This window comes from Pinus tabuliformis, chromosome Q (genome assembly GCF_031772625.1).
Source record: "Pinus tabuliformis cultivar Carrire ecotype Pingquan chromosome Q, CPIR1, whole genome shotgun sequence".
Lineage (NCBI taxonomy): Eukaryota > Viridiplantae > Streptophyta > Pinopsida > Pinales > Pinaceae > Pinus > Pinus tabuliformis.
In genome coordinates, this window is record NC_142296.1 from 663,616,287 (window position 1) to 663,688,375 (window position 72,089).

Below are 72,089 nucleotides of genomic sequence, written 5' to 3' on the forward strand. Positions count from 1 at the left end.
GATTCCATTCATTCGAATACTACGAGGCTTCATTGAAATGGGTTGTAATTGTGATTCTTTTCGGATTGTATCAGCTCAAGTTTGGGAAATTGATAAAAATGGGAAAAAGCATATGTTTGTCAGGGTTATTCACTTAATAAAACCTTCAGTTCTATTAAAAATTTGAAAGTTAGACATTGTAGCAAAATAAATGCAAGCCTTATTACCAACTCAGTTTTATGGAGTTTTGGTGTTTGGAATCGATTTGCAGTAGTCTCACAGGTAGAATAGTCTCAGATGCCATTGCCATTTGAATACATATTGACATTTCATTGTGGCATATCTATGGAGCCTTCATTCATTTTCAAAGCCAAAACAAGTGATGTGGGGTGTGTTGCGAGGTTGGAGCTTTGAATTTCTGTCAAGTAGCACTGTTAGTCAATGTTGTGGAAGAATTTATGTTTGCGTGTCTCGGTTTTTTATTTTAAAGGAGGATTGTAGATCATATTGGGGCTTATTTCTTAATTGGATGATGCTTATTGTTTGGAACAACACTTCATTTCACAGGCGCTAAGGCAGAGCGAGTGCTGATGGAAAATAAGGCAGATTTTAAACAGGATTTTGGGTTGAATGGTTCTGCTTCTACAAATTCAGGTTATTTTATTTGTTTGGTTATTTAAAATTTTCCTTTAAATTTGTTGCGAGATCCTATACGATAGAGTTTTTTTTTCTTTATCATTGATGAAAGACTTTGTTTTGAATTTGCTGGAGTGATCCAGTGCCAAAATCTTTGTAATTTTAAATAATTGTGAAATTTTATATCTATTGCGACCAATTAAAGTTTTTATAATTTCTAGTCAAATTAATTTTATGGTTAATGAAGTACTATGGGTGGTCTTTTAAGGTTTGTTGATTGTAAAATTCCATGTCTAATACGTTCATTTTTAACATTTTTCTATCTTTGCTTACCCTCTATAACTTTATAGCCTGCATTGGATAAAGAAATGGACATAAAAGTACTTTTTCCAAAGAAAAGAAGCTGTAAATGGTAGGAAATCAATTGATAGAAACAAGAGTGGTTGGGCCAACTGTGGGCAAAAAAATGGGGTACACATGCATAGGAAATAGCAAGGAATTGAAGAAATGTTAGGAAATAAGAAAGAAAATCACATGAAATGTTATAAAGAAGATTTTGTTTTACATATTTTTCATTTATACAAGGAAATATACAAGTTGATGATAGATCATTCATGGCCAAACTTCACATCAAATATAGAATATTAATTAAATAATAAAGTTGGAAACTATGTCAAGGTGCTATCTTATAAGGATAAAAAAATTCTTAATTTGATGATGATGTTAAGAAGTAACTAGCAAGTAACACCTAGTTTATTTTTACTAGGCAGTCTAAATCATGAGTGGATGGAAAAAACTCCTCCCAATCAAATTTAAATGCCAAGAATGAAAAAAGGTCCCCCAAGTTTTAATCAAGATTTTGTCAACACTCTGACTTCATTGAGTAGTTTGTTGAGTTGAACTTTCTAACATTGGTACTATTTAATAAAAAGAGATAGAGATAGTTATATTAATGAAACATTATAAATTATAAAATGGGAGAGTCTAATCAATCCCTTGTTGCTAATACAAACATCATGTGTGGCCTTGACATGATTGAAATAATTATTATAAAGAAGATTTTTTTTCATATATTCATTCTTCAATCGTAAAAAGAAATATAAAAGTTGGATATAAAAGTTTTTTATCTATAGTTTTTGGCATGCTAAGTGGATTGAGGGTATTAGACACCTCAATTATCCTATCTAGAAGCCTAGTTTGTATTTGTAATATGATACAATGTTTTTTCATTGTTTCATGTTTTATCTTCATCTCAGGTAATGGAGGTATTATTTTATTATGCTTGAATATGGTAATGTCCTCCCTATTTCCTGATCCACAAAAATGTGCAAAATGTTCAGCACATGATTCTAAATTTTGAGGGATCCATAGCCCTTATGGTGCTAATGTATAGATATGTTGTTGCAGGTTCACTGTTGGTCAAGAGACTACAGTTGTTCTTGCTTCATGTGATATACTATTCAAGGCTTGGGAAGAGTAAGTTCATGAAAGAAATTCAATGAGTTTTAATTTGAAGGAGCATGGAGGCGTTGCTTATGTTTTCTACCCTTCGTTTCATAAGGCTCAACACATTGCCATCACATGTCAGTCCCAAAAAAGGAAGCATGGCTTGCCTTCTCTTGTTAGGATCAGTGGCTTCCCTGGCATGAAAACCACTCTTTATGCCTGCACATGCTTATAAGCACCTCATGGATATGAAGTTTCATCGATGGAGAGAGAAATAGAGAAAGAAAACAACCAGGTATTCTTGGATTGCCTCAAGGGTTACGATGATAAACTAGCCCTCGTCCATCAAGGAGATATTAAGTCTTTCCTGGATATTACGGAGAAAACAAATTTCCAAGAAAAGGTAACTTGATTTATCTAAATATAATTGTCAAAAGTGGCCTCAGTTTCACAACAAAAGGGTTTACTTTTATAGTTCACAAAAAAAGGGTTTAATTTGTTTATGAGATGTAATTTTTTAATTTAGTTAAATTAGTATAATGGTTGCAATCTATTTTTAGGGCTCGGAGAATCTTTGGGGATTGAAACTTTTTCCCTCTATGTAAAACATAATCTGAATGTTTAATAAATATGTTTCCCAATGTTTGATAAATGTGTTTAACACAGATTATTTAGAGAAAATAAATTTTGTCCATTGGATGTGCTTATACAGCTACAATACAAGATTCATATGCTTATAGATTTATAGGGTGTATTTTGCACCTTGAGAGGTCAAATATTTGGGAATCGAGAAACATGAAATATCTATTAGTTATATATATATAAATGACAAGAGCAGACATTCTAATTTCACATGAAAAATTTGAATAGTTATTTTTTAAATTTTTAAATAATTGTATTAAGAGCTTTCATAACCAACCGTTTTCTCTAAGACAATGATTAAGACCTTCCAGGATGAAACCTTTCCTTTAAGACCATGAATTATACCATTCAGGATGACCCTTTCCCTCTAAGATAAATAATATGACCTTTGTCAACCATATCCACATTTTATAGGCCAAAATCTAAAGCGAGGACAAAAATCTCATCAGTGGAAAATAACTCCTAGAACGCCAACAACTATGCCCACAACTGCAAGTGCTCTACCTCAAACTGCTCTTGCTACAATATTTTTTTTTTCCAGCAAGGAGGAAATCAAAAGGAAAACCCTAGTATAGGGGCAAGTCTAGTTGCCCCATCTCAAGCTTCATTTGTTTCAAAGAGTTCTAGACAACCACTAGTTAATCAACAGATTAATTGTTGCTCTATCATGGCTCCAAAGTTGCCTCCAACAAATTCTGTGCCCACTTTAATAGTTGGTCACCTCCAGTTTCGAAGTCTGTGAGCACACTAACATTAAGGATTGCAACTGGGAGCAAAGGACCCATCTCACAACAGAAATCTATAGCTCCTATCTCCAACAAAAAGTCATCTCGAGTGGGCAGTAGGAGCACACCATCTGTTTTGGGGCCTTTGCATGTATCTCAAAGCTCACCAAGAAAATCTACATTTCAAAAATACCAGAAACAAGCACAATAGTCAGTCTCCTTAACGGTATCTGGATAGCTAGTTGGATTAAAGAGCCAACCATATCATAACCAAGCTCATTTCAATCCACAACAATTCCTTTTTACCCATAGTACATATCTCCAGTAGCAAGCAATACAAAAATCCAAGTTTTTACCTCAATCTAATCATCAAGTAGCGGGACTCCATCAAAAACAACAAATGCAAGGGCTAAATTCCCAAGAAACATATTTTAGTAATCCTCATTTGTGTTAGCAGCAGTACAAATAGCAACAAATACAACCAGGTTCATCAACATCATCCAATTCTAGGACATTGTCAGTTGCCTCTCCAACATTAACGTTGGGTGGTGGCCCCCCAAATATTAATCTTGGTATATCTCTTGGAGTCAATTTACATGCATGGTATAGTGGCCAACATCAGTCAGGTAGCCCACATGCAGTTCTACCTTCTCAATATAAGTAAACATTTACAAATGTATCTAAAAATCCCATAGAGAAAAAACAATTGTTGGAGGTTAAACTCCTATTTAGTGATTTAGAAAACTATTGACACAGAAATTTCCAAGCGTGTGTCATATATATGTCTTTTTTAGATCAGCTACTTATTGTTTGGCCACTTTTGAGCAGATGTCTTGAATCAAGATCATATAAATGGAGTTTAAATGTTACAAAATCCTGCTAATTTATGTACATCCTTTGTTTAGAACATAATCCTTTTGAACTTTTAATGCTTCTCCTCAAGCATCTTCTATACGTTTAGCTTCAGGAAGCCTGAAAAAGTTAGTAGGAAATATGGCAAAAGGGATGAGTAGTCCAAGTAGACTAAGCCTGTCCATGGCACTATCTTTTGGTGTAGAGCTCACAACACTGGATTGGAATCCAATGGAAATGCAATGCAACATGCAAAAGCAACTTCTGTGAATTCAATTGTTATGCATTTTGTTCAAATGTGCCTAATTTCTATCCACTATCCTTAAATCGCATTAGCCGTGGACCTATTAGCCCTACAACTAGCACTCCACCTAGATTGCATGGGAAAGCTGCAACAAGTGTGGTGCAAACTTAATCCAACTTCAATCTCAGTTTTGAATCCTTGAGAACATTTTCCATCCAGCTATCTCATTGCTAGAAGTGTACAAAGTTGTGGTGCAAGGACATGCATTTATTAAAAGGATGAACACCATCATATCTGAGTTCATCTAGACCAGTCAGCAGTAAATTGCATTGCACAAGAGAGTTGACTTATTTTCATGTTTCCTTGTGATCTTAAAGGGTGCTCCATTAGATATTTGAATCCTAATTTGCAATATGTCGAGAACCTTTTCTTTTGTTATTTTGTATTATAGTCCCCTGTTTAACATGTATTGAGATAGGTTTGTTCATGAAATGTAGATTAAAGTCCACGAATATATTTTTACCATTTCTGATGTATGAATGCTTTCCACTTCTTACCACAGGGATATATGTTGGGTAGTTAACAATTGGCTATTGGGTTATTCTGGCCATTGATTTCAAAGGAGGCTAGGGTTTACCTTCAAAACCTAGAGTTCCATGAGTTTGGTCCAGCTTTTGTATATTACATTGACATGGAATCTCTCAAGCTGTCTGAAAGAATTCAAATCTTTAATATTGGAATTTTATTTCATGGAGTGTAGTTATATGATCAACCAATTTTGTGTTGTTTCATATGGTTGGATGTTCCTAGTGAAGTTAAAATTGCAGTTGCATTAATAGATTTTAAACGCTTGCATTGATTCTAGTAATTTTGGGACTAATTTAAAGAGATTTTAGTTTCATGTTTATCCTTGGGTCCGTGCTTGACTTGTGAATTGTGCAGTTATCCTTGGGTCCGTGCTTGACTTGTGAATTGTGTAGTTATCCTTGGGTCCATGCTTGACTTGTGAATTGTGCAGTTTGCACATTGTTTTTAACGTCCTACCAAGTTATTATACTCTTTCCTTGGTATGGAGTCAAGACTATTACATGGTTTCATCTACACATTTTACTAGTCCTATTCTCACTGGCAATTGCCACTTTCCACTATAACAATTCCTAGGTCTTTGGATCAATTTCAAGAGCCCCAATATGATTTGATATCACTAGTCCCCATGATACCAGGACATATCTCGTTTTCTTACCATAGGTCTTTTCCCTCGAGGGATGGACAAATCACATAGGTGATCGTTGAAGCTTAAGGTTGTTGGGTATTGTGCATTGGGTGCTAATTGCATTGGAGGAATCCTTTTGGGATCCTACTTAAGTGTATGATGGGAGAAGAGGATAGATTTTCAGCAAAAGATGCACATCAAACAATTTCAATTCTGATAATTCCAAACATAGATAAATTCAGTGACTCCATGATGAACTAATGAGCTCCATCTGAGAGAAATACTGTGGATAGAGTGAGACCTATAATGATGAGAAAAACAGTCAAATATTTCTTTTGACCTGCAAGTTCCAGATATTTTATTGTGTCCCAGCACATGCCAATTCTATGTAGGATGAGCCCTAGCTAGAGTCATTGGTTCCGAAGAAATAAAATGAATTTATTTTAATTAATTGAAAAATGTAACTCACCAACTCAAGTGAGCACTCAATATTGACCTCTCATTTGAAAGGGAATTTTATTTTCACGTATATAAGAGACTCGGTCGCTCCACTCTATTTTAAACAAGGGGCGAATCGAAAAAATTGAAAATATCTAGATATATATAGGATTGATTTTAGCCCCGAACTACGATTCATATTGTATAGAAGACTAAGTGGAGATTGAAAAAGTGAATGACTTGAAGTTTCATAATGGTGTTTTTTGCATGTATCAAAATAAACCAAAATGATGTGATGAATGAGGAGAAATCCAAAGAGCAACTCACTCTTGTCTATGTTCAGTTGGCTTGACCAAGAACCAATAAAAAGGACCAAAAACCATTTATAGTTTAGTTATGTCGTAAGGCATTCCCCTCTGAAATCTACTCCCTCTCATTGTACGTGTCAAACTATGATGCGTTTGATTTGATGTTAGACGATTAAAATGTTTGCTACCGTTAATAAAAAATTTAGTTATAACTGAAAAAATAACAGTCTAAACTTCATCTTTTTCAAGAACGAGCGAACCCTGAAGGTAGACGACCATGGCTTGCGTTGCAGAGTGAAGGTAGACGGCCATGGCTTGCGTATCTTTTTCAAGAACCAGCGAACCCTGAAGGTAGACTGCCATGGCTTGCATTGCAGAGTGAAGGTAGACGACCATGGAGTGGAGTGAAGGTTGTTGGGCTTTGGTTTAACATTACGCGTTGGGACAACTATTCTCAATGTGCTCCCATCTGAATTTGGCTCACTACTGCCAACATATAAAGGTCACTCAGTTGGAGAATTGTTGACGACCATTTCTCCAACAATGATGCCTCGTGATCTTTCCCCTGTCTTCAATATTTTTCTAAGACAATGGAACTCCTGATTTATATCTTGATCAACCGTCTTTGTCTTTTGCCAATTTCTTTTGATCCCCTCCATTGTTCCCCTTTCTGGCCATCGCTGCTCATAGCTCGGGTAGTGCTCGGAAATCACATCGCAATTCTCATTCATTACCATGTTTTCAGTAGGGAATCTTTGACCTGCAACAAGCTTAAGCAAGCTAGTACTATTTGATGTACTCATAGGAAGACTTTCTGATCTAAGATTTCTGCTCAAAGGCAATGGCATTAAACTGCTTGTAGAATGACATTCTTTGATGAATGAATGTGCAACAAATATTTGTAAATCATCGTCAGATGAGCAGGATTCCGAGGAATAGTTAATGTGATTGCTAAAGGGGCCGAAAATGACAATGTTAGGGGCTCCAATACAGTACTCAGAGTAAGTGGCATCTTGTGAGTTCGAATTAGGAAAATCTGCAACCAGCCAGCCATTGCATTCATCTCCTCCAAATTCAACTGAATTTCTTAATTCCGTCTCATTTTCTTCCTGCAATCCTTCGTGAAAGCTTCCTATTTCCACCACAATCTTAGTGAAGATGGAATGGTAGCACTAAGAATTTTTGAAGTGAGTTTTCCCTTATTTTCTTATCGCTTTGGGAAGTAAATTGGGTTTTATTAACATATTCCTAATTATTAACTACATATCTCTGTACACAATGCAGGTTCATTTGGAAGGGCATCAGTCTGAATACAAAGAGTAGTTTGCCCTTATTTATTAACCATTCAGTTAGGTTGTGCCAAGCTCTTGAATTTAATATGGGTTCGTTTCCAGTTGAAGAGCTCTTGGATTATCCAGAAGTGAGGAGAGATGAGTCTATAGTAGACAAGTATCACGGGGTGGTTGTACATGATCCTTATAGACAGTAAGCTTCATTTGAGTTTAATTTTAGAAAATTCTTATCTGTTTACTATTTGACAGAAACCATCCTCATCACTCAAACTCATGCCAATCTAAAGTGGTGAGAATGGTGAGAATGGGAAAGGCTTATCACTTCATTTTAGATATTGTGACTTCTTATTTTAACAGTGGCCCATGAATCTATGTTTTTTTTTGCTTTATGGAATCTTCTGGGTAGTTTGTTGGGTGGTAAACTCCATTGTTGGGAGAGGGAACAGAGCTAGCTCTCCTTTCAATGAGAGTTTGACCTGACTCATCATCATGATAAGTGCCTCAACAGTTTGACTCATCAATAGAACACAACCTAACAGACTGTAAAAAAATTCCCTGTTGGTAAACCACTGCAGCTTATCCATATGGAATATTAGAAATTTCCATGAATTCATGTTTCCCATTTGAAGAAAGCAATATAATTCGAAATCGTGTTGTTTTATTTTAGGTTTTAATACATGTCCATTTTTCTTCTGGAGGCTAGAAGACCCTGATACAAAGGAGGTCAAGGATTTTGTTGAGAAACAAGTTTCGTTAACTGAATCCCTACTACATAGTACGCACTTGTGAGATAAGAGGGAAACTGAGAGAGTGCATCACAACTCTTTTTGACCATCCTAGATATGATCGTCCATTCAAATGCAGTGATAAGTACTTCTATTTCTCCAACATTCGGCTCCAAGGTCAAAGTGTCTTGTATGTCCAGGTATACTATTAAGAGAAAAGATTTATAGGGATATTTTGTAAAGCTATAGTTTGAGTGAACATAGTCAACTTCTTTCTGAATATAAAAAAATCTTTTGTGAAAATTTGATTTGTAACCTGAGCATATTTCTATTTGTTTGTTAATACTTTATAGGAAATTTTCCTTTGGTTCTTTCTTCTTGCACTTTCTTTTCATGTTGGGAGGAGATTACATCTCATTTGCTTTCTGTTTTCTTAAATTATTATATTCAGGAAAACCTGGAAGCAGAAATTTAGGTCTTGCTAGAAGCCAACAATCTGAGTGAAGATGGAACAATAGCATTAAGAATTTCTAAATCAGATTCCTCCTAGAAGTCTCTGCTCCCCTTCTCTTTACTCTCGCCTTTCTCTCAACAAATCCAATCTTGAAACTGAACAGATCGCACCTTAAGAAACCCCGAATACTTAAGGAGGAAAATGTCTCTGTTTTTCTGTTGCAGAACTTCAGAAGAAATCTCTGTTTTTTAAAGAGTCTAAACCTTCCAAATCGCACTTGAAGAAATCTCTATTTTAGAAAAGGGGAAAAGTCTTTGTTTTGCTATTATAGCCCTTCAGAAGCTTAGTAGTCTCAAAGTTGCAGCAAACATCCATACATGAGAAGCTCATTTTGACTTTAAATCTGAAAATGTATCTTATTTTATTCCAATGAAAGAAATTTATTTTCTTCTCCCTGAAAAAAAAGAAATTTAATTTGATCTTGGAATTTGATAAACTATTAAATCAAAATAGATTCCAAAATATTTCCAGAATTACGATCCAAAGAATTACCCATGCATAGAAGCTTTGAGGATTAGTTGTCGAACCCCTTCGAGCACTGGGCTTTGGTTTAACATTACGCGCTGGGCCAACTGTTCTCAACGCGCTCCCATTTGAATTTGGCTCACTGCTGCCAACATATAAAGGTTGCTCAGTTGGAGAATTGTTGACGGCCATTTCTCCAGCAATGATGCCTCCTAATCTTTCCCCTGTGGACAATATTTTTCTAAGACAATGGAACTCCCGATTTATATCTTGATCAACCATCTTTCTCTTCTGCCAATTTCTTTCGATCCCCTCCATTGTTCCCCTTTCTGGCCATCGCTGCTCATAGCTCGGGTAGTGCTCAGAAATCACATCACAATTCTCATTCATTACCATGTTTTCAGTAGGGAAGCTTTGACCTGCAACAAGCTTAAGCAAGCCAATACTATTTGATGTACTCATAGGAAGAATTTTCGATCTAAGATTTCTGCTCAAAGGCAATGGCATTAAACTGCTTGTAGAATGACACTCTTTGATGAATGAATGTGTAACAAATATTTGTAAATCATCGTCAGATGAGCAGGATTCCGAGGAATAGTTAATGTGATTGCTAAAGGGGCCAAAAATGCCAATGTCAGGGGCTCCGGTACACTAGTCAGAGTAAGTGTCATCTTGTGAGTTTGAATTACGGAAATATGCAACGAGCCAGCCATCACATTCATCTCCTCCAAATTCAACTGAATTTCTTAATGCCGTCCCATTTTCTTCCTGCAATCCTTCGTGAAAGCTTCCTATTTCCACCACAATCTGAGTGAAGATGGAACGATAGCATTAAGAATTTCTGAAGTGAGTGAAAGTGCAGAATTCTTGGCTGTGGCCTTAACTACCAGTGGCAGTGATTGGGCGAACATCAAGGTTATCAGGGTTGCAGATAAAAGTACAGAACCTGATTCTCTTTCACGGGTAAGATTTGACCTCTTATTAAACATCATCTCATTCATTCCACGAGTAGGCATGGGTAAAGACTCAACCAGCAAAGTATTTTTTGAATAAGACATCCAAGGTGATACCGATGAAAGTTCTAGTAGACAGATAACATCTAATAAGTTACAATACGAGTCTCAGATAATGTTAGGCGACTAGCCACAAAATTTATTTTTTAAAACCAAGTTTTAATTATTGGTGGAAAAAATTTCTCAACATCAATATCGTAATTAACAACCGATAGAAAATGATTTGGCATTTATCTTCTAGTAGAGAGAAATGGGATATAAGGACTATTTTTTGATTATATGTTTCTCTAATCCAGTTTCTGTATATCATGTGGTTATAAGTCTTTTGAACCATTAATTATTAATTATATAGAATTCTTTTCAAATTTGGTTATAAGTTCTTTGAACCATTAATTATTGATTATATAGAACCGTTTTCAAATTTTGCAATTGGCAAACAGGTCAAATTTTCAGCCATCACTTGGACTCATAACAACAAAGGTTTCTTTTACAATCGTTATTCAGTGCCCAAATCTATACTATTATTCAGAATATAGTATTAGTTATGTAATTTATAGCAGTTTCCTATTTAATTTCTTCAATTGAATTATTTATTTTATCACAACTGCTGGTTATAAGTTTTTTGAACCATTAATTATTGATTATATAGAATTGTTTTCAAATTTGGTTATAACTTTTTTGAACCTTAATTATTGATTATATAGCATTGTTTCCAAATTTGGTTATAATTTTTTTTGAACCATTAGTTATTGATTAGATATAACTGTTTTCAAATTTTTCAATTGGCAAACAGGCGAAATTTTCAGCCATCACTTGGACTCATGACAACAAAGGTTTCTTTTACAGTTGTTATTCAACATGCAAGTCTGTACTATTCTTCAGAATATAGTGTTGGTTATGTACTTTATAGTAGTTTCTTATTTACTTTCTTCGATTGACTTAATTACTTTATCACAAGTGCTTAGTTACTTATGGTTTTCCCTGATAGAGAAGGAAAAAGGCTAGATGTAGGGACATAAGCAAATATCAATATTGATCATCAAGGGTTTTATCATTTCTTGGGCACTAATCAATCTGAAGATATTCTCTACTGGAAGATTCAGAACATCCCAGGTGGCTATTTCTCTCTCAAATAACTGAAGATGGAAAGGTTGGTATAATATCTTGTGTTGTGTTTCAGATAAAATATGGCATCTTAGGTACTCATTTAGATGGCTATTTCAATTTTCAGAACATCCCAAGTGGTTATTTCTCTCTCAAATACTTGAAGATGGAAAGGTTGGTAGAATATATTATGTTTTGTTTCAGATGAAATATGGCATCTTAGGTACTCTTTTAGATGGTTATTTCAATTTTATGGTTTTACAATATCGTGTCTGTTTTTGCTTACGTTCGTGCATTCTTGTGCATATTTTTTATAATTTGTATTCTTGCATGCTTTTGTATTTTTTGGTTGTTGCCTTAAGTACCAGTCGTAGTGATTGGGTGAACATCAAGGTTATCAGGGTGGCATATAAAAGTACAGAAGCCATTCTCTTTCATGGGTAAGTTTTTTGACCTCTTGTCGGAATATAGTGTTGCTTATGTACTTTACAACAATTCCTTATTTACTTTCTTCGATTGACTTAATTACTTTATCATAGTTGCTTAGTTACATATGCTTTTCCTTGACAGTGAAGGATAAAGGCTAGATTCAGGGACATAAACAAATATCATTATTGATCATCAAGTGTTTTACCATTTCTTGGGCACTAGTCAATCTGAAGATATTCTCTACTGGAACAATTCAGAACATCCCAAGTGGCTATTTCTCTTGTCCCTCTCAAATAACTGAAGATGGAAAGGTTGGTAGAATATCTTGTGTTGTGTTTCAAATAAAATATGGCATCTTAGGTACTCTTTTAGATGGCTATTTCAATTTTATGGTTGTACAATATCGTGTCTTTTTTTCTTGCACTCATGCATTCTTGTGCATATCTTTTATAATTTGTATTCTTGCATGATTTTGTCTTTTTTGGCTATTGCCTTAAGTACCAGTGGGAGTGACTGGGTGAACATCAAGGTTATCATGGTGGAAGAAAAAAGTACAGAACCTGATTCTCTTTCATGCGTAAGCTTTTTGACCTCTTGTTAAACATCATGTCATTCACTCCATGAGTAGGCATTGGTAAAGCCTCAACCATCAAAGTATCTTTTGAATAAGACATCCAAAGGTGGTACCGATGAAAGTTATAGTAGACAGATAACATCTAATAAGTTACAATACGAGTCTCATATAATGTTAGGCTGCAAACCACAAAATTTATTTTTTAAAACCAAGTTTTTATTATTGGTGGCAAAAATTTCTCAACTTCAATATGTAATTAACAATCAACACAGAAAATGATTTATCATTTATCTTCTAGTAGAGAGAAATGGTATATAAGGACTATTTTTGATTATATTTTTCTTTAACCCAGCTTATGTATATCATGTGGTTATAAGTTTTTTGAACCATTAATTATTGATTATATAGAATTATTTTCAAATTTTGCAATTGGAAAATAGGTGAAATTTCCAGCCATTACTTGGAAGCATGACAACAAAGGTTTCTTTTACAGTCATTATTTAGCACCCAAGTCTGTACTATTCTTCGGAATATAGTGTTGGTTATGTACTTTATAACAATTTCTTATTTACTTTCTTTGATTGACTTATTTACTTTATCACAGCTACTTAGTTACTTATGTTATTCCCTGACAAAGAAGGAGAAAGTCTAGACATTGGGACAGAAACAAATATCAATATTGATCATGAAGTGTTTTACCATTTCTTCGGCACTAATCAATTTGAAGATATTCTCTTCTAGAAAGATTCAGAACATCCCAAATGGCTATTTCTCTCTCAAATAACTGAAGATGGAAAGGTGGGTAGAATATCGTGTTGTGTTTCAGATAAAATATGGAACCTTAGGTACTCTTTTAGATGGCTCTTTTATATGCCTATTTCAGTTTGATGGTTGTAAAATATCGTGTCTTTTTTGCTTGGACTCGTGCCTTTTTGTGCATATTTTTATAATTTGTATTCTTGCATGCTTTTGTCTTTCTTTTTTTGCACGCATTCTTGTGCATATTTTTTATAATTTGTATTCTTGCATGCTTTCGTGGGCCTGTTAGAACATATAATACTATTTCCCTCAAATCCAACTAGTTACCAAAAACCCTTGTTCATATATAAGATATGGGTCATGTTTCTTGGTAAGATTTTATTTGGCTTTGATGTTTTTCAAATATTAAAAAAAAAGTGTAGCCTGTCAAAAGAAAATTAATCTCCAAAATGATCTTATTCTTCTACCGTCAATGATCATATGTTTCTGAAATTTCACCTAATGCAAATTTCTTACAATCCCTCAATCTAAGATGTCTTTTTGTTTTTGTGTGTCCATCCACATTTTCTCCCTTTTGTATTTGATATCTTTCCTTAAGATTGGAAACTTTTAGCATTCTATTTGCTTGAATTTTTTGCACAATCTCTTTATTTTTCTTTTGTTCTCCAACACCCATATATTCTTTTTTTTTTTCCATGTAATTTGTTGTTGTTGGTCCATCCACATTTTCACCCTTCTGTATTTGATATCTTTCCTTAGGATTGCAAATTTTTAGCATTCTATTTGCTTGAACTTTTTGCACAATCTCTTTATTTTTCTTTTGTTCTCCAACACCCATATATTATTTTTTCTTTTTTCCATGTAAAAAAAATTCATTTTTATTGTTGATCTCGAAACAAAAATGCATTCTTCATATGCAACAACACTAGAGCAAAAATATTTTTCCTTTTTTCAGCCTTATGTACCTGAATCCTCATGCTAATTGTCAACTTATCATACTTGCAAAAATATTGTGGCTATTCCAACCCATATCAGGAAAATTGACTCAAATAACAGAAAATTTTGATTGATCATATCGATACATCTGCTCTACAAACTAAGTGACGTATACATAGGAGAAGATACTAACAAAGAAATCATATGGATAACCAAGTTTCAGTTGAAGTGTCCTCATCTGTCTCCAAGGAATGCAGCTTGCCAGACACTAAGAGGAGACCCTCCTTATAGAGTTTGTTGCCTAATGCGGGACTTTTATTAAAACCATGTTACAAGAAGAAGTTCAAATTTAATTTAGTTGTATCAAGTTCAATTTATTTGCCTCTAACACCAATATGATGCATGTTAACTCACGAGGATACTGAAGGACTTTGAACAAATTAGTCCCCATGAAAATGATAGGGGAGAAACTCTATGTCACTGAACTTTTCCAATAGAGTTTGAGGATTAGAGCTTGGTCCTACTCGGAGGCAGCAAACTGTAAAATTTCATTGTAGCATGGTCCTTGCATTTTCTTGATATTTTTCTGTCTTTCAAAAATTGTCAAAGAAGCATTAATTAATGTTATATGCTATTTCCTTACGGAATTTCCATTGCAACATTTGGTGCAATTGCTAGTTAAGCACCAATTAGGATGGCTTAGGAAATATAGTAAAGCAAGGAGGAGGAAACCACACTTACATTTTTTTCTCTTTGGCTCTAAGAACAAGACACTAAGTACATTGATTGGACCATCATACCTCCTAAGATACATGTTTCAATTTCCAAGCTAATAGCAATAGTTAGCAACTATATGTTTAACCATTTGTTTGTGAAATATTATATATAGCTTAATTTTTTCCATGACCTTCACGATTTATATATTATACTCTATAACCACTTTATAAGAACTTTGAAGTTGTTTCACATAATTCTTGTTAGATTGAGTGCCTTATGTTCAAAAAACATGAAAATAACATATCACTTAGCATGTTTCTAGCTTGCTACAACAACATAATGTCCTTTTCAAAGTTGTCACAAGTCGGTACTTGGGTTAGTTATATGAAGCATTTTTTAATGTTTTTTAATTTGGATTTTAGTGGTTGTAACATTTTACTTTGTTATAGTAAAATATATTTCATGTTTTTATTTGTCTATGTTATTTATTTATTCTTAATTTTTAAATTGTTTTTAAGGAGATGATTAAGATCCTCTTTCACACAACCATATATTATAATCAACCACCTATTATTGATAGTCTATTACAAACAATCACCTATTATTAGTCTAGATTTGTTGATAGTCTATTACTAGCAACCACTTGTTATTAGGACATAATAGGCCACAAATCACTATTAAAAAAGCAATCTACTTTCGTTATACAACATATACACCTTGTATTATTTTTGGTGTTTCTTTCCTCCACTTCAGGTTTTCAAAATTGGAATAGGGGTCTCTCAAACCATTGATGATTTTATTATTGGGCCCACCTGTCCTTTAGCACCATTTTCATTTCTAAGACTGCATATACATTCGAAGGGTCAAAAAACCCTGAAACACTATCAACGTGGCTTTGCACCTTTTGGTGAAAATGCTAGTAACTTAATATTTGTTGAATGTTCTTTTTTTATCCTGATTCTAAAGATCCACTTACACACTTACACAACTACTATAAATTTAGTTTTCAGGATTGCTATAACTCTTCATGTAATTCTTTAAATTGTGCTAGCTCAATGGAAGAGGATTGCATTACAAGTAGGAGTTTGGTGGTTCGATTCCACTGTGTGTTAACGTGAATTAATCAATGATTTTGTAGTTTATTTTTAATTAAATGTTTTTTATGTCGATTTATTTCAATGGTGAGATATTTCTGGATTCATTGTTTTATATTGTCTCTAGAGAGACAAAAGTGATCTTTAAATAAAATATTTATTGTCTCCAAAGAGACAATAGCTAGTATTAAAGACATATTGTATCTAATCCGAGTGTTGTCTCTAGAGAGACAAAAATGAAATTGTCTCCTAAGAGACAATAATTCTTGTGTTATATATTGTCTTTATAGAGACAATTTCTTGAGATAATAATCTTTAAGACAATAATTTTTGAGACACCTGCTTAAAGACAATATTTAAGACAATACACAAGTGTTTTTTTGTCTCAAGTTAAGACAATTTACCCTAAAATTGTCTCAAATATTGTCTTAAAACCCCCCTTATGTAGTAGTGCTACTTGTTAAACTTCTAATTATTCTTTCGTGGTCTCACTTTAATTGTTTGTTGGCATCTTTTAATTTAGCCATCTATGTTATTAATTGTTATAATGTTCCCATCAGCATTGTATTCGTGGTCTGAGATTCATCTCCTAATTGGACCCACATCTCTGGTTTGGGTCCCAGAAAGGGTATTGAATTGGGCCTTGTAGGTGGTCTAGTAGGTGATGTATTCATCCTGCCACTACCTCTTCTCATTTTTGTTGAACAAAAATCACAGTTTTGTCACTATCTTGGTTACCTTGTTTAGGGCATAGTGTAGTTATTGTGGCTCTCATACCTCTTGTAACATATATCAGCATCAACAACATGTTTTTCTTGTTTTATATAGTTACTTTTTACTGGCTGTAAATTAATATGCAATAGATCATTTCATTTATAACTTTTCTTCGTATTAACTTTGGTTTGGTTAGAAGTTGAATTCAAATAAAGGTTATGTGAACCTTAGTTCTAATTATCGCATTCATAAAATCCTTATCAAACTATAATTATAATGTGCAATGGCAATGAAAAGAATATGTTTCATTCGTTATATTTAATCCTTCAACTTTATTATGCAAATGCACATAGTTTGGGTTACATTATTACTATGTCGTTGTTTTTTGTAAACTCGAATTTTGAACTCTTGTGAAGCTCTATTAGTTTTATCTCACTTTTGAATTAGAGACCTTGAGATGAGGGGAAAGGTTGATCGATGATAAACACTCGTTATTGTTTGCATCAATGATGTGTCGAGGGGGGAATGGTTAGGGAGTAACCACCTTCGTGCCTCAGCGTCGTGTGCATCTCATTTGTACTCCTTGTGCTAATAATAGTTTTGCATCACCTTCTGTGAACCTATGCCAATGCAAATGCTTGAAATAGCTCTAGCTATCACTGAGAAACACATTTACTTAAGTAAAAGCATTACTTATTTCTTGCATGGTTTTTTTTATGTGCAAGGGTTTTGTCTATCAATTTGTCTATTATTGTTTACTTTCACTACTATTCCTGGGTTTGGCTGTAGTGTATATTTGAAATCACTGTCAAGGTTGCGCACAAATATTTTTCCTAGAGGATTGTGTGGCTCAAATTACTTTTGATTGAAATTTACTAGTGGCTAAGTCTTACAACAGGTAAGAGTTGTATTCCCTGTTCATTTTGATTTCACTCAGTTCTATATCATGTTCTCTGTGGAAAATTCTAATTATTATGTTATAGGGCCATAATGGAATTAGCCAAGGGAGAAGAACACTACTTTAGGTAAACCCTTCACCTGTAGATACATGCACTTGTTATTTATTTTAAGTAGGAGTTTAAAAGAGTTTTCTCTAAAAGCTTCTCATTCTTGTTCTCTTACAAGTGAAAACTCTTGGTTGTGGCCTTCTGTAGCTAGTTTATGGATTCAGTGTCATTTCCTAGGTTTTTAACAACTTTTCTCTCTCGTTCTCTCTAGGTGTTGTTAGCTTGTCGAGCTTAGGTAGTATTATATGGTTGCATAATTAAACTCTTTTGAATTTATGTTTATAGGGGTTTCACCCCCTTTCATTTTCAATTGTCACCAAGTGGGGGTTCTATAATGTCTATCTCTCTTATTATTAATCAATGCCATACTACTAGGTTTTTAAACTAAAATGTTAGGTATTAGTTTGTAATTAAGTCATCTTTCTACCGCTCTTCACATTTTGGTTTGGGTTACAATAATATACTATTATGTTTCTATTTTCATTTTTTGCAACAATTAGATTTTGCTATTTATCGGTTGTTTTAGATTCATAGAGGACCAATAATTTTTATATCTTTAGCTCACACCTTTCTGATGAGATTTTTGGTGTTCATGGGAATTTTATTTAGTTATATTAAAGGATTTTTCCCCTACAATAAGGTTTCACATTCCATATTCATTCTTTAAAAGAATTTCTCTTGAATTATACCTCTCTATGCTCTCCATTGTGCACATGATAGCTAATATTGTTAGTTCTTATATATAGTGGTCATTATTCTTTTGAGGTTTCTTATTTGTTGTATATTATGTGCAGAATTATAATGTGGCTATGTTCACTACCTAATGTGTGTTCGAACTCAGTTTTGAAGAACTTCATTATCTTTCTAAATATAGTAGTGTTATTTACTTTCGGTGTTATGGGAATTCCATGGAATAACCTATCGTTAAATAGTTCATAGTCATTTCTAAGAATATCTATTTATACGAAAATTTTTGTTATAACTTTTGTTATATATGTATATGGATTTATTTTCCTACCCTCAGGGATATAGTTTAAAATATTTTTATTTGTTAAAACATACACAATTAACAATACTTCTACTTGGTCTATAATTTTTCTGTATGTGTGTTACCTCATAACTTGTTTATTTGAAATGTATTCTTGCAAGTTAGATATTCATCCTAGGTTGTTGACAGTCTCAGCTTGGCTGAGGAACTAACTGGAAATTCACAATAAAATGACACACTGGCCTTTCTATTGTTAAACCTTCTTTCTCTTTTCTTTCTTTATAATTAGAAAAAGCTACATAGTATAAATAAGAGTTCTAGTTTGAAAGAAAACATTGACCAAAAGAATAACAAGTTTCTTAGTACTTATATGTTCCCTTTCTCTGCTTTTTTGAGCTAGCCATAAAATCATAGGGGAAAGGATGCTCCACCCAACCTATGAGAACCAGTAATACCACTGGATCTCTAACCGAGCTAGCTTCACATGCAGAATAGTTTCAAAATGGTGGTCTACATAGGTCCAACCCAAAAACCTTTTGATGCCAACCAAATTTAGTCTATGGTATTTAAAACTGAGCAAACACACTTGAGTTCTAATTCCGCTAGCCAACTAGCTCAAGAATGCATTATGTTGGCAACGTACTGCATTCCTCCACAACATCCTATTAGAGGTTTAACTTTGTAGTTTGTCTCTCCTTCAACGTTTCCTCAGGTTCCTCTCTTACCCTCTTGGTGCCCTCTTCCAATTGAGAGTGTTTATTTTTGAAGGAAGGTGTTTGGGTAGCCAACAACCTTCCCTGTAACTATTTTCAACTATTTAGAATGTGAAACTTTTCTTAGCATTACTTCCAATGTGATTTTTATGGCTAACTATATGAAGTATTTATGTATCAATAAAATAAAATTAAACAAAACATGGTTCTTCCACTAACTATTCAACCTCCACATGGCACATAGCACCAAATGGTTTTTAACTACAATAATTAAATAATTACAAGTTTACTAGGGTCAAAATATTTGGTGTCAATTTTTTTTTTAATTCCGCCACTAGTCTAGCCTCCCATATTGGAGACAATGGTAGAAACTGATGATGTAATTTTCCATCCAGTTAATACAAGATCTAGGTAGCTTAAAAAATATATATCTGACAATATAATTTTCTGTAACATGCATAGACACAGACTAAAAAATAATCATTTTAATGCTAATCACCATCCAACTAAATTACTATAATGACTTATCATATTATTTGGAATTTCATGTGATGTATGATCTAGCAACAAGGGCTATAGTTTAATAAGACCATGTTTTATTTTTCATAAAGCATATGTTTTTATTAACTATCAGTATATTTAACATTATTTGTCATCACAATAATATTTAGGGATTATGTCTTGCCTGACCCTTGCTTTATGTATATATATATATATATATATATATATATATATATATATATATATATATATATATATATATATATATATATATATATATATATCTCCTTTTATAAAAGCTTTGTCACATTTTGATGCTTCACGAGCCCTACTAAGACATCACTTATGGATCTTGATCCTTGTGACATTTGGACCCGTCTGTCGTCGTTGCTTTTTGACTGCTTGATACGACAATGTAGATTAGGTGAGGGTAGTCAGTGTAACTACTCCTACCTCAGTCTATAGGTTTTTTTGCACATTTTGTTGCTTATCCATTGAAACACCATCTACAACTTATTCCAGTGACACTAGTGTTTTGTTACTATATGAGACAGGTATCCATTTTTGTTACATTATTGTTCGGTTCAAGCTTATTTGTTGGAGTAATTTTTTCTTAATGTAGTGTCTCTATGTTTGGTAGGTTATTGTTTGTATGGGTCAATTACGGTGAAGATAGCCCTATCAACCTCTACCTCCATGTCTGGAAATGACTTTATTATTGTCTTAAATTGTTATTGCATTTTTTTTTACTATTCTTTGGTGATAATGATAAGGGTTTATGTTCCACTTGCAGGATGGTTCTGCTTGGCACTAGAATTCGACCACCCCTTTTAGGTGAGAAAACCCACCATGCCATAATAGTTAACTACCGACTTTCTTTGTGGTTAATTGAACACTATTAATTAGTTCCCTCTTTGTTTTTTAGGTAGAGTTTGTAATTATCCTTTATGTCATAATTCAGTTTATGGAACCCTTACATGGCCCCAAAACTACGCTCTTTCTTTTGCTCTGCTTTCCAGGTTCTTCTAAATTTACTTAATGATTATACAAGGGTTTCAATCAACTTATTTATTGCAGAGTACAATGTATGGTTCAGCTCCTACGATGTTTGATGAGGGTTTTACTCTATCGCCATGCAGAGCCCTAAGAATTATATTTTGCAGTCACGTTATTAGGGTTGGAGAAGTTATTAATATACTAACTTCTCCTTTGTTGATTTATGGGAGAATGTTGAAATTTACGAGTGCACTGTAGGCACAAAGAAGTTTTCTTTACATTAGTTTTTTGTGTGGTTGGAGGATTACATAATTATTCTGTCTCAGGTGGTCTTTCCACAACCAAATGGTTTATATATAATTTTTATGAACAGTGGTGTTATATGGAACTTATTCATTTTAGTTTGCAGCATAGAAGAAACTCTCTCTCTCTCTCTCTCTCTCTCTCTCTCTCTCTCTCTATATATATATATATATATATATATATACCAAGGAAAAATAATAATTTTATTAATGAAAACAAAATTACATGTTGCAGATGCTTAAGAGAATTGCATCATCAAGTCAATGACTGACAATCATAAGTTCATACAAAAACCAACTAAAATATAGATGAAGAGAAATGTTAGTATTTTCTCCATTTATTTTTCTCAACCTTGCGCCATTCCCCTTGTGATGGCATGGAAGAGACAAGAGCAAGTTGATTTCCCCCTTTTGGTCTTGCAGTGTCCTTGTCTGAATCTGAGTTGTATTATGTATGTAGACATTTATTTCCACTCGTATCCTTTACCTCTGGTATCTTGTTTGGCTTAACCAAATTGCTCTATAACCAAATGGATCTTGTGAGGTTTTCTCCTGTGTTTCTAGTTCATTTGGTGTTTGGTTTTTCTCATTCGGTGTGGGTTCTTCCTCTACTTTATCCTTATCCTCATCAGACTCAGGTGGGGGGAATTTCCATATTTTGGGTTGTTTCATAGTCTTCTTTCTTCTTCAGGTGTCTTTCTTGGCTTCAGGACACATATTTTGAAGGTGTCTTATTTGCCTATAGATTCTGCATCTAAAAGCTATGTTCCCATAATCTAAGAGTTGTGTCCAATTCCGTTGGTTGTGAATCAATTATCTATGATCCTGTAAGCCTTTGTTGATATATACTTCCACACGTATTTGTGTGAACATGAATATTATTTCCTCCAATCTTTGGGTATATATTTTGATGTATCACCATATGATGTTCCCAATACCTGCTAGGAATTGATTGTCCCATAAATGTAGAGGGATATTGGGCAGTCTAACCCACACCGAGATTTTGGTTACGACCATGGTATTTGCATCAAATTATGGAAACCAAGGGGTAATGAAGAGACCTGTTGATCCCTAGAACTATGGTTCTTCCTGAAGAATTATTTCTCTTGCTTCTGATTTGTATTTCACAATGAAGAACCCTTTCGAGCAGAGGTGTATTTCACAATGTACTGTCCAGTTTATGAAAATCCATTGAAAGAGCTCTGCTGGTTTTGGCTAGAAATAATTGAATCGACATATAATCGCCTGCGATTCAAATGTAGTACAATGCTCATATGTTTCTGGAGTGTCTATATTCAGTATTGGAATATAGTTCAGTTGCTCAACTATGTAAGGAATGGGGGAATTACATGTTTGATATGAGGGTATTGTAGCTGCGTTTCTTCCCTGTAGTATGTTCTTGTAGGGGAGTTCTCCATTTGAGTGTTTATGTTCTTATTATGTGCCTTTAGATGTACTGCTCTAAGGGCCTCCTCCAACATCTTTAATTTTACTAGAGGTCGCAGCTCCACCTCTTAGTTGCAGGTTGAGGGGTATGGAGGAGGCTTTTAAGATGTTGTAATCCATCAAGAACTGCTTATGCTGCATTGTTCTACCCCCATAGATCAAATGTTGCATATTTACATGGTATCTAATATTTTGCATGATGGTTTGCTTTAGTTGCATCACCATGTCTATAACATGCATTGAAACTAATGAAGACTCCTCGACAGGGGTTTTTAAAAATATTTGAAAGCGTATTGGTTTTACATGTTGCAAGGATTCAATGTCCAGCTTGATGTCGCAAAGAATTCTGCTCCAAAAGACCCAATTTTCGATGAGATTAGTTTGGGGGGATTTATGGAGAGATTCGAAACAGGAGCCTCCCCAACTATGTAAACTCTATGCATATTATCTAGATTTGGCTTAAGATAGAGAACACTGGTGTAAAATTCCTGGGACAGTGCACAATTGTACTTATTGATTTATGAACCTATTAGATTTGAGCCCAATGAACCATGATCTAAAGTTTGTTTCTCTAGATCTAAGGATATGTGTAGATCTATTTGATGCAGACACAAAATCCCACTACTAAGTCGAGATGCAAGTATATTTGGAGCTTTGGGCACACCGGAGTCTCTCTGGTCAATATCACGGTGGCGAGAGCGTTTCTGTTATAACAGCAGAAGGGTCCCAGGGTACAACACCGATATGTCGCAAAGGATATGTACATAAGTAATCTTGCTACCAACACCATCCTCAAAAACTCTAATCCCATTCGTAGATTTCTTGTCAACAAGCCCTATTCAACTAATCCAGTAGGGTTGGTATGCCTTCTGCATCAGGCACGAAAAGGATGATGTTTCATTTCATACAGGGCATGATCGCTTTGGTTTTTCCATAGATGGAAGTCATTGTAGGGCCATGGGCTCCATCCTTTGAATATTCCTCGTATCTTGAGCTCTATAATCCAAGTTGCCCCCACATATTAGGAAGCTCAACACAACCCCTCCTAGGGATGTGAGCCCACTAGAGGCCTGAAGCCTCAGATCCAAAGATGCCATGTGAACCACCCAAGGGACTATTCGTGGTGGCCAAGCCTAATCTCGCATATCTAACAATTGAAACCCTAGTGCACACGAGCTCCATTCTTCCCAAATTCTCCATAAGCATGATCACCCGAATCAAATCCCTGAGCTTTATATCTATATCTAGATATATATATATATAAGAAGAAACTCTCTCTCTCTCTCTCTCTCTCTCTCTCTCTCTCTCTATATATATATATATATATATATATATATGGTTAACAATTTAGTAACATTTTTCCTTACGGTTCTAGAATGCTTTCTATGCTTGAATATAGTTGTTAGACATATTCTTTTTATCATGCACTGGAGTGGCTTCAAATATTTTTACACTACCAAACTAGTAATGGGTTCAATTAGAAATTTCTAGTTGTACTCTAATTTCACAGTTTACTATAATTTTTTCTTTTAATTTCATTTTTCTGGTGCCCGATAGGGAACAAGCCCATAACTCCTTGGGACCTTATTTCTATGGCCATGGGTTAACCTATTAAAAACACATTGTACAACCCTCGACTATGCCAAGATAAAACCTTAGGGTTTCCTAGTTGGAACTTAACAAGGGTCAAAACCGAGTATTCCTTTATAGTCATTATTTGCTATCGATTAATTTAAAAAAAGAAGATAATAGACTTTGTTGATACAGGTTTGGGAGTTGTCTCTTTCCATTTGTGAATATTGTCCACAGTCTCATGGCCACCTTGAGTATTACACTTGTACTTCGTTTGAATCCAGAGTGTGCAAACTCGACTGTCTGTACACCCGAACCCTTATAAGGAAGAAGCCATACGATTGAGAAGTTATCATAATATATTTTATATTTAAGAATAAATGTTTCAAACTGTTTTTGTTTTGAATTTATTAACATAGTAGCATTCAATCTTACATATTCATTATATCTCATAACTCCTATTCTTTGTAATACATTCACATTAACTTCTACAATAGTTATCCAATTATTCTATAGTTTTCACAGTAATTCTCTACATCATTTTCCAACATCCACATTATCCTAAGAGAAATTAAGTATACTTATCCGTGTCAAATTTAAACTTGTCTGAAAACCCAGTTAGGAAAATACCACACTTCCCATCCAATGAGAACGACAATCACATCTAGTTCTCCCCCGAGCTCTTAACTTCCAGAACAATTAATTCAATATGGACTCTTTCAGGGGGAGTCCACGAGCATCACAGTTCAACACAACCTAGAACTTATAGAACTCTATCTATATCAGATTTTTCCGCTAGCTTAAGCCCAACTCAGGAAAATACTCTTGAGGTAGTGTCCTTCCATACCTTCACAACATCACGTTCTGGTGTTTTTTTTCTCCAGGTGTTTTCATCTTCTTCTGGAGCCAAAGAATCCCTTCTACTTCCTAATGAGATCTTTTTATCTCCAAGGAAGGAAGAGAGAGAGAGAGTTTTAACTTTCATAACTATTTGGAAGTTTTAGAATTTGTTTAGGGTATTTTCCCAGGAATTTCAAGACTTGTCACAATTTCTTCTTAACCAAAATAATAAAATAAAATTTTATCATTAGAGTTTACTCATCTTTCCTCCAATCCTTAATTACTAGAGTCTCATGTAATAAAAAGAAATCACTGATAATAATAACAAATATTTACAATGTTGGGTTGTTACATCTCTCCCCCCTTATGTGAAATATTATCCCTGGTGTTCATTCTTTCCTTTTGGAATAGGTTAGGATATGCTTGTTTTATAAAGCCTTCATCCTCCCAAGTGGCCTCTTCTGGGATAAGTGTCTCTAATGCACATTAACGTGGGTAATAGATCACCTTCGTAACATTATTTTTCTCTGATGGAGAATATGAAAAGGCTCTAGCAGAAACTCTCCATCTATTATGACTTGTCACACAAACACAATTCTGCTGTCAAATTTTTTTAATTTGATGATTGATTTAGAGATATACATTTATAAAATAGTTAATTTCTTATCTTACCTATGCATCTTGTCAATTAATCACATCCCTAGAATCACACACATATTTATTTAGAAAAGAAATACGAAACACATTGTGAACCCATATATGGCTTAATAATGCAAGTTGGTATGCTACGGGTCCCACTCTTTCCAAAATTTGGAGGATCCATAGTATTAATGATTTGGATCTCTTCAACTACTTGAATTAACCAAGATATTTTACTTCTTTGATGTTAACAGAATTTCTAATCCAGGTGGATATTGGTGGCCACCTGCCAATTCCACTTGGACCTCCACCATTCTTTCTTTTAGTTTTCCAGTTTCCTTAATTGTAGCACAGTTTGCTGTTTTTAGAAGTTTTTCGGTTCTTAAACTTCTGGAGCCATTTTAAGGCCCTAAATGACATTGTTTTGGAAATATACCGCTAGCGATTTGTAATTATTCATTTTTCATCATAGTCCTTAGAAATATTTTTCCAGCGGGGTATCATGCGCATCAAATGGAGATAACATGACCAAGTCATAACTGTGGGAAGGTGGTTGCCCAACTAACCACAATGGGGCCCATAAACTCTTGGTGTTACATATCCTCGAGTTAGGGTTTTGGTTGTTTAGGGTTTTCTCTTATTGTCTAGTAATAAAAAGGCCCTTGAGCTTCATTGTAAGGAAGTTTAGAGGCATGTAGCCACCACATTTCTTCTTAGAGATAAGCTACCATCGTTGAGCTAGTCTCGTTTCCATACTGTTTGTAAGCATATTTCATTATTTGATATTAATAAAAGGAAGTGTTATTTCTATTGCATCTCTGTATTTATGGTTATATCTGTAATTTGTTGCATTCTTGTTTAAATTCATATCAATTACATATCAAAGATTATGAAAATCCATGTGTGCATACTGTAAAGAAGATGAAACATAATGAAAACCATCAAATCATGAACAAAAAGTCATTGATAACGGAGTTCACCTAGTGTGGATTACATCTTCGAGCCCGATGTCAAGAGTGGGGAGGCTTCTTCATTAAATGTTGCAAGATGATGATGAGTACATAGTACATTCTTTGTAATTACAAGGATAAATACCCTCAACCAGAGTGGCATGTCTCTCCATGAGATGTTCTTCCTATAGGAACTCTCACTCATATGGGCCCTCCTTTAACATGACAAGCTAATAAATTCTCACATGAAGTGGAATATAAGTATCCCTCAACATAATGGTAATCAAATATATTGACAACAAAAACACCATCTCAACAAATTAGAAAAAAGACATGGCATCACCGCATCATTTACCTCCAATTTTGGGGATGGCCGGAAAATGTAAATCTCAGCTGATGAAAGGGACTACATTGTTGAATTGATGGCACAAAATCATATCAAATGAATTTAAAATTTTCCCCTTTCTAACACCGTCAAACTCTAGCCCCTTAGGAATATCGAAGATTCCCCCAAATATTCCTTCCTTGAGATGGGCGAAAAATCCACTACTCTGATGGAAATTTTGAGCACACCACTGTGCTCCTCATGAAATTATGTGAAAAATGACTATAAAGTTGGCATTATTCTACATCTGTCAAAAATCAACCTCCAAGGGAATCTTTTAGACTCCACAAGACTCTGTAAATATTCCTTGTTATTGTCCACTTGAATTTCCACTTCTCATTTGGGGAGTGGGACCACACCATTACATTCCCTATGAAATGTTGGTTCCTTTGACTAAAACATTGGCATGTTTGTGCCACTATAAAAAATCACCCTGTAGGGAATCTTTTAGATTCCACACTGCATAAAAGAATATTTTGTGGAATATTTTAAGGAATATTCCCCTATAACATACCCACCTTGAAATTTGTGTCTATCTCCTGACATCATTTGCACAATGATATGCTCGTGGTTCCACTAGTCGGCCCCCAAGGTCCCATTTCGAATGGTGAATGAATTTTTTTATAATTCCCGAGGACGGATTGGCGAAGGTATGGGTAGTCAGCCCGTTTGTGGCTTAAACAATTACTGTGGGGCTGGGCTAGATTCAATGCCTGACCACTCCAACCTTGGCATATAACTATTTAATAATATGTGGCTTTGTTTTTTATAACTCGGTGGTTTGAATACAATGTGGCCACCATTTCGTTTTACATGGGTTTCAGTTGGGGGTTGGGACGGTCTGTCGAGGGTGGCTCGCCCACCCCATTGGTCAAGTACCATTGGTAGGTGGCTAGGCTGGCAACCCCCCCCACCAATATATATATATATATATATATATATATATATATATATTATCTTTTATTAACCATGTAGTTAAAAATATTCCGCCAGAAATTAAGGGCTATTAGAAAAATTAATGACGTGACAAACCACCTATTCTAGTGGCCGAATTTCATGCATCGAGACTCTACCAAAAATGTGACTAGCTATAACTTGAGCATACGAACTCAGATTTGAGTGTTGTTCACACCATTGGAAGCAGAGTGACAAGTGCTACGATCTGGTCCTATTTTCACTTTAATATGAGTACTTTTATTTTTGATATATTTATGGATTCTAATCATACCTCGAGCCACCTGGATCATGCATCCCCACTAAGGAGCTTGTGTGCCTCCAAACACATGAACATAATCTACAACTATTGTACTATATTGCATGCACAAAAAGTGTCATAAAAGGTCACACTTCCTTCTCCTTCACCCTTGTTCTTCGCAGCCTTAACTGTTGATCTGACACATGTATCCACTGCAAACCTGTACTACAATATTTTCATACATGTTCAATTACATGACCAATCATGACCCAATCATACCCATAATTGCCAAGAGTTTATAACACACACTTTGTGGTCAAGTTTGCATCATAATATAAATCAATATCCAAGATATCAATAAAATTCCAGAACATCATCGTTTCTTTAATAAGTGATGGAAAACACATCATCACTTTTACATTTATATCACAACACATGATTTACAAAATGTTTCCATGACAAGCTACCATTTTTGGTAAAACCATCTCTTACTCATAAAAGTGAATGGGCCATCATCCTGGAGTCGACTCACTTTTTGAACAACGTTTTCAACTAGTTCTTGCAAAGGTGCTTTGTCCTTATGAGATTGCTCTGGATGGAGCCTCCAACATGTGGCTCTTTGATTTACACCTATGTTACAATGACTTCAAAATATCTTCTTCCTCCAAACCTGCTTAACTTTCTTCCTTCCCTGATGTGGAGAAGGCCTTTCACGCCTCATCCTCTTTCTTACTACCATTCTTTTTGAGCACTCAACAACCACATGGTTATGTAAACCACGAAAACTACATAGTTTTCTATGCCATGATTTCTTCTCAACATTAATAGTATGCTTGTAATCAAAATGAACTCTAGAATACTAATACTCTTTATACCTATTTTGGTTGTCCCTGGTGCAATCTTGGCGATGACATTTTTCCTTAGCCTTTCCTATGGAATGTGTACTATCATGGGAGGATTGGGATGTCTCACAATCATGCTCTTTCTTCAATGGCTTTGAAAATATCTTGGAAGCTTCTACTACCTTTGATCACTCTCCTTCAATGTATCCCAAACTTGTAAATTGAGGTCTTTGTACCACCTCCAATGGTTGAGTCATTCCTTTGCCATTAACACTAAGTCCTTCTCCTTTATACCCCATCTTGGTAAGGAGTGTCATGCCAGTTCCTTAAATGGGTACCTCCATATTTCCAACAGAAATAGTATCATGTGAAAATGAAACTAAAGAACGATCAACATTGTCTACCTCAGCTGTCGATTCTGAAATAGGTGATGATGGCTTCACTAAGCCTTTATTGCACTTCAATTTTTCCAAGGCCTCTTCCATGGCTGGTAACTAGATTTGCACTCTCTGCTTCTCCTTTTTCTCTTATTGTATAAGTCTCATCAATTAGGCATTCTCTGCTTGAAGGCTATGATTGATATCCTCATTTGAATGATGAGAAGAGAATGAAGAAGATGAATGTTTACTCGAGGGGGTAGATGGAGCATCATCCTATTTTATTTCTTTCTCCATTTCCTCTCTTGTCATCCTCTCCTCATAATTTGCATACATTATGTCCACCATGCATGCCATCTTGAGGAGGTCCTCATAGAGATCTTTGTTGTTCTCCATTTCCCTTCTTATTGCACTTTCAATCATTCACACTCACAATTAAAATCAACGAGAAGACCACTCCCATACAAAACTTGATCAAGATCTCTTCAGCTATTGGAATTAACCAAGAACTTTTACTTCTATGATGTTAGCAAAATTTCATATGAAAGAGTATTAAAAGCTACATATGCATACCGTAAACAAGATGAAACATAACGAAAACCATCAAATCAAGAAGACAAACTCATTGATAAATGATTTCACCTAGTGTGGGTTATGTCTCCTGGCCCATTGTCAAGAGTGGGGGGGCCACTTCATTAAATGTTGCAAGATTATTATGAGTACATAGTACATTCTTTATCATGACAAGGATAAATTTCCTCAACCACACTGGAGTCTCTCAACAAGACGTTCTTACTATAGTAACTCTCACTTATATGGGACCTCCTTCAACATGACAAGATAATAAATTATCACATGACATGGCATACAAGTATCCCTCAATATAATGATAATCAAGGATGTTGAAAAAAAGAGCATCATTTCACCAAATTAGAAGAAACACATGGCATCACTCCATCATTTACCTCGACTTTTAGGGGTGGCTGGAAAATTAAAAGTGCAGCTGATGAAATGGACTGCACCACCGAATTCATGGCAAGAAATTGTGTCAAACGACTATAAACCTTGCCCCTTTCTAACATTGTCAAATTTTGGACCCTTCAGAATTTTAAAGATTCCATAAAATATTCCTTCCTAGAGATGGCCAAAAAATCAGTCGCTGAGAAGGAAATTCTAAGCACACCACTGCCCTCCTTACAAAATTTTGTGGAAAATGACTATAAAGTCAGAATCATTCTCTGTCTGTCAAAAATCAGCTTCCAAGGGAATCTTTTAGATTCCACAAGATTCTACAAATATTCCTTGTTGTTGGCTACCTGATTTTGTATAGCTTAGATGGGTAAACAAACCACACCATTGTCTTCCCTATGAAATTTTGGTTCTTTTGAGTATAAATTTGGCATGTTTCCGCCACTTTGAAAAATCACAATCGACGGAATCTTTTAGATTCCACACTAAATTAGAGAATATTCTATGGAATATTCCCCTAGAATAGAAATTTGTGCCTAGCTCATGGTTCCTTCTGCATAATGATCCACTCGCAGTTCCATAGGTCCATCCCCATGATGGATTGGCCAAGGTATGGGCCATTGACCCGTTGGTGGCTTTAACAATTATTGTGGGAACAGGTTGGGTTCAAAACTTGCTCGCTCTAACCTTGGTGTATAATCGTTTAATAATACATGGCATTGTTTTTTATAACTTGGTGGTTTGAATATAACGCGGTCATCATTTCGTTTGACATGGGATTTGGTTGGGGGTTGGGCATGTCAGCTCGGGGTGGTTCGCCCACCCCATTTAAATATATATTTTATTTTTCCATTCGTCAAGGACCATTGGGGGATGGCAGGGGTGGTAGCCTGCCCCCATCCTATATATATATATATATATATATATATATATATATATATATATATATATATATTAACCATGTAGTTAAAAATCGTATGTCGAAAATTAAGGGTTATTACAAAATTAAAGGGGCCACAAATTCCGCCGTTCTAGTGGCTGGATTCCATGCATCAAGACTCTATGAAATTGTTTCCTCGTTAGTGACTTCCACTTTGCCAAGTTTTACCAGAACTTTGACCATTTATAACTTGAACATATGAACTGAGATTTGAGTGATGTTAGCACCATTGGAATTAGGGAAATAGGAACTACAATCTGGTCCTAGTTTCACTTCAATTCGAGGACTTAGATTTTTGAGCTATTTCTAAATTATGATCATTTCTAGAGCCACCTGGATTAATCAAAGTTCCAATTTGGCACAACTGCCCCACCTTCTTGGGTTTAATTCATACATAAACATGTTCTCCTACCTAAAATCCTTTATAAGTCATTTCGTTATCTTCATATTTTTTTTTCAATCTTGAACATCCTTTAATTTTGTCGAACTTTTTTCATTGTCTCCTCTGTCTCCACTAACACATCAGGCCCTAGGATTAATTTATCTTCTGGGTTTTTCTAGTTTGTAGGTGTTCAACACCTCTTACCATACATTACCTCATAAGGATTCATTTTCAATGATTCGCGATAACTATTGTTATATGTGAATTCAACCAAATGAAGATATTCCTCCCACTTGGTTGGTTGTTGCATTACATAAATTCTTATCATAACTTCTATAACTCGATTCACTCGTTTAGTTTGTCCATCTATTTTTGGTTGATATGCAGTTTTGAACTGAATATGTGTACCCAATCTAGTAAAGAGGGCTTTCCAAAACATAGAGGTGAACTTCTCCCTATCAAAAATCACCACTTTCCGCATACCATGTAACCAAAATATCTCCTTCAAAAACATATCTACAATTTGCAAAGTTTTGTAAGTAGATTTAACATGAATAAAATGGGTTGTTTTACTCAACCTATCCACCACTACCATGATGGAGTAATTTTTATTTCTATACCTAGGAAAATTGGTAATCAAACCTAAATTAATCATCTCCCATTTCCACTCAAGAATAGGGAGTGGATGAAGCAAACGAACAAGGTGTTCGTGTTCAATCTTAACTTGTTGGCACTCCAAACATTTGGTTAGATAATTAGAAATATCCTTCATCATACCCGACTAGAAATAATATTTCTTAATTGTAGAAAATAGTTTCTCATATCTAGGATGGGAAATGTAAGGGTTTCATTGAAACTCATCCAAAAAAAATGTTTGATTGTTAACTGATTAGGAATAGCCCTCGTTAGTGCTAAATCATAAGCATAATGTATATTCTAATGTTATTTCAGCTTACAATATTTGTAGGCTATTACCTTATCCTCCTACATTAAAACACCGCCAATGCCTTCGTTACAAGAATATGCACAAACAATGAATTCCTTTTTTGGGTCTGTAATTTTCAACATAGGGGTTGTTGTTAATAAGCACTTCAGTTATTCAAAACTGTATTGACACTCCATTGTTCACTTGAATACTCTTCCTTTTTTCTGTAATGAGGTCATAAGGTAAGAAAGTACTAAAAACCCTTTTATAAAATGACGATAATACCCCAACAATCCCATAGAATATATAATGTCTGCCACATTTTTGGGAACATGCCATTCCATGATGGTTTTACTTTTCTCACGATCCACAGTTATACCATCAAATGAGATTACATGTCCCAAATATTGAATTTGATCCTTATAAAAATCACATTTATTGAATTTAGCATAAATTTGATCTTCTCTTAAACTTTGCAGCACTATTTGAAAATGTTCCTTATGTTCTTCCAATTTCTTTGAATATATGACAATATCATCAATAAAATTAGCACAAATTTGTCTAGATAAGGGTGGAAAATACCATTCATTAGGCTCATGATTTTTTTTGGATAATTAGTAAGCTTCAATAGCAGTACAACAAATTCATAATGACCATAGTGCATCCTAAATGTTGTCTTACATATGTCTTGATATTTTATCCTAATTTGGTGATATTATTACGGTAGGTCAATTTTAGAGAATAGAGTAGCACCCTTGACCTGGTCAAACAAATCCTTAATTCTTAGCAACATGTACTTGTTTTTTATATTTATTTTATTCAATTTCTCATAATGGATGCACAACCGTAGGGTGTCGTTCTCCTTCCTCACAGACAACACTAGGGCTCCCCAATGTGACACGCTTGGGAAAATGTGCCCTTTATCAAGAAGCTCTTGCAACTTGATATTAAGCGTTATTAATTCACATATATTCATTGGTTAAGGGGCTTTGGATACTAGGATTGGTCCTAGAATAAGTTCTATGGTAAGTTCAGTTTCTCTTTTTAGAGGCAACCTCAAAATTTCTTCTAGGAAGACATCCACAAAGTCTTGGATAATATTATCTTTTCCAAGGTAGCTATTTTATCCTTAGAATTGGTGTAGCCTATCTACACATGATAAATTTGATAGCCCTTAAAATTCATCTGGTTAACTGGTTAGTTATGATAGGTTATAACTTAATAATCCTCGTAATACCTTGGATCTCTTTTCTAACATATTCATTAGTGAGGAAACTAATAGTCTTGTCCTTACAATTCACTAAGAACCAATGTCATTTTAACCAATCCATATCTATGAGCGCATCATAGGATCCTAAAGGAAATATATTTAAATTCACTTTAATCTACTACCCTCCTATTTCAAAAGGACAATCTTCTACCTTGGTAGTTGCCTTTCTTTCTGCCCCAGTGGCAAGTTTAACTAACCAAAAATTCTTAAATTTAACACTTTTAAATGACACAATTCAACTATATTTATACTGACATAACTTAGAATTGCACCTGGGTATATCAAACTAGAGACATAATGGTTATCCATAATACCTTCAAATTTGACCATTACAGTTTGGTATTCAGCTTGATGATCTTCTAAGGAAGCATTAATCCTCAACATGCACCTCGTCACCTCCCCTACTATAGATGCTTATTGAAAATTGGCAGCTAGATTTGTTTTAGTATGGTGAGGATAATTTTTATAATAGCGCGGCTCCCCAAAACCACTACATTTCAAGGGTGGTTTATGAGACTGACAATTTTCTGGTTTACTTAGTGCTTTAGCATGCCTGGTCTCATTTTGTACTCTAGACTTTGGCTAATTCCATCTTGGGGGTCCATTCGACTATTTTCTTTGTGTAGTCTTGATTACTACAGGTCTAATATTCTTATTATTCTGGAAATTCTTCTGGGCTTTTTTAGTTGGCCACCCTTTGCCACTTTCCCCTTTCTACTTCATACGCTGATAATAGATTTGAGCATTTCCTAATAACTTCGTCCATCGTATTTTGGTTATAAAACTACAACATTTCCTTCATGAAGTCTGCTAAGATATTCATAAATCATTATACCTTAGTTTTTATTCCCAAATATAGGGTACATATCTCAACGTGGAGGTAAACTTAGTTATAAACTCATCCATGGACTATTGTCCAAATTTTAATTCATGAAACTCTTTTTCCTTCTCATCGAAAAACCATTCTATTAAATATTGGTCTTTGAAGTGCTTTTGAAAATTATCCCAAGTCACCTCTTGTTTGTTAATGCCTCATATTGTTTTAATTTCTTCCCATCATAATGTGGATTTACTTTGTAATTAGTAGATTGTGAATCTGGTGCTCAATTTATCATCATATTCATAGATCTAGAAATATTTTTTTATATTGACTAACCAAGCCTCAATAGTTTCCTCCATTTTCCCATCAATGTTGGAGGTTTAATTTTCTTGAATTCTCCCTGCAGCTCAATTGTTTGCCTATTCGCTTCCCTACCTACCAAAGCATTCTCAGATTCCTCCTCATTGTCATTTCTACCTCCCTCGACTTCTGGGTTTTCCTCTCTTAGTTGCTGCATCTCAATTCTATTTCCATATTTTTTACTAAGATTTAGGTTGAATCTTTTATTTTTCCTCTCTGATAGACTTTTTATGATTCTGTCCTTCTCCAATCTCATCCTTTCATTACCAGCCCTTAAGTTTGTTATCTCTATTGATAATTGTTGCACGGTTTCTAATAATAGTGCATTTGTGTTGTGAGTTTCTCCTCCGAGTTGGATGCGCATCTCCGAGTTGGTTTCTGTATGAGGTATAATTCCATATCCTCCAGACAATCTCCCTTGTTTTGCAGAATTTACAACTATGGACAGAAGTATCTTCCCTAGACCTAGTGGCTTGGTCTAGAACAATAGAAAGAAAATAATATAAAGTTCCACTTCGAGGAATTGGAGAATGGAAATATGCTTGTGATCTGTCGCAAGCTCCTCTCTCCTCTCGACTTGTAAGCTCCAATCGTAGCTTTGATTTCTATAATTAGAACATGCGTATAAAATCAACATAAGCCAAAGATCTATGACATCATTATCCAATCACTATATTTAATGGATCAACGTATCATTGAAATATATGACTATATATAGGAAAATGGTATACTCTTTGTATTAATATGAAAAGGAGAGATTTTATAACCAAAAATAGAAGTTGATCTTGTAGAGGTATCCCCAACTTAACTTTTCATTCTTTATCACAAAGCACACCTCAATGTCACCTTAATGCATGAAGATGATAACTCTCTTAGGTTCAAAGAAACAATATGAGGATATGATTAGTCTCCAAAATCCAACCCTGAGGTTGTAGATGGTTGTAAGTTTATAGGAGAGGGATGGTAGTTTATGAATTCTTAGCCATTTACCAATCTAGGATTCAGATCCACTTAATATGGGAGGATGAAATCAAGGGATAAGAGATGAAATCTCCAAGGTAAGGTCAGATAGGATTCGAAGTTATCATCCATGGTAAATGGTTGTAACAACTCTTGTAAGCTTCTGGAAGAGGAATATTTGAGATTATTTTTATTTTTCCCGAATTTCTTGAATCAATGCACCCCCAATAAGGGAGAACCCAATATTGATCAACATTGGTGCATAACTAGGAAACTTGCTATTCAACACATGTCCCTAAAGGGACATAGTGCACTGGGGCTTAAAAGCACTGAAATGAAGTAGCCAAACCTAGAAACTCAGGGGTTTGGGAGATTCATGCTTAGGGATTTGTGTAGGGATGATGACAAGGTGTTCATGGATATTAATTGATCCAGTTTGTAGGCCTATTGACTAGGTATGAAAAGATTGCCTATAACAGATTGCCCCCTAAAGTGCAAAGTGGCTGATGACTGAAGTGCTTTAGCTTGTGATAAGTTTGGAGCAAGAATAACTAGTCGAGATCATCATTTGTTACAATACATTTTCATCATGATATATTTTCTAAGGGAGGAATACCCATGCTCAAAACATAAGCTAACATTTCATGTACAATGATCAAGAGGTCATGTCCACAAATGATAAAGTATGGATCCATGCTTGGATGATTTTCTCTACGATCATAGCCATCATGCTTCGTAATCTTGCATTAATCCTAAAATCAGGGCCTAGATGGATGGACCTAGATCTGGGATCTCTTATCTCATCCACTTAATTGCCCAATGCACGAGTCTAACCATGCCAATAAAGGAGTTGGAGTCAAACATGGTAGACACCATCCGTTACTGTCCAATAATGTAAGCCATTAACAAATGCGAGATAAACCACCGATGATGTTAATGGATGTCAAGGTACAATAATAAAATCCATATGGTGTGAATGAATGAGTTGAAGTCGAACAATACCAAAAATATATGAATCGATGGGAAATGATAAAAACTTGTTACTAAGAGTGAGGAAAATTTCTATTGATGTATACAAATCTCAATGTTCTAAAGGAACAATTTCTAAGTCAACTTCCTAGTTAATGAGTTGATGTCAACAAGAAGCAACCTATCATGGGTGGGACTTGATGTATCCTTCATAAACGACATGAAATCATTATCATGATTTGAGACAGAATGATGTTGATGTGAAACTGTTTTAGGAACAACAAACATGGAATGAAGGCTTAATAGTATCATCACAGATATCAACTGAATGACTTCTCTTAAACATGTCATTGACACTTAAGTGAGTTGGAAACATTTACCCAAAACTGAAAGTAGAGTCTTTTATATGGTATGATGAACCAAAATAAAAGAATATTTCCCAACCTCACAACCACATAGATGAAGTGGAATATTTTCATGTTCAAGAGTGACTCATGGACATTAATATGTGGAGTACCCCATGTTCCCAATTTCTCCAACCATTTATCATCAATACCTCTTTAGTTTTTAACAAGATTGACGAGGATAGCATATGCTTGATCTATAATTTAATCCTTTAGATGAATACCTCTAAGTATCTTTAGCGAACCCGAGAAAGAGTGGTTATTCCTCATCATGTTTGACAATTCCATCATTGTTTGATGTTTTTATAAGCCCAACGAAGGTCTAACTCAAGTCCTTTTTCATGTTAGAGAGTTTTAAAAAAACGTGAAAAAGAAAACTCCAAAGATTCCTTTCCATAAATAATCTCTTGAGACAGAAAAGGCAAAAACGAATACTCAGAAGAACCTCTTAGTCATGCTGAAATAAGGTATTCCTTTTTCGTAATTAGTCTATCTCAGTCCAGAAAATGGTTAAAATTATAATGATTAGATGTCTTTTCATTTACTTTAACGAGTTCGAAAAGATGAGTGCTCAACAATCTTTTCATATTTTGGGAGTTTGAAAAGCGCTAAAAGAAGACTGGAGGGGGTTCCTTTTTCATAGGTTTATAGAGCCCAAAAAAGTGATAAAAGTATCCTCTCTAGTAAAAATGATCCATTTCAATTCAAACATTGCCAAATCCGTTAGAAAAATGTCAACCTACTCAAAACACCATCAAAAGAATAAAAATACATGTTTCATGATAAAAGTGGATCACATTTAGCTCAAAATATTAAAAAAATAATAAAATAATGATTAAAATGACCATAAAATATGCAAAAGGTAACTCATTTTTATCATTTCACATTTTACCTCTTGGAGAGTAATTTCTGACTGTTTTCCCGCAATCTTTACCAGCTAATTGTGACCAATCTAGTGGATCACTTCAAGCGGTGTCACTTTCATGTAGGAGCTATAACCTTTCTATTTCCTTTCATGGCTTCATTTTGTGATTTCATAGACATTTTTCAAATTTTTTACGACCTTAGGGCTCTAATTCATCACCCTACATCCAACGCACCACAAGAAGGTTGAAAGGTGCACTGAACATGAGAAAATTATACTAAGGAGAGCGTTGCAACACATTGTTTGCCCTTAGGAGGGTGCGTTGAGTGCAATTCCCAATCTTGTTTTGCTTATTTGCGTCAAAATTTCTCAAGTTTTTTTTCATGAAACTTGTCCTAATGATCCTTCTTGTGATGTTAGGTGTTTATTGGAACAAAATGACCTTGATATGGATGGAAAGAGAACATGAGGAACAATATTTGACTGCAAATAATGATCCTGCCACAATCCAAGCTTTCAAAGATTTTGGACTCTTAAAATGCTTATGGCTTCCTGGTATGAGGAAACAAATGGAATTATTGAGGTATCTTGTCTCTGCATGGGATGTTAGAGCATAGGCATTCGGACTTGGTGAACATATGTTGGAAATACAAGTAGAAGATATATATTTATTACCTGGTTTCTCAAGGCGAGGTGCCCCCATCACTTTATTTGGTTGAAGGAGTAGTGGAGATACAGTCAAAGATTACATCAATGCACATTGTAGACCAAGATCCAAATCAACTATGGATGGAAAATTTTGCATCAAGGATGTGGTCCATTTTCCTTTAAGAACGATCATGTTTATCATGAATAGATTGGTCAATAGTGAAATCTACATGTGGTGAACAGATCCCATATCTAGTATGCTCTAGAATGTCTAGATCCGAAAGTATTCAACTAGAGTGAGGGGGTGTTGGTAAACATAAAGGAGAAGTTTTCTAATGTAAAATATGGATTGTTAGAAGATTTGGCTATGGTTCAATCTTGTATTCTTTTACCCTAGAAAGGATTCCATTGCTCAAGCCACAACATATCTTTCTTGAGCCCATAGATTTGCAATTCCTATGGATGAGGAGATCGGTGGATCTTATGTCCAGACATGTAGGTCCATCACCGATGAGCTTCATACCTATCTTCTTCATATGGTTGCGCATGAAACTCATTATGATAGAATAATCCATATGTAGGGATGGATTTTTATAGAGAACTGGAGCTCATGCTTCCTGATGGTGAGAGATGGAGCGCCATACGTAAAACATTTTGACTTTTTTGTTTTTATTTTTATGTTATACAATTTTATTGTGATTTTTTTATGTATCTAATACTAAAATATTGATTTGTACACATGCAGATATTGGATCCGTTCAACCTGTGGGCTCTTCTTATATTCATCATGTAGGAGAACCACAACATAAACCACTAGTATTACATGTGTTGCAGCAAGACAAGAGGTACTATAGGATCTCAATGTGGTTGAGACCCTTGCAAAGGTTGGGTGTCACATGGTGGGTTTGACCCATGGTATGGTTCAAAATATGGATGACAAGATTCCTATGAGACTCTGGCGATATACTATTATTGTGCCTCGCCATTTCATTCGACTAGTGTGCAAGATGGCTCACGTAATGGCATGCTACCATGAGAACTATGATTATTTGACTATGAGGCTTATAGCCATATTTTAACTGCATGCATATTTTAGGGCATGTGGCCACATGTGTCTCGGGCACAAATTTTGTAAAACCAAACTTTGATATATATATATATATATATATATATATATATATATATAACTATCTTCAATGTTTCGTATGGTTGTCTTATCTCTTTCAATGTATGTGATGTGTATTTAGTTTTATGTACATGTGTCATAGATGTCTATCTAAAACATGATTAGCCAATGCATTCATCAATGTATTTAGATTTCTAGAATTATGTTGATACCAGATGAAATAAATATCTTTCTAGAAGGTGAACCTTCATGAACATGTGAAGCATAGTTGGACTTCTAACCAAATAAACATTATTCAATTGTCATACTACAAGCTATGAGTCGATTATGATAACTATATGGTGGATACCATGGGAAATAACATCAGACAATAGTTCGATCACTATTTTATACTCAACATTGTTATTTATAGAGTGACTGATACAAATCACTTGTAAACTGACTAAATCACCATTCAGATCATATATATCCCAAGTTACATAAGAGAGGTTCCAAGTACTACGAATAGCACCATTATCATAACCAACATATGGTTCTAGGGATGTCGACCTCTGCAAACCAAATGTAAAGAATATTAATAGAAACCGTATGAAACTTTGAAGGGAACACACCGCAAATACAGTCAATCACACCTATATATAACATGTACACAATGCACTACGCAAAAAACTCTAAGCATAGTATTTCTCAAGGAAAACCCCATTTCTGGGTTGCTCTAAGGGAACTGCATAAAACTTAACTAGCTCATAGGCCACTTTAGCAAGAACATGTTTGACAATGTATGGACCTGGCTACATTGGTTCAAACTTGCCCGATTCTAATTTATCTGACTCTTGGTCGTATAACAATACAAGGTTTCCTTTTGAGAAGACACGAGGATTGACATTTTTTTTCATATTATGCCTTGATACGTTTCTTATGGGTTTCATTAGCCATTGCAACATCACATCAGGTTTCACGTAACCATGTCAGTTGCAAGAGACATTCCTCTTTCATGGAGGTGGTAGGGAGGAGTTCGATAGAAAGTTTGAGAGACAAATTTCACATTAAATTGGAAGGATTTGTTCCAAACCATAAATCAATTGGAATGTTGTGACCTGGTATCACTCTTAATGGTGGTTTGACATACCCACAATGTTGCATAAATAATAAGGTGTCAGTCTGATTTTTGGACCCCTATCATATACTGAAGCATTGATTTGAGAACTTTATTGATTTCCTCAACTTTCCCATTTGCTTGAGGATAGTAGGGAGTGCAACTCTCATGGGAAAGTACCAACATAGCACTCAGCTCAGACATCAAGTGATTGCAAAAATGTTGTCCATGGTTCATGACTACAGCCCATGGAAAACAAAATTGTGCAATGACACATTTGAATAAAAAGAGAGTAGTTATTTTTTCGGTATTATTGTATGTAGGCATCACCTCGACCCAGTTCGTAAAATAGTCAACTGCTACAATGATACAGACATTCCCCCTCACCAAGTGAGGGTCACATGTCATGAAATGAATGCACCATTTAGCAAAAGTACCAATGGTGATAACAAGATGCAAAGGATCATGCACAACACAATTATTACGATTGTATATATGGTATACATGACACTTTTGGATAACAAGAATGCAGTCTCGAAATATGGTGAGCTAAAACTAACGCGCATGTAGGATCTTCTCTGTGGTAGCATAAGGAGACATATTACCACCACGTGCACTAGAATGACATTCATTTAAGACCTTCTCAGCCTCCTCATGAGTGAGGCACCGCAACGAGAAAGGGTGTCACTAATTATAATGTAATGTTTGGCTTGATATCAGATGTGTCGTTGGTTAGAGCGAGAGGTATCAGACCAAAAAGTCTCGGTATGGAGATATATGAAAATGTCTCCATACCATGGATCAGATGATAAAATAAAAAATAATGAATCATCTAGAATAGAATCACCAAACGTTGTCTCAGTTTCCACTGTGGGAAGGTCACAAATTAGCTCAGCAAAACCTAAGGATTTCTTCAACTTGGATTTGATGAATTCTAAATCGAACTCTTGTAGGATGACAATCCAGTTAGAGTACATTCCCCCTAGAAATTGTTGCAATACGATGTGCGTCATGAGGTTGCAATTAGAAACAACCATAGTTTTGTGGAGCAATATTAATGGAAAAATCTTTGGACATCTTGGATAAATGCCAAAGCTAACTTTTCGACATGATTGTACTTGAATTTGATATCATTAAGATAGCGAATCAAGTAATAAATAGGATGTTCCATTCCTACGTCATCCTCCTCAGCCAATACCATAGCAATGGTAGTCATTGTAGTGACGAGGTACAGGAAATAATCTCGTCGGTAATATGGGGGATATAACAAGGATGCTCGAATCAATACATCTTTCAATGCATCAAATGTCATTTGAGATGTGTCATCCAAATGGAAGGGAACTTCTTTCCTTAACAAGTGAGTAATTATTTTGCTAGTTTGGTGTAGTTAGGAATGAACCTCCAAAGAAGGTTAGACTTCCCTTGGAGTCATTGAAGTTGAAGGAGGGAAGAAGGAGAGAACAGATCAATGATCACCTATACCTTCAATGAGTCAATATGAATTCCAAGTTTCAATACCACGAAACTGAGAAGTCAAGCAGAATTTACAAAAAACATGCATTTGTGTGGATTGAGTCAAATGTTATAATGCCTACATCATAAAAATATTTCCCTTAGATGCAACAGGTGATCAACCCGATATTTCGAATGAGCAGGAAAATCATCCAAATAGGGTTGTAAAATATGTTGATGGTGCTAGAAATATGTCAACCAAGAGGTCTATTCTATGTGAAGTATCAATTAGACCTCACATCATTTGGAGAATGCGCCCCACCCAGAAAATTGGCTTGGTTTCCATGTATTCTTATACAGAAACCTCAAAATTTTGCTGACGCACTTATGGAGAAACCTCAAAATTTTGCTATCAAAACTTGCCAAAGTGTTCAGCCCTTGCCTACAGAAAGTTGGTCTATACCTAGTCTATCGAAATGCACTACATGGGGAAACCCAGTTTGTCAAAACACACTGCCTATGGAAATTGACATTGCAGAAATGCACTCCCTCAACCCAGTCTGTGGAAACTCAGCCTGCCTGCGGAACTCGGCCTCCTACAATTCAGTTCTACCTTAGCAAATTTTCCTCTTCCTCCTATAGTCAACAAACCTTACTAAGCCCATGTAATTTTTCTCTTCTTTCTTAGTTAAACTCCTTTTGGTTGAGTCCCTTAGATGCTTCAATGAATGGCACTCCACTTATACTTATATGTCATTCTACCTATCAAATTCACCAATGGTCATGTCCTTTCACCTTCCTTTGGGTTGGCATGAACGTCTGCACACCCCAATTGATATCTCTACACGTTCATTTGCACACCCATCCACATGCACATCTACACCTCCATCCGTATGCTCGTCCACACGCCCATCGACACATTCATCCACACACCCCTCCACACACCCATCCACAAGTTCATCCGTATGCTTTTATGCCTTCCCATCCACACGCCCATCACACATCCATCTGCATGCCCATCTGCACGCTTGTTTGCATGCCTTAAACCAAACTCACCATCTGCATGCCTTAAACCAAACTTGCCATCTGCATGCCTTTATCTGAACTTGTTTGCACACGCCTTTAACCTAGCCACCTTTAATTGAACTTACCATCCACACACATTTAACCAAACATGTCTGCACTCACCTTTAACCGAACATGAGTCACCTTTAACCAAACTTGTGATCCGAACACGCTGTCAGTTAACAAGGCTAGATAGTCACCTTAAGATATGGGGCCATGATAGATGGTATCAGAGCTCCAATTTTCAGATGTGCAGTCATATTCTAACCGCAGTCGTGCCTTCCTAATTGTGGTTCACACTATAACTTAGAAACCCTGACTTTCTGTTCACCCAAACTATCATTCAGATTTCCTCTCATTATGCCCGCCTTGGCGAGCACATGATCCAGTCGTGCTACATGTTTCACATGGCCTATCTATGCCCTGCTTTCTGCGTGCTCTGAGCTACTCTGCCAAGACCTGAACTTTCAAACTGAACTCCCTTTGACTCGTCTACCCACACTGTGATGTTCAAAGTATTAGAGCCCATTTTGAAAAAAGGGGTCTTTGACAACTAAAGAAGGAATATGACAATAGTGGTTGTAGTTGGTATTGAAGTTGAGCACTATATGGTTGGTTGTAGCGCAACATTAGGGAATTTGGCAAGGTTAAGACAATAGGTCAAAGCCGAGTTAAACAGGGAAGTGTATGGTATTGACACAATCTTAAGGAAAGATGATGGGAGACAATGTAGAGGAACCGATGAAATGTGAATTAAGCATGAACGTTGAAGAAGTTTTTATGAGCAAGGTGTTGGATTGTATTGAGGAAATATCTTCAGAGATGGATGCATTGAAAGCTGAGAATGTTGAACTTAGAGATAAGTTCATGAAGCATACATGCATAGGTTGGATGAAGAGGACCCCGCCACATGGAATAAGATGTTGGAGAAGGAGGATGGAAGGCTTTCAACCTTCCCATACCCTCCCTCTTTGTAGACTTAGCATCGCGATAGGGCTCATTATGACTCGATCATGATAATGAGACCCTTTGAGATGATGAGGCAGGTCTAAACTTGCCACTTTGACATATTAATGGGCAGGATATTGCATATGCGATGGAAATTCTTCATGGACCTTGGTATGGCACATTGAACATTGGATTGATGGGTGGAGTTCTTGATTGAGTTGATGATGTGAAAAGATGTTGTAGAAGCAACTAACGATGGCATGAGGAGGTGCATTCTCAGGAGTTAAGTGTAACAATTGGACTAATCACCTGAGTAGTTTGATCCGTGGGTACTGCTAGTGCATTGAGATGTGTTTGTATTGAGTTGGAGTATCATAGCACTTTACGTGATAAAGATACATGGTGGATTAACATTATATGAGTTGCGATCATAGCATGCAGCTGAGTTGGAGGAAGAAGCCTGCCACAGGATGGGGCAAAACGGAGGATTGTGATGAGTATGGTTGATGACCATGGATTAAGGAGTCTTACCCACATAGGGCCCTGTGCCTTGGTGAAGGTTTGCTCGATGGAGAGTATGGAGTTCATGTAGTAGGAGAATTTGATGTTGGAGCTGGTGACACTTTGCGAAATTTTGAACTTGGAAATAGAGTTTGTGGAGATGATGTTATCGAGAGCGACAACCTTTTTAAAGTGGTTGATGATGTCAAGGCCTTGACTTGGCGGGCACCCAAGTCAACCACCCATGGGTGAGAGAGTCAAAAAACTGACGATGCAAATACGGGTGCGCTCGAGTCATGCGACGAGCATGCGGATGTAGCAGCGGGCATGTTGTAATGATGGATGCTAGATTTCAGTTAAAGGAGACTCGTGTTTGGTTAAAGGAATGTGATGGGCAAGTTTGGTTAAAGGAGTTCGATCAAAGGTGACTCGGTGGGAGAGTGCGATGGCCGTTGGGCGACTAACCAGTGTGATAGGCATTGAGTGACCAAGCAGTGTGATGGGTAGGCACGTGTGGATGAGCAAGCGCACCCACTCGACTGAATGTAGGTCTGCCCATGACTTAGTGAAAAATAAAAGGGACATTCAAGCCATGTGAACGAGTCGGTTGGCATTGTATGGGTGGGGTGAACCAAGTGTAGGGAAAACTAACATGGCATTCGAGAAAACGCTTGGAAGGAAAGCATATAAGTAAAACATGGGTAGAATTCATTTGATCATTCATCAAACCATCTATACATCGCAGAATGAGTTTTCATATCACAGAGTGGTTAGAGGAGTCAAGCAGATTTCAGTACAGAATTTCAGGACTTGGTAGAGTCGTTTGGGTGGATTCCCTTGCATGACATCACATGTTCCTCTCGGTGGATGCCCCCCATGCCCTCACATGACCTCGTCCATCCAAATGTCCAGTTGCACTCATCGTTTGTAAACAGGTATGAAGTGTTTAGGTGATTCAAGTGAACTACAAGGCGTGCAAGGACACAATAGGGCATGTGCCTACATGGATGGGCATAATGAAATGGTGAACGAGTTGTTGAATGAAAATCCTAAACGAGTTTGTATAGGGGTTTGCTGAACATGTTTGACACAAGTTTTGTAACGAGTTTTTCACATGCATTTTGGAATGCATTTACCACATGGTTTTCTAAATGAGTCGAGTCTACATGACCCGAGTAGGGTGCATGACCCAGTTGGCCTGCATGACCCAGGTGGGTTTCATGACCCGGGTGGGTTGTGCGACTCGGGTGACCTGCATGACCCATGTAGAATGAATGAGTTGCATGAGTTGTCGGGTTGAGGTTGCACGACAGGTTTGGGATTTGGGTGAAGCGTGTGGAAGATTTCACAATGCAGGTAGACAGTTGGGTAGTCCTACACAACAGGCTACATGGACTAGTCCATAAGGAAGATTGTTGCATAATTGTAAAAATATTTGTACTTGTAAAATATTATCTTAAGATATTTTATAAGTGATTGGGTAGACTTGAACGGGACTTTCCCCTCCCTTCATGAATGTGCGTACATTGATGTTTATTTTTGTTTGATGATGTTTCCCATGTTATGAAGTAAATGCAATTGAACTTGAATGAATATATTTCTGCACCATAACTAAGTAATAAAACACTTGAATAAAAATTGGCTAAGTGTTGGATAGGTGTAGTCTGAAGGTCCAAGTAGTGGAAAATGAAAAGGCTAGTCGGTGTTGCATTGTGCCTGCAATTGGAATTTGAGTTGCTACTAGTGTGGGGTTGAAACATATGGTACCATAGCCAGGTTATGTGCTTGCGCCCCTTGGTGTGTTTCTATCCAAAACAAATACGACTTGTGTGTTGAAACTGAGTTACACGAGTTCAGCACACAAGTTGTTTGGATAAGTGGATAAATTTAACCATCTTAAAACCATTTTTCCTTATTTTTTTTAGGGAAATTATTATTCTACTTAATTAATTGGAAAATTTAACATAAAGATTAGCATTCAACTAATGTAATTCACATATGAAATCATATTATTTAGTGTTTCCATATAAATTAAATGGTTGGTAAATAAATAACTAACTTGAGATGAATATCAACCCATCGTTTGTGCATACTACTATTAATATTTTGACATATTCCATAGAGGTTAAATATCTACCATACACCTAATAATTACTGATAATTAAATTAAAATTATGGAAAGTGTATTCTGAAATAGACCTACATATAAACATAAATATATTATTATAATAACTTTAAACTTTGTTCTTGAAAACCCATTTCAATTTTTAAAAAAATTGGGTTTTCAAAATATAGAAAATTATTCTATAGAAAATAAATTTATATAAAAAGATCTTCAATTTATTTCTTTCTTCCTAGAGATGCACTTTACGGTACAATTCTAGATCCATATTAAATCCCGATATACCACCCCCCAAGAGATATCAAATATATTCAGGTGCAAACCTCTTTTGGAGTGAAAAGATATTTTATGTTTGGTGGATCTGGATTTAAGATAGATCTAGGATGGTATTATATAAATTTTACATCTCTATATATAAAATTATTCTCATTTTTCATTTTACTAAAACCTTGATTTAATCTCTATGGAATTTCAATGGAATATTTTTAGTTGTAGTAAGGGTATAGGGTTTAGATCTATCTCAAACGTATAACTTTTTCTATTAGATTTAATTAAAAAAATGTTGTAAAAATATTCTAAATAAAATATTTTGGTTGTGAAATGAGTTATGGTTTTTGGGCATGTGTTCTTGATAATCCATGGTGCTAGTCCATGGTATTGTAACAAAGCCTAGTTACAAGTTAATAATATCCATGGTAAAATGAGGGTGAATATCCATGGTTAAGAATATCACTATATTGTAAGTATCAATTTTTTATGTGCTTATTAGTTAACTTTAAATATAGCTCCAGTATCCTAGATCCATCTTAAGTCCAGATTTCTCAAGCACCGAAAGGGATTAAATCTCTCGAAGTGAAAACCTCTTTTTTGAGTGGAAAAACCAAGGAAAGGTTTGCACCTCGAGAGATTTGATCCCTCTTAATGCTTGATAGATCCGAGGCTAAGATGGATCTAGACTGGCTTCAGTCATGCATGGTCATACCAAATTTGTTGAACATCTAATTATTTTGATCATTTTGAATATGCTAAATATGTTTAATATTAATTTGGTGAATTTAATTTTAAATTTGTTGAGTTGCCTCAGTTTGTTGAGATGAGAGAGATTATTAGTAACTTGAATGATAAAAAATGATGAAATAAAAACTTTGAATGCAAAGTGACAAATTAACAATGTTGAATGATAGAAAATGTGAATAATAAAAATGTAGTTAATTAAAAAAATCTTCATTATGAGAAATCTCAAACTATTTTCTTCCATTGTTCTTATTGTCACACCTATCAATTTTTTCATCTTTTCTTATCAATCATATGAAAAGAACAGTTGGAGAACAAGTTTTTGACGTTGGTTTTCTTAACGAGTTTTGGAAACAGGTTTGTTGAAAGTGTTTGACACAATTTTTGAAAGGAGTTTCTCACATGAGTTTTGGAATGAGTTTCCCACGTAGTTTTCTGAACACGGCGGGTCTTCAAGGCCCGTGTAGTTTGAACGACCCAGGTGGCCTACACGACCCGACTGGGTTGCACGACTTGGGTGGGCTACACGAACCAGGTGACCTGCATGACCTAGGTGACCTACACAACCCAGGAAGATTGAATGAGTTGCATGAGTTGCATGGCAGAGGTTGCACGACAGGTTTGGGATTCAAGTCAATAATGTGAAGCACTATACGATGTGGGTAGAAAGTGAGGTAGGCCTACACGAAAAGCTACACAGTTCTAGTGCATGAGGAAGATTGTTGCACAATTCTAAAAATATGTATACTGGTAAAATATTATTTGATATTTTGTAAGTGATTGGCAAGACTTGATTGATATTTTCACCTCCCTTCAGGAATGTGGGTACACATGTTTATTGTTGTTTGATGATGGTGTACATGTTATGAAGTAAATTTAATTGAACTTGAATGAATGTATTTCTGCTACATAGCTAAGTAAGAAAACACTTGAAGGAAAATTCACTAAGTGTTGCATAGGCATAGTCTAAAATTCCAAGTAGTTGAAAGCGAAAAGGCTAGTCGGTGCCACATCATGCCCAGAAGTGGAATTTGAGTTGCCACAAGTGTGGGATTGTGACAGATAGTACCGGAACGAAGTTATGTGTGTGCTTCCTTGGTGTGCTTTTGTCCAAACCAAATACGACATGTGTGTTGAACCTGATTTACATGGGTTTAGCACAGGAGTCATTGGGATAAGTGGATAAATTTAACTGTCTTAAAACCATTTTTCCCTAAGAAATTAAGGAAAATTATTATTCTACTTAATTGATGGGAAACTTGACCATGGAAATTATCATTCAACTAATGTAATTCACATATGAAACCATATTAATTAGTGTTTCCATATAAATTAAATGGTTGGTAAATACATAAATAACTTGAGGTAAATATTAACCCTTCATTTGTGCATACTACTATGAATATTTTGACATATTCCATGGAGGTTAAATATCTACCATACAACTAATAATTACTAATAATTAAATTAAAATTATGGAAAGTCTATTACAAAATAGACATGTCTATCAACATAAATATATTATTATAATGACTTTAAACTTGTTCTTGCAAATCCATTTTAATTTAAAAAAAAAAAATGATTTTTCAAAATATAGAAAATTATCATTTAGAAAATAAATTTATATAAAACTATCTTCAATTTGTTTATGTTTTTGCGGAGATTCACTTTATGGTACCACTCTAGATCCATCTTAAATCCTAATATACGAAGCCCTAAGAGGGATCAAATCTCTTGAGGTGAAAACCTATTTTGGAGTGAGAAGAGATTTTACGCTTCGTAGATCTAGATTTAAGATAGATCTAGACATGTATTATATAAATTTCACATCTCTACATATAAAAGTATTATCATTTTTCATTTTACTAAAACCTTGATTTAATCTCTATGAAAATTCAATGGAGTATTTTTAGTTGTAGTGAGTATATATGGTTTGGATATGTCTCGAAAGTATAACGTTTTCTTTTAGATTTAATTTTAAAAAATGTTTTAGAAATATGTTAAGAGAAATATTTATAAAATATTTTAGTTCTGAAATGAATTATGGTTTTTGGGCATGTGGTCTTGATAATCCATGGTGTCGGTCCATGGTATTGTAACAAAGCATAGTTACAAGTTACTAATTTCCATGGTAAAATGAGGGTGAATAGGCATGGTTAAGAATCTCATTATATTGTAAGCATTAAGATTTTATGTTCTTATTAGTTAAATTTAAATATAGTTACTCTAACCTAGACCCATCTTAACCCCAAATCTATCAAGCACCGAGAGAGAATAAACCTTTCAAAGCGAAAACCTCTTTTTTGAGTGGAAAACTTAAGGAAAGGTTTGCACCTCGAGAGATTTGATCCATCACAATGCTTGATATATCTAGGGCTAATATGGATCTAGGATGGTTTCAGTCATGCGTGGTGATACCGAATTTGTTGAACATATAATTATTTTGATCATTTTAAATATGCTAAATGTGTATAAGATTAATTTGGTCAATTTAATTTTAAATCTGTTGAGTTACCTCAGTTTGTTGAGATGAGAGAGACGGTTAAGTACCTTGAATGATGAAAAACGATGAAATAATAATTTTGAATGCAAAGTGACAATGTAACAATTTTGAATGATAGAAAACGTGAATAATAAGAATGTAGTGAATTACAAGGAATCTTCATTATGAGCAATCTCAAACTATTTTATTCTAATGTTCTAATCAAGACACCTATTAATTTTTCCATCTTTTCTTATCGATCATATGAAAAGGGCAGTTGAAATCATAGACAATTCAAATATTTAACTCAAGCCACTATAGTAAGCATCATATTTCGTCTCTCTTTCTCTCCAATATTAATAGTAGCTTTCTCCAAAGTCAATCATTATGAATTATGGAGTGTTAAACCCAAAATAATTTTCAATTGTAGTTGCTTTCTATTACCTTGCTTGAATGCAAAGCGATTAACAATATTGAATGATGGAAAATGAGAATAATAAGAAAGAAGGAAATTAAAAATAGTTTGCAGTTTTAGGAAGCAAACATTTCACGTAAGTGACCATTTCATCTAGGATGAAAATTATAGTATTCTATTTATGGTCGAATTACTATGAAATAGATGTCAATATGCGGAATCAATAATTTTTATGTGCTTACAATAAAATCAATGCACATTATTAATCTAATTACTTTGAAATTAAAGTACATCATACATCTAGTTAAATCAAATCATAAATCAATAAGTACACTGAAGTCAATGCATCTAGTGTAAACAATCAAATAGGATTTGAAATAAACATCTATACTGAAATCAATGCATCTAGTGCAAGAAATAATATAGGATTAGAAATCAATATCTACATTGAAACCAACGCATCTAGTCCAAACAATCAAATAGGAGTAAAAATCAACATCTACACCAAAATTAATGCATTTAGTGCAAGCTATCAAATAAGATTACAAACCGACATCTACACTGTAATCAATGCATCTACTGCAAGAAATCAAATAAGATTAGAAATCTACAACTACATTAATCATTACATCTATTTTGGTGAAAAGCCAAAATATTCATGAATTTCTAGATCAATCCTCTATGTTTGTATTTGTTTATTTTTGTCTATTTCTTCTTCCCTCTCTCTCCTCCTTCCATCTCTATGTCTATTACATCCCCTGTCTCCTTCTCTCTCTCCCCCATATATATCTCTCCACCTCTCCCTCCCTCTCTCTATCTATTTCTTCTTCCCTCTCTCCCCCTAGCATCTATATCTATACCTCCCTCCATCTCTCCTTATTTTTCTCTTTATCTCACCCCTACAAACACATGTCATGCTCTCACTCTCTCTCCATATATCTGTCTCTTTCTCCCTCCCTCCCTTTTTCTCTCTTGTATTCCCTCTCAGCCCATCTATCTATATCTTTATCTCGTTTTATCTATCCTACTTTATTTGTATATCATCCCGCAAACATACACTATCTCTCTCCACATCTATCTATTTATTTATCTATATATCTATATATCTATCTCCCCCTCTTCCTCTCCCTCTCTCTCCTCCCCTTCTCTCTCTCTCTCCATATGTATCTCTCTACCCCCCTCCATCTATATCTCTATCTCCCATTGTCTCTCATTGTTTGTCTCTCTATCTCACCCCCTAACATACTCTCTCTCTCTCTCTCTCTCTCTCTCTCTCTCTCTCTCTCTCCATATCTATCTCTCTTCCTCCCTCCATCTCTTCTCCATATCTATCTCACTTCCTCCCAACCTCTCTTTTCCTCCCTCTTCTCGCCTCTCTCCCCTTTCCATCTATATTTATATCTACCCTTGTCACTCCTCCTTTCTCTCTCCTTCCTAACCCAAAAACATACACACACTATCTCCATATCTATATATATCTCTCTCCCCATCTCTTCCTCTCCCTCTCTATCTTCCCATTCTCTCTCTCTCTTCCCCTTCTTTCCCTCTTTCTCCCCCCCTTCTCTCCCTCTCTCTCTCCTCTCTCTCTCTTCCCCTTCTTTCCCTCTTTCTCCCCCCCTTCTCTCCCTCTCTCTCTCCTCTCTCTCTCTTCCCTCCTGCTCTCCTCTCTCCCTCTCCACATTTCACTCTCTATTTCATTCTTCTTCCCTCCCTCTCTCACCCCCTCCAATTCCATCTCTCTCTCTCTCTCCCCTCTCTCCCTTCTTTCTCTCCCTTTCCCTCCCACCTCCCTCTATCTCTCCTCCCTCCCACACTTCCATTATCTCGCTCCCTCTACCCCCTTCTCTCCCCCCTCCATATTTGTGTATTCATTTCTCTCTCTTGCCCTTCTTTGCCTATCTCTATCCTCTCATTTTCTCTCTCTTCCATCATCCCCTCTCTCCCTCATTTCATCTTCATCTTTGCCTCATCACTCCCTCTATATCTCAACATATTTTTTCTTCCCTACCCCTCTTTCCCCCTCCAAATCCATCTCTCTCTCCCTCCCTCCCTCTCTCCTTCTCTCCCCACATCCTCTTTCTCTTCCTTCATCTCTCTCTCTCTCTCTCTATTAAATCCAATCCCATTGTATTGTATTTAAGAAAGTCTCTAAATTAAAAAAACATAATTGGTTGTAAAATATTAAACCTAGATTTTGGATAAATCATGTAAAAAAATTATAATAATAAGAAATTTGAAAGAATCAGACAGTGTCTTTCCTATATCATTATTAGTCACTTTTCTTTCTCTCTTGGCTTGGATCCTTGGTTAAAATGCATCTACCCCGGTTCTTTAAAATATTATTTATATTATATAAATTTTACATATGTATATATAAATATATTTTATTTTTTACGTTGTAACACCTTCCCCTCTGAAAAGAACTCTCCTCTCAGATTACATGTACATTCATGTGCCCTTGATTTAGATGTTAGACGATGAAAATAGTTTGAACCATTAAGTTCATTTCATCAATATTAAATTAGTTAACTCAAGACACAAGAAGAAGGTAGGAGGTATCTTCGTCATCATTTTCCCCCAACTTCCCATCAAATGGCTTTGAACACTCTGATGGCCTGGTATGGTGCTCGAGTTTTGAATGGAAAAACAAGTGCAATGGAGAATCCATTGAATTGGCCATGGTTTTTTATGAATTGTTGCATGTACAACAACAAGTTCCATTGTAACAACATCAAACAACAACAGTGGCTTCAATCCACCATATGGGTTGGAACCCTCTAGGTCCCAGAGCTCAGCCCATGAAGCTTCATGGCAACGGCTTATTAAAGTTGGCTAAGCTTTATTGAGGAGTGAGGCAACGCCATAGGGGTAAATGGGTTGCAGAGATCAGGTTACCCAAAAATAGAACCATGTTATGGTTGGGAATGTTCGATACTGCAGAGCAGGCGGACATGGCTTATGATCGGGCTACTTATAGGCTAAGGGGTGACTATGCTAGGCACAATTTTCCTCACCTTAAATGCCATTTAAAAAGTGAATTCCTTTGCCCACTGGACCAGTAATTTTGTGCTACCATCGTCGCTTGATGCCAAGCTACAGGAAATTTGATAAAGCTTTAAAAAACCTTTGGAAAGCATGCTTAAGATTGAAGAATCATAATAAATTTCTTGTGCATATGAGAATTCAGGCTCTCTTGGGTCAGTATGGGATGAAGATACGAAGAATAATGATGTTGTCTTTCAAGTCCATAATTTGGGGGTTCTCAATGTAAGCATGCATGATATGATCGAGGATTCTGCATCCAACTCATCTTCTCCTTCCAATGGAGATGTGAAGTTGGAGGGTTTGGATTCCTGGAAGAACTTAAGAATTCCAAAGGCTTCTCTACTCATTGTAAATTTTGAAGTCTTGTGTTCTTCTTCATCATATTTCCCCAACTTACCATCAAATGGCTTTGGCCACTCTGATGGCTTGGTATGGCACTTGAGTTTTCAAGGGCAGAACCAGTGTAGTGGAGAATCCATTGAATAAGACATGGTTTTGTATGAATTGTTACATGTAATATAGATTCATCAAATATAGCAGAAGCTTCAATTGCAACAACGTAAAAAAAAAATAGCTTCAATTGCAGCAACATCAAACAACAGCAACTTCAATTGCAAAAACATCAAATAGCAGCAACAACTTCAATCCACCATACGGGTCAGAGCACTTTCAATCCGAGAGCTCAGCCCATGAAGCTTCATGGTAATGACCTGTCAAAGCCAGCTAAGCTTTACGGAGACGTGAGGCAACGCCACTGGAGTAGATGGGTTGCTGAGATCAGGTTACCCAGAAACAGAACCAGGTTATGGCTAGGTAATTTTGATACTGCAAAGAAGGCGAGCAAGGCTTATGACAAGGCTCCTTATAGGCTAAGGGGTGACTATGAGAAGCTCAATTTTACTCACCTTAAACGCCATTTGGAAGCGAATTCCTTCGCCCGCTCGACAGGTAAGTGTGTGCTATCATTCCTCTGTTGATGAAAGTTTTTACTTCCTTCTTGCCCAGTTTGGAGCTTCTTTCTATTTGAATTTTGAGCATGTGTTTTTGTTTCTAGTCAGTTTTAATGTCCATTTGCTACTAAGATTCCTCAAGTTACAGGGTTCCACAAATTTGTATGAGAAATGAGATTTTTTGTGCATATTGATTACTTCGGAAATTTATGTAATGGAATTATTATGCAAAGGAAGAAAAATGGACCTTCCACTAGAGGATTTTTGAAGGCTCATTGTGTTTGGAAACCTACTTTATGTATTGTTCATAGACCACATTTTTTGAATTCACTCGAAATAAAGGATTTATATTTTAAGTCTCTTGATTTTGTTCATTTTTGTTTGTAGGTTATTTTTTTATTACTTTATGTGTGCTACGTTCTCCTGGAATTTAGAATTAAGTTTTGTTTTTTTTTTATCTAACCATGGTTTTGTATTGAAGTATTTTGCAACAAATTATTATCAAATTTTATTTTACTCACTGATCCAACAAAAACAAAACCAGAAATGTGTTTATTGATTGTATTTCACTTACTCTAGCAAAACCCAACCTCGACAACGTCTCCATCCTACGTACATGCTCAGGAACCACTCCATATATTGTCATTACCCTTTGTTGCCCAACAAAATAAATCAAATGAATTTCTATCTAAACTGAAATATATCATAGAAAAACTATACAGTTGGTAAAATAATAGTCACATAAATTATTTGGGCCATACTTTACTGAATGATGGATCAATGCAAATGCTAGGACTTTCTTATGTGGGTTTGCCTTTTATAGTGTATAACCATTTTCTTTATTTTATGAGTTAGGTGGTATCCATAATAATATTCTCTGACTCCTTACATGTTTCATGTTAGTTAAGGTGTAGTTTGGTTTGCCACATGGATGGAATTTGATACTTCTTAGTTCATTTTTCATATTAGTTTGGGGCTTTAAGTGGAAAATTCATTGTTCTGAGTATGCTCTTCCCCTTGCACCCTGTGTGATTTGGGGTAATAAAAAAGTATTTGGGAACCATTTTTCTCCTCCCTTAGGATCATAGAAAAATCAATTAGTTTAATTAGGGGAAAGCAAGTATTTTGTCATAAGCGTATTTTTCCTTCGGTGTAAGGGAAAATTCCATATAGTTTTATTAGTTGAAAATTGTAAGGATTACAAGTTATCGACATTAAATTTTTTATTAACATATGTGATTAACACTTATCACCTTGAACATGCTTCACCCCACACACAAGTTCTTCTTTTAGATCCTCTTCAAAAAATATGTTCTTTGATTGGCACTCATTGTTGTTGCTACATATTGTGTAAGGAATTTTCTGATCACTTGTCAAAAATCAATTTCCTATAGTGGCACACACAACTCTACCCACGCTTTAAGTGGAGATACATTGTAATGTATAGGGGGAATTTGAATCTCTATGATTTTGGGAATCTCAAGCTTATGAAATTTTCTACTTCTTGCCTAGTTTGGATCTTATTTGTATTTGAATTTTCAACATTTGGTTTTGCATACGGTCAGTTTTAATGTCCATTTGCTACCAATATTCCTCAAGTTATAGGGTTCCACAAATTTATGTGAGAAATGAGAATTTTTGCACATATTGATTACTTTGGATATTTATGTAATGGAATTATATGTAGGCTTCTTGCAATAGAAATGTAAAAGGGTGGTTTCATGTTTTGATAATTCTATTTGGCACGTTTAATTCATTCTTTATGGAGGACTCAAGAATTTTCTTCCGAGCATTGATGAAATGGAGCTTAGCATTGGACTTATTGAAGGAGTTATTTTTTAGACAAAGGAGAGGGATAAGATTAGTGTGATTCCAGATGGCGAAGCCACTATATTATGTTGTACTCTAGAGCTTGACAAGTTAGAAGGTTGTCAAAAGGGGAGATCATTGTACACCGATCTGTTAATGAACCAAATTGGCCTTGCTGCATTCCTTGTATTCTAGGGGAATAATTTGGAAGAAAAGACACAACTACACACCACCTATATCAAAAAGTATGGCATGTGCAACGTTTGTTTTATGTTATGTGATCCACAACTGAAAGGTACTATTATCAATTGAAACATTATGTGGCAAAATCCAACAAGCTATTTTACAGAGGAATTTGAATCTCAATGATTTTGGGAATCTCAAACTTATGTGATCCAAGTGGATGTTGGTGGCCACCCACCTATCCCACATGGACCCCCACAATTGTCTCTTTCAGTTTTTCAGTTTCCTGAATTGTAGCACAGTTTACTATTTTTAGCAGTTTTTCGGGTCATGAACTTTCGAAGCCATTTTGAGGCCCTAAATGACATTCTTACCAAAGTTGTATTCCTCAGATAGATATTTCCAACGAGCTATTGTGTGCACCAAATGGAGATTGTATACCAAAGTTATGACCCTGGGAAGTTGATGTACCAATTTACCTTAGACGAGGCCCATAGTTTGGCGTTTCATCTCCTAGGGTTAGGTTTTTGGATGTTTAGGGTTTTCCACTATTTCTCAAAAATAAATAGGCCTTCGAGCCTGATTGTAATATAGTTCAAAGGCATGTAGCCACCACATGTCTTCTCAGAGATAAGCTACCATCACCCTAGTTGGTTTATTTCCATTTCTATTTGTAAACATATTTTAGTATTTTACATTAATGAAATGAAGTATTATTTCTGTTGCATCTCTATATTTATGGTTATTTCTGTAATGTGTTGTGTTACTATTTAAATTTGGATTAGTGGTATCAGAGTGGTCTTCTTTTTCTCTATTTTTCTTTGCATGTCCTCAACGAGGTCTAGATATAAGGAGTTAGGGCTTGAATTGGTCGAACCTTTGCAAGACTAGCCTCGCAAATCCTGACGACCTCCCATGGCGGATGAAAAGAAAGATAAGGGGGAAGGACATGTTATCAAAATATTGCTTGAAGAAGCCCTCAAGTGACAAAGGAACACGATGATGAACAGCTTTGCCCAGATCCTTCAGCAGCTACCCAAAGGCAGCGCATCGGCTTTGAACAGCTACTCTGGAAACACCACACCATTTAAGGTACAAGTTAATTTTGAAATCCCCATCTTCGAGGGTCAGATAGACACATATTCTGTAGATAAATGGTTAAATATGCTAGAAGGGTATTTTCCTATTCATGATTTTTCCAATTGGGAGAATATTATTTTCACTCTTCTTAAGGCAACCCCCCATGTCAAGGACTAGTGGGAAACCTACTTCCAGCATAAGGATGGAAGTATGGGCTCACTTTTTTCATCCGCACCCACTCAGAATTCATTCTGGGATGCCAGCAAGGAGCAGTACTACCCTTTCAAGAGCTATGAGGACAAATAAATCAAGTGGACCACGCTGCAGCAAGGAAGGGAACAAGATGTGCCGGAGTTGATCAATATTTTTCATACCCTTTGCACAATGTTGGGTATCAAGGATTCTAAGCTGCATTTGGGACTCAAATACCATTGTTTCCTACACAAGTACATCCAATATGAGATGGATTTTCTAGACATCTCCTCGCTCGGCAAGGCGTACCGATACGCTATCAAGATCGAGCAGAAGTTTAAACAATAGAAGTGAGACTTTGAATCTATGAATCCGAAGACCAAAGGATAGGGGCGATTTTAGGGGCGAATGTTCGCCCTTTGGAGAAATTAAGGGGTTTTAAATTTTTAGTGGGCGAATATTTTGTATCATAGTACATTTTTACAAATCACCTCAAATAGCCCACCTTATTTTAAGGGAGAGGGTAGAAAAGGTAAATTTAGCCCTTGAAATTAGGAGTTACAACCTTCCATTCGCCCATTTTCAAGAATAGGTTTTATTTAAGTGAATCCATTCGCCCATTTTCAAGAATAGGTTTTATTTAAGTGAATCCTATGGGCCAAAGGCCCAAATACCATATTTATAAAAGAGGTATCATAAATTAATAAAAATATAAATAAATGAGAGGTGTGGTAAATAAATAAAGCATTTTTACGCCGTAAGGCGTTTCCCTCTTAAGTAAACTTCCCTAAAATCTACCTGTCATTCGTCTGTGCCGTTAGATCATGTGTTAGACGATTATAGTATTGTCAATCGTTGGATTAAAACCGTTCACTGGGAAGCTGAAGCGACTTTGTCTCTCTGTGTATCATTGGAAACGCATTCTGCTCTTCCGACTTCAACTTCTACTTGTTCCGTAGAACATCCCCGAATCGAATACCCTGAGTTGTAGAAATCGTAATAGACGGTAGCATTACATTTCCAGAGCCGCCCTCCTGTGGAATCGAATGCATCTTGAAAAGGGTCCGGTTCTTGGAATCGAATGCACTTGTACACATCTAGGGTCCGGTTCTCTTTACCCGTAATGTAGCAGGAGGCGTTTCCATGTTCTGATAACTGTATCTGAAGATTATTAAAGGGACGATTGAAAAAATTGCAGTTCTATCCCCTGACAATAAGGAACACAAGAGCAGAGTACCTCCTCAGTATTGTGTAACTCCGGCCATGAATTTCGATAACTGGAGTTGCGTTCTGCATACAGTTGATTTGAAAGGCAGGGTGACCGCATCCACGCTTTCCTGCGCCAAAAGGATACGTTATATTCATGATCCCACAATTCCTAGCATTTAAGCAATACTCATATTGCGCGTCGAAGCATAACGAGCAGCGAATTAGAGAGGCCCAGCAGGCAGCCAGGATAAGGAAGAAGAGGGGTTGACGAGGGGAAAGAAGATAGCGAGGAGCATATACTTCCATGGCGAGAGACAGAGATAGGGTTTGATCTTGGGGAGTAAAAAAATGAAAGGTAACAGAGTGGGGCGCAGAGGTGTCGTTGTTGGGAATTTCAGAAATAAAAATGATGATGAAGAGGCTGGGTCAAAGTATTAATCACGTGGACAGATAAGTTTAGGGTTCTTGGAATTCTCAAATTTTAATCTTATAATTGTCAACCATATCAATTTTCGTGGAAGGACGGGCAACGTGACTCTCCACACAATGGATGACCCACTCATCCACGCGCCTCATTTTTTTCTATAAATCAAATGATTTAGGACTAAAGCGTCCTTCCAGAAATCATGTCTACCATGAAAGTAGTTGTGATTTAGGACTAAAACGTCCTTCCAGAAATGATGTCTACCATGAAAGTAGTTGTGGTGGCAGGAAGCATAAGAAAAAGTTTTTTCTATAAATCAAATGATTTAGGACTAAAGCGTCCTTCCAGAAATCATGTCTACCATGAAAGTAGTTGTGATTTAGGACTAAAACGTCCTTCCAGAAATGATGTCTACCATGAAAGTAGTTGTGGTGGCAGGAAGCATAAGAAAAAGTGCCACTGAGGAAATATGAAATAAAATATAACCTTAATTTGGGGTTTTGCAATTAAAGTAATTGATGTTTTTTTAATGTAAAAAGTAATTGAAAGTTAAGGGAGATTTTTTTTGTTTGTGGGACAAGGGACTCACTTTTATTGGTGCTAAGTTTAAGAAGGCATACATACTCTACTTTTTCTAGTTTTGATTTTCTAATCTCTCAAGAGGAAACACATGCTTTTAACCATAAGCTCACTTAAACTGTATAATATAATATCATATATATCATGAGAGTAAATTATTATTAATATTTGGTTTAATGGTGATTTAGTGGCAACAGTTGATTGAAACTACTTTGATTGGACACTTCACTCATTTATATTGAACTTAACAACACCTGGAAAGTACTTTGAATATCTCATCAAGCATTCTATGTTTATTTTTCATCAAATACTTTAAATAAAAACTTCCAAAAACTTTTTCATAAGTAAAAATAAAATATTCATAATCATTGAAGTTATTCATAATTATTGAGATTTGAATTATTGAAATTTGATAAATAGTAAATATTGATTATTGAACTGAGACTTCTGTGATCCATATCAATTTTTTTGTGAAGAATCTTCGGCGAATTAGCACATTAAATAGACAGGAATCCATGACTCAACCGCTAAAATATAACAGCTAGAAATGACATGAAAGTAAATATCGATATTAATATGTGTATTATTATAATAGAAATAGGATATATATATATATATATATATAACAATTATTATTTATAATTTTATAAAATTAATCACTTTATACAAATCAATAGGAAAAAAAAAATTATATTTAAAAATTTTCAAAATCTATTTTTAATTTTTAAAATATTAAATTTAATATATGAAGCAAAGGTCGAGATCGATGTACGCATCGGATATTGCAGCTCCAACCAAACTTATTACAACAATCGAAAACCAATGGATTTTCCCAAGACGAATTCCTGGATCTCCCCACCTACGTCTCCTTGCTTCGCTACAATGGCCGCATAGCCCTCATCGACTCTGCCACTGGGGAAACCACCACATTTCGCCAACTATGGTAGAGCGTAAAGTCACTTGCCGCTGGTTAACTGGCCTTGGCATCAAAAAATCCAACATTGTACTCATCCTCCCGCCGAATTCAATCTATTTCTTCATTATCTACGTGGTTGTCTTGTCCATTGTCATCTGTTTGGTATGTTTTTTTTCTGTGAGAGGTGGAGACTATCGGGCAACAGATTCTGAGACCTTCTTTACTCAGGACTTGGAGCTGTTTACTCGGTTCCAGCAACAACCCTTCTTTAAGCACTACTAGTGACAAACAGAGATTTAGTAGATCGAGTGGCATGGCTAATTTCATTAAGACAGGCAGTGACAGAGGATGCAGCAGGGCTAATGGCAGAGGCAGGGGCAAGAGTTTCAGTTGACCTAGTGGGCAATTTCAGGATCAATAGAAGTGATAAGGTTTCGTAACCCTCCATCATGATGCTATTAAATTTCAAGTAAGCGGTATCTCCCATTTTGGTTGCTAGGATTTGAGTATCACTAACCCTGAATAACCCTATCTGTTTACATAGAGGGAGAAATAAGAGCAATGGGGTTGTTGGATAAGCAGTGTAACGGTACTCTCACAGGTCCTCGCCCTGAGAATGGCCTCGGTAAACTTAACAGGGAAGGGAAGGTCCATTTCATCACATATCTTCATTCATCCCTTCATTTGCATTCTACTCAGTTCCTTACTTTACTTTGGGAATTTGAAGGCCAAGGCTGGAAGTAGCTATTGTTTGTTTTTACTGTATTTTCAGGGATTACTGTGGATGGAGGTAATGCAGATGTAGTTGTTGATCAATACCATCATTACAAGGTATTATTATCTGCAAATCTAAGAACAGTAAATGTCACTAGGACAACCTATATGCAGTGGCTACTTGTAAGCCATCCTCAAGCTTTATGTGCATGTCCAACCCCATTATTGTTGTTTTCATACTAGTGTATCAATAGTTAAACTCCTAGATGATTTGGGTATCAACCTGATGCAAAATTTCATGTGGGTTTTGAAGGAGGATATTGATCTAATGTCTGTGATGGGAGTAGATGTCTATAGACTTTCAATCTCATGGCCCAGGCTTATTCCTGATATATTTCTGTTTGAGCTCTGACCACATGTTTAATCCTGAGAATTTAGTAAACACTCCCTTGAAGGCAAGATGCCCTGATCTTCATTGTAATCTTTACTTCTTTTGGTTAACTGTGTCATATATGGTTTCTTTTCTGAACATGTCGAAATTACTTGGTCTTTTGTTTTGTTAATGGCACACCTACATTATTCGCTTTACTCTAATATAGTCTGAGCTATCATATCAAGGATTTTTCTTTTCAACGATGCTATGCTATCTCATTTATCTTAGTGGTACCAATAATTGCGAGTTCTAATTACCGATTTCCCAAATACCTTGAAAATACCTTTGGTAGGATCAATATTTACTGGTAATCGACCTTCGGTTTTGAATTTCACCGAGCGATTATTCACTGAAATGTAGTTGAAAGTGAAACAACAAACTTCAGTCTAAAACTTGCCAAAACGTCTCTCGCTATTCGACCAGATTACGCCTTTGAGTTTCCAAACATTTGGCAAGTAATGCCAGTCCAAGTAAAACTATTGTGATAATTAGATTTTTGCAGTCATCTCTATTCCAAGTCCAACTACATTAGTAATTAGATAGCCTGAGTTTCCAAACATTTGGCAAGTAATGCCAGTCCAAGTCAAACTACAGTGATAATTAGATTTTAGCAGTCATCTCTATTCCAAGTCCAACTACATTAGTAATTAGATAACCCAGAAATGTGGGCTTCATATACTGTAAAATCAGGGCTAATGGGTCTTTCTGTCTGCCCATATAATATAATTGTAGAATTGAATTCCTTGGTATTAGTTTAAACTAACACAAAAAATAAAAAGCATAAGGCCCCAACCTTGCCGAATGACTAGATTGGCTGCATTATTAAGTTTTGTTTTTGAACTGATATTGTGCCTGTTGGGCCTGCCCAAAGGCAAGACGAAGGCACATAAACTAATATACAAACCGTGAAAAGAGTAGATGCAACAAATATCTATAGAAATATGTTATCAGAACACATTCATAGAATGATAATGAATGTTTAGGTAGCGAATTTGTGAGCAACTTTGTCTAAATGTAATGCCCTAGAACATTGAATTTTTTAAAAAATCTAAATTACTTATGTATTAATATTGTAAAAAAAGTTACAAACAGTATTAGGTGTGGTCTGCCATAATAAAAAACCAGGTCATACCTTGCTGCCAGCTAGCATAGGAGTAGGACCATTCTGAGTGAGCATAGGACCACATGTTTAATCCTGAGAATTTAGTAAACACTCCCTTGAAGGCAAGATGCCCTGATCTTCATTGTAATCTTTACTTCTTTTGGTTAACTGTGTCATATATGGTTTCTTTTCTAAACATGTCGAAATTACTTGGTCTTTTGTTTTATTAATGGCACACCTACATTATTCGCTTTACTCTAATATAGTCTGTGAGCTATCATATCAAGGATTTTTCTTTTCAACGATGCTATGCTATCTCATTTATCTTAGTGGTACCAATAATTGCGAGTTCTAATTACTGATTTCCCAAATACCTTGAAAATACCTTGGGTAGGATCATTATTTACTGGTAATCGACCTTCGGTTCTGAATTTCACCAAGCGATTATTCACTGAAATGTAGTTGAAAGTGAAACAACAAACTTCAGTCTAAAACTTGCCAAAAAGTCTCTTGCTATTCGACCAGATTGCTCCTTTGAGTTTCCAAACATTTGGCAAGTAATTCCAGTCCAAGTCAAACTACTGTGATAATTAGATTTTGGTAGTCATCTCTATTCCAAGTCCAACTACATTAGTAATTAGATAGCCTAAGTTTCCAAACATTTGGAAAGTAATGCCAGTCCAAGTCAAACTACAGTGATAATTAGATTTTAGCAGTCATCTCTATTCCAAGTCCACCTACATTAGTAATTAGATAGCCCAGAAATGTGGGCTTCATATACTGCAAAATCAGGGCTAATGGGTCTTTCTGTCTGCCCATATAATATAATTGTAGAATTGAATTCCTTGGTATTAGTTTAAACCAACACAGAAAACTAAAAAGCATAAGGCCCCAACCTTACCGAATGACTGGATTGGCTGCATTATTAAGCTATGTTTTTGAACTGATATTGTGCCTGTTGCGCCTGCCCAAAGGTAAGACGAAGGCATATAAACTAATATACAAACTGTGAAAAGAGTAGATGCAACCCATATCTATAGAAATATGTTATCAAAACACATTCATATAATGATAATAAATGTTTAGGTAGCGAATTTGTGAGCAACTTTGTCCAAGAAAAGTATGCTTCAGACAATAGTATATATTTAAGACATCATATTGGATATAAGAATATATTTAAGAGTTCATATTGCTTGTAGAGTGAAGAAGTTATTGGTGTTGGGCTAAGAGTTTTCTTCCATCTCTAATACATAGAATTTGGTTTTTCCTCTTCCACTCTTTCTCCCTTTGTATCTTCATCTATACTTCTATTGTAGTTGCCATTGCATAAATTCTCCTAGAATTGTTATGCTTGTGGTTTCATTTTCTGCGTGCATAATAATATAAGGTCTTGTTTAACATTTTTGCAATATATTCTTCCTCTTTCTTCTTTGTATCTATATCCAAGCACTATGCCATATCTTCAACCTAGGCCAACACTATTTCAATTCCATGCCATCGATGAACAATTTCATTTTCCATTTTTCCATGAGGATACAACTATATTGTAGTGACCCTTGAGCCATCTTGAAATCGATGAACAATTCGATTTTCCATTTTACCACAAGGATACAACTATATTGTAGTGACCCCTGAGCCATCTTGAAATTGCCAGAGTAGACTTTTAAGGTTTTAGTTTTTATGGTTATTAATCGATACTACAAAAGGATTATTGTGTTTGATAAGTTTATTAAGCTGTCTGGTAATGGCACCTCTTGTAGCTCAATTTTTTTTACCAATTGGTTGGCACAATAAAAATTCAGTTGAATTAGTTTATTGTGTGAAGGTGGTTTGTTTCCAAAGTGGATTGTTAGTGGTTGAGTTCTGTCTGTAAACTGATTGCTCCAATTAACCTATTGTCATTCCATGTTTGCTATTTCAATTTAGTTCAGATTGGGATTTTTTCCGTTTATATAAACTATGAATTGTTTTTGAAGCATGTTAAATAAATCAACAATAAAAATTTGGACTCTACCATATATATCCCTTTTCAGATTATCCATGCCTTCCATTAAGAGATGAAGTTTATATTTATGTCTGCAGCTTCTCTTGTAGGCTACAAAAATATGTTTACAATAAGATCTCAAATGAAATACTTGAAGGGCCTTACTGTCTTGTTTACATTCATACCTCTGTTCAAAGGAGTGAAAACTGCCCTGGTGTGTCTACTTTGTGGTTGATCTAGGAATAACTTCCTCTGGCTTTTAAGGAAAGGCTTCAGGTGGTGTATTTCCTACATTTAGGGCTTCAGTCAAGACTGTTTTTTGCAACCCTTGGCTTTTTCTTCTTGAGTTCAGGGTGAGTATTAAGTTGAGTTTGCATTTTGATTCAAATAATTCATTAGATCTATTGTTGCAGATGTGCTCATACAGTTTTTGATGTGTTATGCTGTTTATACTGGAAACTGAAGTATGTAAATCATCTAGAATTTATCTGGGATTACATTAGGAAGGGATAGATTGAGATTCCTGATTTTGTGTATGACCATGATGATCAACTGGAAGACAGAACTTTGATGGAATATGGTGTTGAAACAAATCCCTTTCAAGTTTATGACATGGCTGCCATTGGATCATTTGATTCTTGATAGTCCTTGAGATGGGCCTCTTAGGCACTGTGCAAAATTTATCCATCAATTATGGCCATTTGTTGTATAGCATTTTATTTTCATGCTTTTCCTTTTGTATGCAAATGTGAGTGATCCCTTTCCAAGTGACTTCCCTTGACAGGAGACTGTGTTCTTGAGAGAAGGCACTTTCTTGTTTTTCTATTGCAGTTTAGTTATCCAAAATTCTTGTGCTATAAAATTATGCCCTTCCGCATTGGGTGTACATATATGTAAATAGTCAAACCTGAAAACATGGCAGCATGCAGTTATTATGCTTTAGTAGTTCATCTTGCCGAAGGTGTTGATGGAAAAAAGGGTGTGTAGTGCAGAAGCATGGTGAAGATTATTGTCATTGGAAAGAAAATCTACCTTTTGTGTTAAAACTTGGCTTTCAAAAGTTTCAAAAGCATGCCTAGCACACAATGTCTGCATGGTTTTTGCCTCAAAGCTAGCCAATTTCCACTACTTGACTGAAGAACTACCCTTATAGTCAAATTTGTATTTTGACTGTTGAATTAACTTTTGATGTACCTTCTATGTATAGAATAATATATCCTGTCATGAAGAAAAACTTCATAACTCTTCCTATTTGCTAAAATTTCAAAAATGTGCGGTGTTTATAATATGTCTGGTCTTCTTCTGCATCTTGGATATCACTGCAGAAGCTCTTACATGGTTTGTTTGTGTTTGTGTGATAAAAAAAAAAAACATGATTAACCAACTGTTCTGGACAAACATATTTATAATGGCTTGAAAATGAATTACTTGTTTTGCAACGCTTTCCCTTCTCTGAAAAAATCTTCTTGAATGATAATGATAAGTTTACTTGGACAATGTTCAGTCATCTGAATAAAAATCCTTTTTGAATGATATATAAATTACTTGGACTATGTGGATTTTGGTCCCATCAAATCATGAAGTTTGCTCTTATGTTCATGGATCTTTTCTCAACGATCATCAACTTTACAACATTGGATCAGTAAATTTTGCCCAATTCGGATTCTAAAGCATGAATAATTGGGCTTGAGAGGCAAACAAACCTCTGAGCTCACCAAATTTAGCTGAAACGATATTGCCAGTTTGTTCTTATTGTATCACACTTGGGCTATATCATTATGCCTGTATGGTCGATCTTCTCGTCTTGCAGGGCAACTAGATGATGCACATGCCGTTATTAAAAATATTCCCTTGAAAATTGATTTTCGGGTGTGGGGAGCCTTGCTTAGTGCATGGAGGATTCAGAGATGGTAGCAAGGAGGATTGTATAGTAAAATTTATATGTTCCATCACCTGAATATGGCTAAGCTTAAATGGTGGGGTGTGGGGAGCCTTGCTAAGTACTTGCAGGATTTAGAGATCGTAGCAGGGAGGATTGTACAGTGAAATTTATATGTTCCATCACCAGAATATGGCTGAGCTTAAATGGTGCAATTTTCAAATGAAAAGAATTAAAGAGGCAGTAGCAGTTGCATGAGTTGTAAAACAATTTTATCAAAGACTATGGTCCAATACACTGTGAACAATGATCATGTGTAGCATTTTGGAGTCACTTCAAAATAAGGCAAATCATCAAAATTCTAATAAATGTTAATATTATTGGATGTTTTAGTAAAGTCTCAATGATGTGTAATTCAATCAAACATGACACAACCATTTCCCAAACAGAAATGTCTTTATTCCTAAAATAACCTACAATCTACAATTCATGAAAACTTCCCTTGCCTCATTATTCAAAGCTAGAAAACCCAATTCCACATACAAAGTTGAGAAGGAAAAATAACCTAATCATGCATCAATCTCATCTCCATACAAGCTTTTCAATGAAGTAGAAGTACAACGACTAAATTCACCTTTTGATTTGGTGTCATAAGTTAACTAGGGGAACCTCCCCTCATTGGCTATTATATTAAACTTGTCAATTACATATCTTTCGTTCTCTTACATGATGTGGCCTCAGCATTGAATTCAAGCTTCAAGCTTCCTGCAAATATTTTCTCCGCATTGTAAATCCATTTTGATAATTCTTTGGATCCCATATACCATAACGAACTAGTCCCCTGTCCCACTTGTGACTTGTAAGACATTCAAAATAATCTTTTAGCCTACTATTAAAAGGTCTCTTGCCAAAGTTCAAAATCAGATGAGGACTGAAGGTTGGAAAAATTCATAGCGGCATCAATTTTGTTCATTATGCTTTGGGGTTTGCTTTGGTAAACTTGAAATGTGGCTTAGAGTTCACAATCAGAGGACTGAAGGTTTGAAAAATTCATAGCCGCATCAATTTTGTTCATTATGCTTTAGGGTTTGCATTAAAATCTCCATAGTATTCATGGGATGTATAGCTATAACAATCATCAAATTAGAATGTTTACAAGAGATCAGGAGACCCATATCTACAATTATATTCCAAGGAGGTAGTAGTAGATTCTAAATAAATTAGCAATGCAACAACATAAATGTTAGCAACAAATTAACAAATTTAGAAATATCCACCTTCTTCAATAATGCACACACTACATGGATAATGGATTTCTGCATTTTATGCCTTACGGCGTTTCCTTTGCAATATCTGGTGCAAATGCTAGTTTATATTTACTCCATAAGTCACCTTATATACATGCAAGGGTGTAAACAAATAAAAATATAAGTAAAGTGGAGGTATGGTAAATAAATAAAACGTCTTTTTATACTTACTCAAAAGGTATGGTAAATAAATAAAAATATAAATAAACTAGACGCATGGTAAATAAATAAAACCTCTTTTTATATTTAGTCCATAACCCTCGTTCTATTTATGAAGGCTCAAGAAAGAGGTTTTATTTAAGTGAATCCTATGGGCCAAATACCATATTTGTAAAAGAGGTATGGTAAATTAATAAAAATATAAATAAGCGAGAGGTATGGTAAACAAATAAAACATTTTTTTATATTTACTCCATAAGTCACCTTGTATTTATGAATGGTATGGTAAATTAATAAAAATATAAATAAACGAGAGGTATGGTAAACAAATAAAACATTTTTTTATATTTACTAAGTCACCTTATATTTATACTATGGGACAAATACCATGGAGAAGATTGTTATTAATACCATGCAAAAAAAACGTTATTAACCCTAATATTAGTATTAATAAAAATAAAAATGGCACATGGTATCGACCCATGGTATTCACCAAAATGGCACATGGTATTGACCCATGGTATTCACCAAAATGGCACATGGTATTGACCCATGGTATTCACTGGGAATGTAGCCTATTTAAATGGGGGAATTAAACCAGCATAGATCCATCTTTACTCTAGATCTACTAACCCCCGAGAGGTATCAAATATCGTGATATGCAAACTAGCATAGAGTGAAAAAATATTTGATCCGATCAAGAGTAAAAATGGATGTTGTAATTTAATGTATGTTAAACATTTTAGCTTGGTTAAAATAAAAATAAAATAAATATCAACTATTAATTTTATTAATTTTTATAAATTACTAATAGTAATTTTTAAGCTCCAGGTTTATGATAACCCATGGTATTGACCCATGGTATTCATGTGAGCATAGACTATTTAAAGGGGAAATTCTATCTTAGATCCATCTTAATTCTGGGTCTACCAAGTGCTCAGAGGGATAAATAGATTTCATCCCCCTAAGAGTGGTAGATGTGGAGTTAAGATGGATATAGGTTGGTTTTTATGATAATGAAGATATTAAATAGACTTAGGAAATTATATTGTAAAAACATCTTAAGGTGAATGGTTAAAGCATAGACATTGGACAAGTATATTTGTATACTTCTGTTTTAAACTGAAACAAATCCAGGGCTAAAAGGAATGGATTGATTGCACTAGTCATCCTTCTATAACTTTCGAACATATGCTAGAGTAAACAGATTGTAATTTGGGTAATTTTTCTAATTGCAAACGGGAACATACTTGTGTATTGGCAGGGTGGTTACGAGGTCCCTAGAAGTGGAGTAAACAGATTGTAATTTGGGTAATTTTTCTAATTGCAAACAGGAACATACTTGTGTATTGGCAGGGTGGTTACGAGGTCCCTAGAAGTGATGAATTTGAATTTTTCTTGGTTTTATATATAGTATTAGGTTTTTTCTCATGCTTTCTGTGAATGGCATGGGTGAATTTTATCCTACACCCACTAGGTTATCGATATGTAATTTCGGTAATTTTGATTTCAAAAGATATTTTAAAGAAATGCAATGATTTCATTTGTGTATTCAATGAAAACAAGATTTTATAATTGAGTAAAATATTCACCATGCCTAGTGAGAGATTCGCCAAAAAATTATATATACATATCATATTATTGATAAAATCGCCTTCCATTTTTCCTATATACCATGGAGATTCGCCCATTTATTATACATGTAAATTTAGGGGGGGTTCTTAAAATTTTCCCTGCCAAAGGACAAAGCCAAGGCGCGGTGACCCAAGACAACCTGTCGAAGCCACAAGAAAATAACAACACCACAAAGTCAAAGCAGGACATATGAAAGTGGTGTGAGTTCCATAAGAGCCCCACTCAAAACACAAGTGAGTGTTGGACCAAGCAATCACTGGTGGCAGAGTTGAAGGCTTCAGATTGAGATCCATGTTCGGCCTTGACTTAGAACCTAATGAGGGGAATGAAAAAGGGAAGCAAATCATTGATGTAGAGCCCAATGTCACTGTTGCCACCACCAAGATCCAGAAGAATGAACTTGAAGATCCAGAGGAGGGGGAGCGCCTTTTCCACTCACAGATGTGGGTGAAGGGTTCACCGCTGCAATTCATTGTTGAGAGTGGGAGCCAAAAGAACCTCATTTCAGCAAAGGTCGCAAAGTGGTTGGGCCTACTGACTACACCACACCCGCATCTGTACAGTGTTGGGTGGCTTCGCCAAGGATGAGATCTCTGAGTCTGCCACCAATGCCGCCTTCGCTACAACATCAAGACCTTCACAGATGAGGTATTTTGTGATGTTGCACCTTTTGATGTTTGTATTGTAGTATTAGGCCAATCATACTTATGGAGGAGACATCTTGTGTATGATTCAAGGCCTCATGCTGTTATTATTACTTTGGATAATTCATTATACAGGATACCAGAGGTAGCCCCACCTACCACCACCTCTTTAATCACCACTAAGAAATGCAGCAAGCTCATCTTTGAGACTAGAAAATTTATTTTTTGTCTGATTCACTCCCAAAGTAAGGGGAAAATCATCACCACAGCCATGACCCCCATGAAGGTTCCTCTAGGCAGTAGTGGCAGTAGAGGGATAGGGTCATCTTCTCGTCATCCACATGGGTACCATTGCACTGTTAGATCAAGAATTTGGTTGATCTGACTTGTAGAGCACCTTTACCCAACGGGTCGATCTATCGCCACTTCATTCTGGAAAATTCCAAGTACAAATAGTGACATGATCAACACAAGTTTTATGTGGGTGACAAATTCTAGTTGCATCTATAGAAAGAACGGCTTAAAAGAGCTCATCAGAAG

At 35.5% G+C, this 72,089-nt stretch overlaps 1 long non-coding RNA gene and 1 pseudogene across 3 annotated transcripts in view; both read left to right on the forward strand.

The window, feature by feature from the left end:
- LOC149221290 (uncharacterized) overlaps positions 1-21,365 on the forward strand; it is a 24,740-nt gene extending 3,375 nt beyond the window's left edge. The window contains exons 2-9 of one of the 3 annotated variants that reach the window (XR_016249364.1): positions 11,286-11,325; positions 11,481-11,642; positions 11,724-11,770; positions 11,959-12,036; positions 12,167-12,336; positions 12,530-12,576; positions 20,822-20,862; positions 21,106-21,365. This is a non-coding gene — a long non-coding RNA (uncharacterized LOC149221290). The remainder of the gene's footprint in view (positions 1-11,285; positions 11,326-11,480; positions 11,643-11,723; positions 11,771-11,958; positions 12,037-12,166; positions 12,337-12,529; positions 12,577-20,821; positions 20,863-21,105) is intronic. The other 2 variants (XR_016249363.1, XR_016249365.1) reach the window with 2 other exon arrangements.
- A 2,041-nt stretch (positions 21,366-23,406) lies between these two features.
- LOC149221291 (uncharacterized) lies at positions 23,407-55,475 on the forward strand (annotated as a pseudogene).
- Positions 55,476-72,089: the final 16,614 nt, after the last annotated feature.